Source organism: Oncorhynchus kisutch, unplaced genomic scaffold (assembly GCF_002021735.2).
Source record: "Oncorhynchus kisutch isolate 150728-3 unplaced genomic scaffold, Okis_V2 scaffold975, whole genome shotgun sequence".
In the NCBI taxonomy this organism is placed as follows: Eukaryota; Metazoa; Chordata; class Actinopteri; order Salmoniformes; family Salmonidae; genus Oncorhynchus; species Oncorhynchus kisutch.
This window is the reverse complement of record NW_022262920.1, coordinates 49,002-111,856: the sequence shown is the minus strand read 5'-3', so window position 1 is coordinate 111,856 and position 62,855 is coordinate 49,002. Positions and strand designations below refer to the sequence as shown.

At 44.9% G+C, this 62,855-nt stretch overlaps 3 protein-coding genes and 1 pseudogene across 4 annotated transcripts in view; 1 reads left to right on the top strand and 3 right to left on the bottom strand.

Moving 5' to 3' along the window:
• Positions 1-2,551: 2,551 nt before the first annotated feature.
• LOC116363964 (perforin-1-like) lies at positions 2,552-31,996 on the bottom strand. Its single transcript, XM_031817278.1, has 7 exons — positions 31,894-31,996; positions 23,249-23,602; positions 22,907-23,146; positions 15,939-16,155; positions 12,185-12,493; positions 5,974-6,167; positions 2,552-3,259 (listed from the first exon to the last, which is right to left on the bottom strand). The coding sequence occupies exons 2-7, from the start codon at positions 23,593-23,595 to the stop codon at positions 2,836-2,838; spliced, it is 1,731 nt and encodes a 576-aa protein (XP_031673138.1). The 5' UTR covers positions 23,596-23,602; positions 31,894-31,996; the 3' UTR covers positions 2,552-2,835.
• Positions 29,975-30,093, bottom strand: LOC116363968 (uncharacterized; annotated as a pseudogene).
• Positions 31,997-51,148: 19,152 nt separating the features above from the next.
• On the bottom strand, positions 51,149-58,849 carry LOC109882048 (peptidyl-prolyl cis-trans isomerase NIMA-interacting 1). Of its 2 annotated transcripts, XM_031817279.1 has the most exons (5): positions 58,445-58,849; positions 57,132-57,194; positions 53,953-54,087; positions 52,449-52,559; positions 51,149-52,310 (listed from the first exon to the last, which is right to left on the bottom strand). In XM_031817279.1, the coding sequence occupies exons 1-5, from the start codon at positions 58,506-58,508 to the stop codon at positions 52,201-52,203; spliced, it is 483 nt and encodes a 160-aa protein (XP_031673139.1). In that variant the 5' UTR covers positions 58,509-58,849; the 3' UTR covers positions 51,149-52,200. The 2 variants fall into 2 exon arrangements, with proteins under 2 accessions (XP_031673139.1, XP_031673140.1); XM_031817280.1 differs by lacking the exon at positions 57,132-57,194 and having other exon boundaries at positions 58,445-58,724.
• Positions 58,850-58,943: 94 nt separating this feature from the next.
• Positions 58,944-62,855, top strand: part of LOC116363965 (ubiquitin-like protein 5) — a 6,804-nt gene continuing 2,892 nt past the window's right edge. Inside the window, exons 1-3 of the mRNA XM_031817281.1 lie at positions 58,944-59,072; positions 59,631-59,687; positions 61,232-61,315. Of these exons, the coding sequence (XP_031673141.1) occupies positions 59,632-59,687; positions 61,232-61,315 (140 nt within the window). The 5' untranslated portion in view covers positions 58,944-59,072; position 59,631. The remainder of the gene's footprint in view (positions 59,073-59,630; positions 59,688-61,231; positions 61,316-62,855) is intronic.

Here is a 62,855-nt window from a genome sequence, read left to right as displayed (position 1 = left end):
TTTAAACAGCTTGGAAAATTCCAGAAAATTATGTCATGGCTTTTGAAAGCTTTGATAGGCTAATTGACGTCATTTGAGTCAATTGGAGGTTTAACTGCGGATGTATTTCAAGGCCTAACTTCAATTCAGTGCCTCTGTGTGACATCATGGGAATATCAAAATAAATCTGCCAAGACCTGCCAAGTCTGGTTCATACTTGGGAGCAATTTCCAAATGCCTGAGGGTACCATGTTCATCTGTACAAACAATAGTATGCAAGTATAAACACTATGGGACCACGCAGCCGTCATACCGCTCAGGAAGGAGACACGTTCTGTTCACAAAATAGATGGCGTAATGAGAAAGGAAAATAATGTGGATATATTGAAGCACATCTCAAGATATCAGTCAGGAAGTTAAAGCTTGGTCGCAAATGGGTCTTCCAAATGGACAATGACCCAAGCATACTTCCAAAGTTGTGGAAAAATGGCTTAAGGACAACAAAGTTAAGGTATTGGAGTGGCCATCACAAATCTCTGACCTCGATCCCCATAGAAATTTGTGGCAGAACAAAAAAGTGTGTGCTAGCAAGGAGGCTTACAAACCTGATTCAGTTACACCAGCTCTGTCAGGAGGAATGGGCCAAAATTGACCCAACTTATTGTGGGAAGCTTGTGGAAGACTACCTGAAACATTTGACAATTAGTTGACCAATTTAAAGGCAATGCCACCAAATACTAATTGAGTGTATGTAAACTTCTGACCCACTGGGAATGTGATGAAAGAAATAAAAGCTGAAATAAATCATTCTCTCTGCTTTTTATTCTGATAATTCACATTCTTAAAATAAAGTGGTGATCCTAACTTTTTACTAGGATTAAATGTTTGGATTTGTGAAAAACTGAGTTTAAATGTATTTGGCTAGGGTGTATGTAAACTTACGACTTCAACTGTATCCTCTATGAATCTTCCATCAATGTTCAGTTTGATATAACACAACAGTATTTGAATTGTTTGACAGCCAATGTGTAAATAGAAGGGCAAATTTAAAAAATTTGGTCACAGACAAGCTTTATATGTGTTGGTAAAATTATGATTAAATGACTGAACAAATAATTTTAAATAGAACTGTAACTAAGTAAAACTCATACTCTGTTTTATTATATCTGATTAACAATATGAGTACATAAGAAGGGATTGTGAGACATGGACAAAGAGTAATTAAAGTTGTGTTAGTTTTGTGCGGTGGATGTGTTTTGATTCCGTGTGTGAAAGTTCTCATTTCCAGGACTATGGAGATGACACTTCAGATGGTGATATATGGACCAATCCTAAGCTCTGACCAGTGGAAGACAAAAATACATGGCTTGGACGTAATAGAAGAATCCGGATCCTTTCACTCGCGAGGAGACCATATTGATGTTTAGGTAATGTAGATGTTTTCCTTGTTTCAATGTATAGACTGTTTTTTCATGAAGATTAACATAAAATCCTGATAAGTAGAATTAAGATTCTGATGTAGGTTAGAACAGTCATTGAAGTTGATTATGTACATACATGTATTGATTATCTTCTTCTAGTATATCATTGATATTTCCATGTAGTGTTTAATGATGGTTTGAGTTGTTAAGTCATTTAGAGGGGGATTGTTGGTAAAATTATGATTAAATGACTGAACAAATCATTTTAAATGGAACTGTAACTAAGTAAAACTTATACTCTGTTTTATTATATCTGATTAACAATATGAGTTCATAAGAAGGGATTGTGTGACACGGACAAGGAGTAATTAAAGTTAATGAACACCATTTCAACTAAGAAGAAACGAATGGGTTGTGGACTGTGAAAACACATAAGGTCGTTAGCCTATGGTTGACCCCAGAGAAACTTTAGATAAGACATTGAGTGCATTCCTAGTTTTCTGTTAATTAGAACTGTCAGCTCAGTGGTGATTGATAATGTTGAGGGGTCAAAAGGTACCTGGGAGTGTGTTAGTAAGTTAGAATGAACTTTTCACCTCACTTTGTCCCGGTCGAGAGGAGGGGATTGTCACGCCCTTCTTTATTTATTTGGTCAGGCCAGGGTGTGACATGGGTTTATTTTGTGGTGTGTTTTTGTATGGGGGTTTTTCGTAGGTTTTGGGATTGTGGCTTAGTGGGGTTTTCTAGCATAGTCTATGGCTGTCTGAATTGGTTCTCAATCAGAGGCAGGTGATTATCGTTGTCTCTGATTGGGAACCATATTTAGGCAGCCATATTCTTCGAGTGTTTCGTGGGTGATTGTTCCTGTCTCTGTGTTTGCACCAGATAGGACTGTTTAGGTTTTCACTTTTCTTGTTTTGTTTAGTCTGTTCATGTATAATCGTCTTTATTAAAAACATGAATAACCACCACGCTGCATTTGGTCCGCCTCTCTTTCACCAGAAGAAAACCGTTACAGGGATTCTGTTAAAGCAATGAAATGATGTCATGATCTGTATATAAACTGTTGTTCGTGGTTAAGTGGCAGCGCGCTCCGAGAATAAATTCTGTTACCTATTATTGAAAGACTGGTCTGCGTCTATTTTATGCAAATAAGAATCTTACGAATTCTCATAAAATAGATTAAGGGTTTTCAATTAATGAAAACACATTGGCATCAGTAAATTACAGTAACAATATATACCCCCTGATTATACAGGACAGATAAAGACATGATTGATTGAAAGATTGGGGGGAGAAAGATGCACAGAGTTCAACCCGGCAGAAAACATATTCTAATTATTCCCCTTGTTTCCAACCTGGTTCCTGGTGAGCTGTACAGTCAACAGACCCACTGCCTGGGATGCATTTACTCCAGTGTGTTGTGAGGGCTACATTATACAGGTATGTAAAAGAACCACAGGTATAGGACTGCTGAACTCTGGACAGGAAAGGTAGGAAAGAGATGCACACTCTTACTGTAGAGGGTGGGGGTGGAGGGTTTGTGTGTTGTGGATTGGAAAGGTTTGTATTTTTCACACTTGTCCCCGGTCAGGTGAGGGTCACAGGTGAGGGTGTACAGGAAATAAAAGCCCTCACCACTGTTGTTACACCAGAGTTCATGTGTCCCCTGCTCGAGGTCAACGGTACAGTCCTTCAGGTTGTCATCTGTAGCCGCAGGATCGTCATCCCAGACCGCCACCTTTAGACTCAGGTCTTTGTCAAAGGGACCCATGTCAAAGGTAGCATTCCAGACAGGATTGTTGGACGGAATCACATCAGTCTGATGGGACTTGGAACCGTAGGTGACCACAGCGTACCTGTAGCAGGTGGAGAAACAGGAAGTTGGAAACAAACTGGAAAGATTCAAATACTATGGCCTGCCACAAGAGGAGGATCAAAGTCATTCCATGGAGGACCTAGTCTATACTGGTTTTCGAGTTTTCCTTTCATTGACGACTTAAGACAACCAGGTGAGGGGATTCCCTTACTAATTAGTGACCTTAATTCATCAATCAAGTACAAGGGAGGAGCGAAAACCCGCAGACACTCGGCCCTCCGTGGAATGAGAGAAGATGGGCTACTCCAGTAGGCACATATTGCTTGCGATCCCAAATGGATCCCTATCCCCTATATATTGTACAAAGTACACTCTTAGAAAAAAAGGTGCTATCTAGAACCTAAAAGGTTCCCCATAGGAAAACCCTTTGAAGAACCCTTTTTTGTTCGAGGTAGAAATCTTTTGAGTTCAATATTAGAAGCCTTTACACAGAGTATTCTAAAAATGGTTCTCCTGTGGGGTCAGCCGAATAAACCTTTTGGAACCCCTTTTTTCTAAGAGTGTAGTGCACTTCAGTTTAAAAAAGTTAGCTGCACACAACCTTTCAAAAGCCAGATCTGCCCCGAAAACACTATTGAGAAAAGCAAAACAACAGAGTTTTCAAACCCAGATGTTCAACAGGCTAATACTGCCGTGAACGCCTCACGAAGCAAACCAGGGTTTGGTGTTAACAGGAAAAGCTGGATGTGAGACCATGTCTTAAAGATGAGCTTTCAATCTTTAGAAAAATTTCAGCCATTAGTTTTGAAAGTGGTGCTCACCAAAAATGTTCTCTGTTTTTTCTGTACCACGTCATCAAATTGTGTACTACATCGTGCAATTGTGTACTACATCATGAAATTGTGTACTACATCATGAAATTGTGTACTACATCATGAAATTGTGTACTACATCGTGCAATTGTGTACTACATCATCAAATGGTGTACTACATCGTGCAATTGTGTACTACATCATCAAATTGTGTACTACATCGTGCAATTGTGTACTACATCATCAAATTGTGTACTACATCATGCAATTGTGTACTACATCATCAAATTGTGTACTACATCGTGCAATTGTGTACTACATCATCAAATTGTGTACTACGTCATCCATTTTGTATGATATGTTACAAATCCAATTGTACTGTATGTTACACATTTGTTCCGCTTAAGATCCTGGAGTCCATCTTTAAGTAGCTGAAACTGTCATTACTACAACCTAGTGAAAGGGACAAACTGTCATTACTACAACCTAGTGAAAGGGACAAACTGTCATTACTACAACCTAGTGAAAGGGACAAACTGTCATTACTACAACCTAGTGAAAGAGACAAACTGTCATTACTACAACCTAGTGAAAAGGACAAACTGTCATTACTACAACCTAGTGAAAGGGACAAACTAACGTGACCGTTAAACCCAATGACATATTTCTGCGCAACAACTATGGTAACTAACGCCGCCATGACATCGCCTGCAAGCATGATCCGGGATGCAGGTTTATTATTGGGATGAGTCATGTCCTTGAGGCCCGTAATGAGTGATTTCCGCTAGCAAAGTCAAAATTGGCTATATTGCAAAATTTCATAAAAACTAAAGTTGGCTTTTTGCTCTTAATTTAAGGTTAGGGTTAGGGTTAGGGTTAGGCATTAGGTTTAGCAGTGTGGTTAGGCATTAGGTTTAGCAGTGTGGTTAAGGTTAGGGTTAACATTAGGTTTAGCTGTGTGGTTAAGGTTAGGGTTAGGCATTAGGTTTAGAAGTGTGGTTAAGGTTAGGGCTAACATTAGGTTTAGCGGTGTGGTTAAGGTTAGGGTTAGGCATTAGGTTTAAAATCAGATTTGATGACTTTGTGGCGGTGCCAGCTAGTGATCAGTCTGCAGAGCTGTCTCCAGAACAAGATGAATGAACAAAAATGATAACCTGCATCAGGAATTTCTATTGAAAAAGCAGTTATGGCCCTCATTATTTAAATGATCTTTGGTAAAACTGCAATAAACCTTTGCTCGATAGATGAGTAAAAAATTGTGTTTACCTGTGTTTACCCTCCACTACACCTCTGTAGAGAACTGAACAGTTTACCGGTGTTTACCCTCCACTACACCTCTGTAGAGAACTGAACAGTTTACCCTCCACTACACCTCTGTTAGAGAACTGAACAGTTTACCTGTGTTTACCCTCCACTACACCTCTGTAGAGAACTGAACAGTTTACCCTCCACTACACCTCTGTAGAGAACTGAACAGTTTACCCTCCACTACACCTCTGTTAGAGAACTGAACAGTTTACCCTCCACTACACCTCTGTTAGAGAACTGAACAGTTTACCCTCCACTACACCTCTGTAGAGAACTGAACAGTTTACCCTCCACTACACCTCTGTTAGAGAACTGAACAGTTTACCCTCCACTACACCTCTGTTAGAGAACTGAACAGTTTACCCTCCACTACACCTCTGTTAGAGAACTGAACAGTTTACCCTCCACTACACCTCTGTTAGAGAACTGAACAGTTTACCCTCCACTACACCTCTGTTAGAGAACTGAACAGTGTACCTGTGTTTACCCTCCACTACACCTCTGTTAGAGAACTGAACAGTTTACCTGTGTTTACCCTCCACTACACCTCTGTTAGAGAACTGAACAGTGTACCTGTGTTTACACTTCACTACACCTCTGTAGAGATCTGAAATTGTGCAGTAACATTACATACCCTTCAGTGTCTCCTGCTATCCAGTGGTAGTCTCCCACCAGTCCCCAGGCTCTGACCACCGTCACCACCAGTCTTCCCTGGGAGACCTTCCTGAGGCAGCAGTTTGAGTCCAGATTAGAGTAACGATCCCCACAGGGCAGTTCCCCGGTGCTCTTCGGGAGGGCATTCTCCTTCAGGTAATCCTGGACAGCCTCCTTTGTATTTTGAACAAAATGTTAACATATTAATTGACATATAACATATAACCTAAGATCCCCATTTTAGGTTGTATTTATGCATCCTGTGACAAGAATCTCCAATAAACAAACCCACCTGAGGTAATATAATTAAATAACAAACAAGGTTCATCAGGTTACGTCAAACCTCTGGGTTTTATTCTCCAAAGTTCAAACTCTTTGTAATCTCTGGCCAATAACAATAGAAATTGATAAAATATAATAGCCTTGAAGTGTATCATGTATATGTACAAATCTTAACCCACCATGTTAGCTAGATAGGTAAATTAGGCTAACCAGATATCATAAACCCTGTTTATACCTGGTTCTAACATGTGTCCTTTGTCCTGATCTTGTCCACATTCAAGTGCCCACATATTTAGAAAGATGCATTGTGATCTGATTATGATCTTCCTGACCACCCCTGGAGGTAGTCAGACACTCATTTTGCCTGGCAAGCATAAAGTACAGACGAATCTTCCCGCCCTCTAAAATTACTGACAGGTGTCACCACTGACTTAAGGCATCAATGTGTCTTAAAATATATACATCCTTTGCTTCATTCCATAGCTAGAGGACTCCTGTTATCTCCAGGATTGGTTCTATAGCTAGAGGACTCCTGTTATCTCCAGGAGTGATTCTATAGCTAGAGGACTCCTGTTATCTCCAGGAGTGATTCTATAGCTAGAGGACTCCTGTTATCTCCAGGAGTGATTCTATAGCTAAAGGACTCCTGATATCTCCAGAAGTGGTTCTATAGCTAGAGGACTCCTGTTATCTCCAGGAGATATGTTGCCTTAATCTGTTGTTGACTAGTTATGTCTTTTTCCTAGCGAGGGTCATCTACTTTAAGTTCTGCCTGTCTTCCCAGTAGCCTACTTGGTGTGTGAACTGCTGACTGATCACAACTTTCAGATAGTTGTTAACACATCAACCAGGGTTAAGAGGCAGGGCAACTTGTGACGTGTTTTGGTAAATCAGTGGCTGTATTGAAGGGGAGGGGTTTCTCCTCTCCTTGGCATTCACCCATTAGTGGTTTCTCCTCTCCTTGGCATTCACCCATTAGTGGTTTCTCCTCTCCTTGGCATTCACCCATTAGTGGTTTCTCCTCTCCTTGGCATTCACCCATTAGTGGTTTCTCCTCTCCTTGGCATTCACCCATTAGTGGTTTCTCCTCTCCTTGGCATTCACCCATTAGTGGTTTCTCCTCTCCTTGGCATTCACCCATTAGTACTTCAGCCTCCCATGGGCTCTCACCCATTAGTACTTCAGCCTCCCATGGGCTCTCACCAATTAGTACTTCAGCCTCCCATGGGCTCTCAGCAATTTGTACTTCAGCCTCCCATGGGCTCTCAGCAATTAGTACTTCAGCCTCCCATGGGCTCTCACCCATTAGTACTTCAGCCCCCCATGGGCTCTCACCAATTAGTACTTCAGCCTCCCATGGGCTCTCACCCATTAGTACTTCAGCCTCCCATGAATCTCAGAAATTTGTACTTCAGCCTCCCATGGGCTCTCACCCATTAGTACTTCAGCCTCCCATGGGCTCTCAGCGGCAGCTGTAAGCGGTGGTTGTGTCGGTGGTGGTCTCGTCGGTAAAACGAAGACTGTCGCCAAAACGAAGACGGTTCTGACGAATTGTTCTGCAGAGTTCTTCGAGGAGGGAAACAGAGGAAGGCTCTCTCACATAAAATGGCGCCGGAGGGGATGGCTGCCCTTTTACGGGCTCCCAACCAACTGTGCTATTCTGTGCTGTTTTTTCACATTGTTTGTAACTCATTTTGTATATAATATTGCTTCTACCGTCTCTTATGACCCAAAAAGAGCTTTTGGACATCAGAACAGCGATTACTCACCCCAAACTGGACAAAGATATTATATTTAATGAGTCCGACGCTAAGGATATATTGCTTTGTCAAGAACAGGCCCAAATCCCAGTCATCCGAGTGAAGAAAAGACAGAGAGAAAGGGGGAGAAGTGCTGGGTGCATTGTGAGAATTCGCCGGTGAGTCGGTAAACCACCACTACCCTCTGTATTATTGGCCAACGTGCAAACATTGGAAAATAAACTGGACGATCTACGATTAAGACTATCCTACCATTAAAAACTGCAATATCTTATGTTTCACCAAGTCGTGGCTGAACGACGACATGGATAATATAGAGCCGAGACGTGGCTGAACGACGACATGGATAATATAGAGCCGAGACGTGGCTGAACGACGACATGGATAATATAGAGCCGAGACGTGGCTGAACGACGACATGGATAATATAGAGCTGGCTGAATGATCACATGGATAATATAGAGCTGGCCGAATATTCACATGGATAATATAGAGCCGAGACGTGGCTGAACGACGACACGGATAATATAGAGCCGAGACGTGGCTGAACGACGACACGGATAATATAGAGCCGAGACGTGGCTGAACGACGACATGGTTAATATAGAGCCGAGACGTGGCTGAACGACGACATGGATAATATAGAGACGTCGCTGAACGACGACACGGATAATATAGAGCCGAGACGTGGCTGAACGATGACATGGATAATATAGAGACGTGGCTGAACAACGACATGGATAATATAGAGCCGAGACGTGGCTGAACAACGACATGGATAATATAGAGCCGAGTCGTGGCTGGACGACGACATGGATAATATAGAGCCGAGACGTGGCTGAACGACGACATGGATAATATAGAGACGAGTCGTGGCTGAACGATGACATGGATAATATAGTGCCGAGACGTGGCTGAACGACGACATAGATAATATGGAGCCGAGACGTTGCTGAACGACGACATGGATAATATAGAGCCGAGACGTGGCTGAACGACAACATGGATAATATAGAGACGTGGCTGAACGACGACACGGATAATTTAGAGCTGAGACGTGGCTGAACGACGACATGGATAATATAGAGCCGAGACATGGCTGAACGACGACATGGATAATATAGAGATGTGGCTGAACGACGACATGGATAATATAGAGCCGAGACATGGCTGAACGACGACATGGATAATATAGAGATGTGGCTGAACGACGACATGGATAGTATAGAGACGTGGCTGAACGACGACATGGATAATATAGAGCTGAGACGTGGCTGAACGACGACATGGATAATATAAAGCTGGCTGAGTTTTCGTGCATCGGCAGAACAGAGCAGCTACGGCTGGTAAAGAGGAGGGGTGGGGGGGTGGGTCTATTTGTCAATAACTGCTGGTGCGAGATGTCTAATATTAAAGAAGTCTCGAGGTATTGCCTATTTGAGGTAGAATACCTCATGATAAGCTGTAGACCACACCATCTACCAAGAGAGTTCTCATCTATATTATTTGTAGCCGTCTATTTACCACCACAAACCGATCCTGGCACTAAGACCACACTCAACATGCTGTATAAGGCCATAAGCAAACAAGATAATACTCATCCAGAAGCGGCGCTCCTAGTGGCCGGGGACTTTAATGCAGGCAAACTTAAATCTGTTTTACCTCATTTTTACCAGTGTGTCACATGTACCACCAGAGGAAGAAAAAAAAACTCTAGACCACCTTTACTCCACACACAAAGATGTATACAAAGCTCTCCTTAGCCCTCCATTTGGCAAATCTAACCATAATTCTATCCTCCTGATTCCTGCTTACAAGCAAAAACAAAAGCAGGAAGTACAAGTGACTAGCTCAATGCGAAAGTGGTCAGATGACGCAGATGCTACGCTGCAGGACTGTTTTGCCAGCACAGACTGGAATATGTTTTGTGATTCATCCAATGGCATGGACTAGTATCCCACCTCAGTCACCGGTATCATCAATAAGTGCATCGACGACTTCGTCCCCACAGTGACCGTACGTACATATCCTACCCAGAATCCATAGATTACAGGCAACATCCACACCGAGCTAAAGGCTAGAGCTGCCGCTTTCAAGGAGTGGAATACTATTCCGGACGCTTGTAAGAAATCCCTCTCTGCCATCAGATGAACCATCAAAAAGACAAAGCGTCAATACAGAACTAAGATTGAATCCTACTACACCGGCTCTGATGCTCATCTGATGTGGCAGGGCTTGCAAACTATTACGGACTACAAAGGGGAACCCAGCCATGAGCTGCCCAACGAAGACAGCCTAACAGACAATCAAAATGCCTTTTCTGCTTGCTTCTAGACAAGCAACACTGAAACATGCACGAGAGCACCAGCTGTTCCGGATGACTGTGTGATCACGCTCTCTCCGTAGCCAATATGAGCAAGACCTTTAAACAGGTCAACATTCACAAATCCGCAGGGACAGATGGATTAACAGGACGTGTACTCAAAGCATGCGCGGACCAACTGGCAAGTGTCTTCACTGACATGTTCAACCTCTCCCTGACTGAGTCTATAATACCTACATGTTTCAAACAGATCACCATAGTCCCTGTGCCCAAGAAAGCGAAGGTAACATGCCTAAATGATTACTGCCTGTGGTACTCACATCGGTAGCCATGAAGTGCTTTGAAAGGCTGGTCATGGCTCACATCAACACCATCATCCCGGAAACGCAACAGATCCACAGATGACGCAATCTCAATCGCACTAGACACTTCCCTTTCCCATCTGGACAAAAGGAACATCTATGTTAGAATGCTGTTCATTGACCACAGCTCAATGTTCAACACCATAGTGCCCTCAAAGCTCATCACCAGGGACCCTGGGACTAAACACCTCCCTCAGCAACTGGATCCTGGACTTCCAGGTGGGCCGCCCCCAGGTGGTACAACAACACATCTGCCTTGATGTTCCTCAACACTGTGGCCCCTCAGGGGTGGGTGCTTGGTCCCCTCCTGTACTCCCTGTTGCGACTGCGTGGCCACGCACAACTCCAACACCATCATTAAGTTTGTGGGCCTGATCACAAACAAAGATGAGACAGCCTATAGGGAGGAGGTCAGTGACCTGGCATTGTGGTACCAGGACAACAACCTCTCCCTCAAGGTCAGCAAGACAAAATGCTGAGCGTGGACTACAGGAATGGATGGCCAAGCATGCTCCCATCAACATCGATGGGGCTGTAGTGGAACGGGTCGAGAGCTTCAAGTTCCTTGGTCTCCACATCACTAACGAATTAACATGGTCCTCACACACCAACACAGTCGTGAAGAGGGCACGACAACGCTTCTTCTCCCTCATGAGGTTGAAAACATTTGGCCTCAGTTCCTCAAAAAGTTCTACAGCCGCACCATTGAGAGCATATTGACTGGCTGCATCACCACTTGGTGTGGCAACTAATTGGCATCTGACCGCAAAGTGCTTACAGAGGGTAGTGGGTATTTGTACATGTAGTAGGTTAATAAAACCTATATTTTTAATTTTGCCTTTATTTAACTAGGCAAGTCAGTTAAGAACAAATTGTTATTTACAATGACGGCCTAACAGGGAACAGTGGGTTAACAGCATTGTTCATGGGCAGAACGACAGTTTTTTTTTAAGCGACTATGCATAGATAATAGTCTATCCTGTTGCCTACTTACCCCTACCTATATGTACATATCTACTTCAATTACCTCATTCCCCTGCACATTGACTCTGTACTGGCACCCCCTGTATATAGCCATTTTATCGTTACTGATTGTGTATTTATGACTCAACCACCAGGGGCCCAAATTATTTTGTTGAGTCACAGGTCGCAGTTGAACTAACATAAGACTTGGCAAGATGTTTAGAAATGCAGGAAATTATCTTTAAATGTGCAAAATGTTCTCTACGCCAACAACAGAGATGTGGGCAGTTTGGGGTGGGTGTTTGTTACTACGTCCATAAATTACAATGTCCAGCCAGAACTTTTCCACCTATAAAAAGGTGTGGGTCCAGACCTTATTATTTCACCCACCTTGTGTCCCAGGTCTAAATCAGTCCGCGATTAGAAAGAAAAATAGCTGTGGAACTGGCTTCGAGGTCCAGATATGAATTTGAGATAAAAATATGAACAACCATTGGCTACCTTCACTCCCTGCTGGACAGCTGTGTTGGGTATGAGCAGGTGCAGAGGCATCAGAGAATAGTAGATAACGTCTGGAAGGTTCTTCAAGGTTCTCATCCAAGTATGGAACCCCACTGAGTCATTACGGTTGAGTGACAGCTCCCCCGGCCAACTGGAGCCTCCCACCACCTTGGTGAGGTGGCTGAGGATGCTAGAGCTGTAGGAAGTCTTCGAGTCATGGTTGTCCAGAACTTTGGAGCATCTTTCGACGCTAAAGGAAACTGACTTCCCAAGGCTCCCCTTAAAACCCGCGGACAAGCAGGATTCCACCTGCAAGAAGGGGAGAGATAGAAGACAGAGCCATATATTCAGAGAGTTGTTTATAAGGTTTCTTCCATAAAAGACTGATACATTTACTACGTGGGCAATGTTAAACAATGGACTTTTCTGAAGGTAACTGAACATCTAGAAATAGATTTCTAATCTAGTGCACCTGATTCTAATAATTAGCTGGTAGATGAGCTGAATCAAGTTAGTTTCAACTAGGGTTGGAGCGAAAACCTACAGGAGGACAGTTCTCCACGAACAGGATTGGAGAACCCTGGATTAGATGGATGTAAACCTACAGGGGGGTGCTCTCCAGGAACAGGGTTTGAGAGGCCTGGACTAAAAACAAGTCTCTCACCATTGCCGCTTGTTATAGACGCCCCTCGGCCCCCAGCTGTGCCCTGGACACCATACGTGAATTGATCGCCCCCCATCTACCTTCAGAGTTCGTACTGTTAGGTGACCTAAACTGGGACATGCTTAAAACAACCCTGCCGTCCTACAATCTAAGGTAGATGCCCTCAATCTCACACAAATCATCAAGGAACCTACCAGGTACAACCCAACATCCGTAACCATGGGCACCCTCTTAGATATCATCCTGACCAACCTGCCCTCTAAATACACCTCTGCTGTCTTCAACCACGTTCCCAGCGATCACTGCCTCATTGCCTGCGTGCGTACTGGGTCCGCGGTCAAACAACCACCCCTCATCACTATTAAACGCTCCCTAAAACACTTCAGCGAGCAGGCCTTTCTAATTGACCTGGGCCGGGTATCCTGGAATGATATTGACCTAATCCAGTCAGTAGATGATATCTGGTTGCTCTTCAAAATTGCTTTCCTCTCCATCTTAAATAAGCATGCCCCTTTCAAAAAATTTAGAACTAAGAACATAAATAGCCCTTGGTTCACACCAGCACAAAAACATCCTGTGGCGTTCTGCATTAGCATCGAATAGACCCCCACGATATGCAACTTTTCACGGAAGTCAGGAACCAATATACACAGTCATTTAGGGGGCTAGCTTTTTTTTCAAACAGAAATTTGCTTCCTGAGGCAGGAAACACTGTCACTGCCGATAAATCTACGATAATCGATCATTTCAATAAGCATTTTTCCACGGCTGACCATGCTTTCCACTTGGCTACCCTTACCCTGGCCAACATCTCAGCACCCCCTGCAGCAACTTGCCCAAGCCCTTACTTCTCCTTCACCCAAATTCAGACAGCTGTGCTGAAAGAATTGAAAAATCTGGATCCCTACAAATCAGCTGGGATAGACAATCTGGACACTCTTTCTAAAATTATCAGCCGAAATTGTTGCAACCCCTATTACTAGCCTATTCAACCTCTCTTTCGTGTCATCTAAGATCCCCAAAGATTGGAAAGCTGCCGCGGTCATCCCCTTCTTCAAAGGGGGAGACCGTCTAGACCCAAACTGTTATAGACCTATATCCATCCTGCCCTGCCCTGCCTCTAGACCCAAACTGCTACAGTCCTATATCCATCCTGCCCTGCCCTGCCCTGCCTCTAGACCCAAACTGTTATAGACCTATATCCATCCTGCCCTGCCCTGCCTCTAGACCCAAACTGTTATAGACTTATATCCATCCTGCCCTGCTTTTCTAACATCTTCGAAAGCCAAGTTAATAAACAGATCACTGACCATCTTGAATCCCACCGTACCTTCTCCGCTATGCAATCTGGTTTCAGAGCTGGTCAAGGGAGCACCTCAGCCATGCTCAAGGTCCTAAACGATATCATAACCGCCATCGATAAGAGACAGTACTGTGCAGCCGTATTCATCGACCTGGCCAAGGCTTTGACTCTGACTCTGTCAGTCACCGCATTCTTATCGGCAGACTCAACAGCCTTGGCTTCTCAAATGACTGCCTCACCTGGTTCACCAACTACTTCTCAGATAGAGTTCAGTGTGTCAAATCAGAGGGCCTGTTGTCCGGACCTCTGGCAGTCTCTGTGGGGGAGCCACAAGGTTCAATTCTTGGGATGACTCTTCTCTCTGTATATATCAATGATGTCGCTCTAGTCTATCTATCACAGTGCCATCCGTTTTATCACCAAAGCCCCATATACAACCCACCACTGTGACCTGTACGCTGTGTCTGGCCCTCACTACATATCCGTCGGCAAACCCAGTGGCTCCAGGTCATCTATAAGTCTTTGCTAGCTAAAGCCCCGTCTTATCTCAGCTCACTGGTCACCATAGCAACACCCACCCATAGCACGCGCTCCAGCAGGTACAATGCACTGGTCATCCCCAAAGCCAACACTTACTTTGGCCGCTTTTCCTTCCAGTTCTCTGCTGCCAATGACTGGAACAAATTGCAAAAATCTCTGAAGCTGGAGTCTTATATCTCCCTCTCTAACTTTAAGCATCAGCTGTCTGAGCAGTTTACCGATCACTGTACCTGTGCACAGCCAATCTGTAAATAGCACACCCGACTACCTCATCCCCATATTATTACTTACCCTCTTGCTCTTTTGCACCGCAGTATCTCTACTTGCACATCATTATCTGCACATCTATCACTCCAGTATTAATGCTAAATTGTAATTATTTTCACATCTAGGGCCTTTTTTTCCCCCTACCTCCCTACTCATCTACATTTGCACACACTATACATAGATTTTTCTATTTTTCTTTCTATTGTGTTATTGACTGTACGTTTGTCTATTTTTTAACTCTGTGTTGTTGTTTTTTGTCGCACTGCTTTGCTTTATCTTGGCCAGGTCGCAGTTGTAAATGAGAACTTGTTCTCTACTGGCCTACCTGGTTAAATAAAGGTGAAATAAAATTTTTAAAGAACAGGGTTGGGGATTCCAGGTCTAGATAGATGTAAACTTACAGGAGGGCATCTCTCCAGGAACGGGGTTGGAGAGCCCTATACAGGAGGGTAGCTCTCCAGGAACAGGGCTCTCCAACCCTGTACAGGAGGGCATCTCTCCAGGAACGGGGTTGGAGAGCCCTGTACAGGAGGGCATCTCTCCAGGAACGGGGTTGGAGAGCCCTGTACAGGAGGGTAGCTCTCCAGGAACAGGGCTCTCCAACCCTGTACAGGAGGGCATCTCTCCAGGAACGGGGTTGGAGAGCCCTGTACAGGAGGGCATCTCTCCAGGAACGGGGTTGGAGAGCCCTGTACAGGAGGGTAGCTCTCCAGGAACAGGGCTCTCCAACCCTGTACAGGAGGGCATCTCTCCAGGAACGGGGTTGGAGAGCCCTGTACAGGAGGGCATCTCTCCAGGAACAGGGTTGGAGAGCCCTGTACAGGAGGGCATCTCTCCAGGAACAGTGTTCAAGAGCCCTGCACTAACATTATATGGCTCTGGTTCTATGTAATGATTACAGATTGCTGTTTGAATTCCTGTAGCTTCCTTTGATGGAAAATGTTGTTTATTACAGCAGGTATTGAGACTAAGTAAGTCACCTGGTTTGTAGAGAGGCCACTATGTGAGGCCTGACAGGTGTGTATTGCTGTGGTCATCGTCAGCCGGCCTCCCAGGTCAACTTGGCGGATGTAGTGAGTCCCATAGGTGTCTATGAGCCGACGGTACTGGGCCTTAGAGGTCTTAGAGTATGGACTCAGACGATCAATGTCCTTACGGAACTCATCGCTGAGAGTTGGAGTGTTTGGCGTGCGATAACTGAAACACAGGAATTAGGATATCAGATGTGAATTCAAATATGACACAGAGACAACCTTGATCTACAATTGGTCGACCCTTTCTCAGCCTATAGCACACAGAAGCAATGGTCCTTTCAACATTTTGGTGGGTGTCGCAGTAACAGCAGGTCACATACAAAAAACACATTACAGCTTGAATGTGTTATAAATCAGAACTCAAAAGATCAGATTCCATATGTTTTTTGTTCTTGTTGCTGTTGCTGTTGCTGTTCGCACATTGGGGAAAAGATCAGATGTATATCAGATATGCCAATACATCAGAACTGGGGTGACTGTGTGAACAAAGCCTTCATGAAATGGAAAAAACACATTGGAAAATCCACATCTTGCAAATGTGGAATTTTATTTCACAATATTAAACAGTGAGTTTTTGGAACACTTCACATCTGATGATATTTCATATGAAATTTCACACGAAATCATGTGTTTTGAAACACTTCACATGTGGATTTTTACAAATTTCACAAATGTTCACACGATACCCTGTTACTCATTATGAAAAGACACACAGTGCTTTTCAACTTACATATTTGACACACTTTGACTAAATCAAATCAAATCAAATGTATTCATATATCCCTTCGTACATCAGCTGATATCTCAAAGTGCTGTACAGAAACCCAGCCTAAAACCCCAAACAGCAAGCAATGCAGGTGTAGAAGCACGGTGGCTAGGAAAAACTCCCTAGAAAGGCCAAAACCTAGGAAGAAACCTAGAGAGGAACCAGGCTATGTGGGGGGACCAGTCCTCTTCTGGCTGTGCCGGGTGGAGATTATAACAGAACATGGCCAAGATGTTCAAATGTTCATAAATGACCAGCATGGTCGAATAATAATAAGGCAGAACAGTTGAAACTGGAGCAGCAGCACGGCCAGGTGGACTGGGGACAGCAAGGAGTCATCATGTCAGGTAGTCCTGGGGCATGGTCCTAGGGCTCAGGTCCTCCGAGAGAGAGAGAGAGAGAGAGAGAGAGAGAGAGAGAGAAAGAGAGAATTAGAGAAAGCACACTTAAATTCACACAGGACACCGAATAGGACAGGAGAAGTACACCAGATATAACAAACTGACCCTAGCCCCCCGACACATAAACTACTGCAGCATAAATACTGGAGGCTGAGACAGGAGGGGTCAGGATACACTGCGGCCCCGTCCGAGGACACCCCCGGACAGGGCCAAACAGGAAGGATATAACCCCACCCACTTTGCCAAAGCACAGCCACTAGAGGGATATCTTCAACCACCAACCTACCATCCTGAGACAAGGCTGAGTATAGCCCACAAAGATCTCCGCCATGGCACAACCCAAGGGGGGGGGGCGCCAACCCAGACAGGATGACCACATCAGTGAATCAACCCACTCAGGTGACGCACCCCTTCCAGGGACGGCATGAGAGAGCCCCAGCAAGCCAGTGACTCAGCCCCTGTAATAGGGCTAGAGGCAGAGAATCCCAGTGGAAAGAGGGGAACCGGCCAGGCAGAGACAGCAAGGGCGGTTCGTTGCTCCAGAGCCTTTCCGTTCACCTTCCCACTCCTGGGCCAGACTACACTTAATCATATGACCCACTGAAGAGATGAGTCTTCAGTAAAGACTTAAAGGTTGAGACCGAGTTTGCGTCTCTGACATGGGTAGGCAGACCGTTCCATAAAAATGGAGCTCTATAGGAGAAAGCCCTGAGTAATATGATCAAATTCTTTGGTTCTAGTCAGGATTCTAGCAGCCGTATTTAGCACTAACTGAAGTTTATTTAGTGCTTTATCTGGGTAGCCGGAAAATAGAGCATTGCAGTAGTCTAACCTAGAAGTGACAAAAGCATGGATAAATTTTTCTGCATCATTTTTGGACAGAAAGTTTCTGATTTTTGCAATGTTACGTAGATGGAAAAAAGCTGTCCTTGAAATGGTCTTGATATGTTCTTCAAAAGAGAGATCAGGGTCCAGAGTAACGCCGAGGTCCTTCACAGTTTTATTTGAGACGACTGTACAACCATTAAGATTAATTGTCAGATTCAACAGAAGATCTCTTTGTTTCTTGGGACCTAGAACAAGCATCTCTGTTTTGTCCAAATTTAATAGTAGAAAGTTTGCAGCCATCCACTTCCTCATGTCTGAAACACATGCTTCTAGCGAGGGCAATATTGGGGCTTCACCATGTTTCATTGAAATGTACAGCTGTGTGTCATCCGCATAGCAGTGAAAGTTAACATTATGTTTTCGAATGACATCCCCAAGAGGTAAAATATATAGTGAAAACAATAGTGGTCCCAAAACGGAACCTTGAGGAACACCGAAATGTACAGTTGATTTGTCAAAGGACAAACCATTCACAGAGACAAACTGATATCTTTCCGACAGATAAGATCTAAACCAGGCCAGAACTTGTCCGTGTAGACCAATTTGGGTTTCCAATCTCTCCAAAAGAATGTGGTGATCGATGGTATCAAAAGCAGCACTAAGGTCTAGGAGCACGAGGACAGATGCAGAGCCTCAGTCTGATGCCATTCAAATGTAATTTACCACCTTCACAGGTGCAGTCTCAGTGCTATGATGGGGTCTAAAACCACACTGAAGCATTTCGAATACATTGTTTGTCTTCAGGAAGGCAGTGAGTTGCTGCGCAACAGCCTTTTCTAAAATGTTTGTGAGGAATGGAAGATTCAATATAGGCCGATAGTTCTTTATATTTTCTGGGTCAAGGTTTGGCTTTTTCAAGAGAGGCTTTATTACTGCCACTTTTAGTGAGTTTGGAACACATCCGGTGGATAGAGAGCCGTTTATTATGTTCAACATAGGAGGGCCAAGCACAGGCAGCAGCTCTTTCAGTAGTTTAGTTGGAATAGGGTCCAGTATGCAGCTTGAAGGTTTAGAGGCCATGATTATTTTCATCATTGTGTCAAGAGATATAGTACTAAAACAGTTGAGCGTCTCTCTTGATCCTAGGTCCTGGCAGAGTTGTGCAGACTCAGGACAACTGAGCTTTGAAGGAATACGCAGATTTAAAGAGGAGTCCGTCATTTGCTTTCTAATAATCATAATCTTTTCCTCAAAGAAGTTCATGAATTTATCACTGCTAAAGTGAAAGTCATCCTCTCTTGGGGAATGCTGCTTTTTAGTTAGCTTTGCGACAGTATCAAAAAGGAATTTCGGATTGTTCTTATTATCCTCAATTAAGTTAGAAAAATAGGATGATCGAGCAGCAGTAAGGGCTCTTGGATACTGCACGGTACCGTCCTTCCAAGCTAGTCGGAAGACTTCCAGTTTGTTGTGGCGCCATTTCCGTTCCAATTTTCTGGAAGCTTGCTTCAGAGCTCGGGTATTTTCTGTGTACCAGGGAGCTAGTTTCTTATGAGAAATGTTTTTAGTTTTTAGGGGTGCAACTGCATCTAGGGTATTGCGCAAGGTTAAATTGAGTTCCTCAGTTAGGTGGTTAACTGATTTTTGTCCTCTGGCGTCCTTGGGTAGACAGAGGGAATCTGGAAGGACATCAAGGAATCTTTGTGTTGTCTGTGAATTTATAGCACGACTTTTGATGTTCCTTGGTTGGGGTCTGAGCAGATTATTTGTTGCAATTGCAAACGTAATAAAATGGTGGTCCGATAGTCCAGGATTATGAGGAAAAACATTAAGATCCACAACATTTACTCCATGGGACATAACTAGGTCCAGCGTATGACTGTGACAGTGAGTGGGTCCAGAGACATGTTGGACAAAACCCACTGAGTCGATGATGGCTCCGAAAGCCTTTTGGAGTGGGTCTGTGGACTTTTCCATGTGAATTTTAAAGTCACCAAAGATTAGAATATTATCTGCTATGACTACAAGGTCCGATAGGAATTCAGGGAACTCAATGAGGAACGCTGTATATGACCCAGGAGGCCTGTAAACAGTAGCTATAAAAAGTGATTGAGTAGGCTGCATAGATTTCATGACTAGAAGCTCAAAAGACGAAAACTGCTTTTTTTTTTTGTAAATTGAAATGTGCTGTGTCATAAATGTTAGCAACACCTCTGCCTTTGCGGGATGCACTGGGGATATGCTCACTAATGTAGCCAGGAGGTGAGGCCTCATTTAACACAGTAAATTCATCAGACTTAAGCCATGTTTCAGTCAGGCCAACCACATCAAGATTATTATCAGTGATTAGTTAATTGACTATAACTGCCTTGGAAGTGAGGGATCTAACATTAAGTAGCCCTATTTTGAGATGTGAGGTATCATGATCTCTTTCAATAATGACAGGAATGGAGGAGGTCTTTATTCCAGTGAGATTGCTAAGGCGAACACCGCCATGTTTAGTTTTGCCCAACCTAGGTCGAGGCACAGACACGGTCTCAATGGTGATAGATGAGCTGACTACACTGACTGTGCTAGTGGCAGACTCCACTATGCTGGCAGGCTGGCTAACAGCCTGCTGCCTGGCCTGCACCCTATTTCATTGTGGAGCTAGAGGAGTTAGAGCCCTGTCTATGTTGGTAGATAAGATGAGAGCACCCCTCCAGCTAGGATGGAGTCCGTCACTCCTCAGCAGGTCAGGCTTGGTCCTGTTTGTGGGTGAGTCCCAGAAAGAGGGCCAATTATCTACATATTCTATCTTTTGGGAGGGGCAGAAAACTGTTTTCAACCAGCGATTGAGTTGTGAGACTCTGCTGTAGAGCTCATCACTCCCCCTAACTGGGAGGGGGCCAGAGACAATTACTCGATGCCGACACATCTTTCTAGCTGATTTACACGCAGAAGCTATGTTGCGCTTGGTGATCTCTGACTGTTTCATCCTAACATCGTTGGTGCCGACGTGGATAACAATATCTCTATACTCTTTACACTCGCCAGTTTTAGCTTTAGCCAGCACCATCTTCAGATTAGCCTTAACGTCGGTAGCCCTGCCCCCTGGGAAACAGTGTATGATCGCTGGATGATTCGTTTTAAGTCTAATACTACGGGTAATGGAGTCGCCAATGACTAGAGTTTTCAATTTGTCAGAGCTAATGGTGGGAAGCTTCGGCGTCTCAGACCCCGTAACGGGAGGAGTAGAGACCAGAGAAGGCTCGGCCTCTCACTCCGGTTGAAAGTTTCTGTCGGCTGAATGAGCGACACCGGTTGAGCGTTCCTACAGCATTTCCTTCCAGAAACCGTGAGAAAGTTGTCCGGCTGCGGGGACTGTGCCTGGGGATGTATACTACTATCTGTACTTACTGGTGGCACAGACGCTGTTTCATCCTTTCCTACACTGAAATTACCCTTGCCTAACGATTGCGTCTGAAGCTGGGCTTGTAGCACAGCTATCCTCGCCGTAAGGTGATCGTTCTCCTGTATATTATGAGTACAGCGACTGCAATTAGAAGGCATCATGTTAATGTTACTACTTAGCTTCGGCTGTTGGAGGTCCTGACGAATCGTGTCCAGATAAAGCGTCCGGAGTGAAAAAGTTGAGGGAAAAAACAAAAATATAAACGGTAATTAAAAACTAAAAACCTTAAAGTTGTCAGGTAGCAAAATAGGTTGGCAACAAAACGCACAGCAACTCGTAAACGTGTCAAGGTGACTTGCAAAATGAGGAGCAAGAGTGCAGTGATGTAGTGTCCACAATTAAATTATTTTGGAATGTGAAAATACTACATTGTGTATTTATACAGCCAGGCTTATGTAACATGTCCTCGTCTGGGATTTGAACTCACAACGTCTTGGTTCACAGCATTTTGAGCTTCCTTCTACGCCACCATATCCTGTATCCTTCTACGATATCCTGTATCCTTCTACGATATCCTGTATCCTTCTACCATATCCTGTATCCTTCTACGATATCCTGTATCCTTCTACCATATCCTGTATCCTTCTACGATATCCTGTATCCTTCTACCATATCCTGTATCCTTCTACCATATCCTGTATCCTTCTACCATATCCTGTATCCTTCTACCATATCCTGTATCCTTCTACCATATCCTGTGTCAATTATTGATATCAACTGTAACACATTGGACTTCAAAGTTAATTTCAGCTTTATTTAAAAAAATACACTCAATAAAAACGATTATATTTATCATAGTGATCCAAGAGCAACATTAAAACAGCATAATTTAACCCACCAAAATTATACAACTATACACTTAAATTACACACTGCTGAAATAAGTCAATTAAATCAACGATGACAGAGAGAATAGTTAGATTAACTGGGCCGCGGACACAGTGACAATGTATCTGTGACACTGTGGCTGCGTTTACACAGGCACACCAATTCTGATCTTTTGCCCAATTCTGATCTGATCAAAATACAAATTAGAGATTAATGGTCCTGTTCCATAGGAGGGTTAGCACTGCACTTAGCCCAGGGCTAACTGGTCCTGTTCCATAGCAGGGTTAGCACTGCACTTAGCCCAGGGCTAGTTGGTCCTGTTCCATAGGAGGGTAGCACTGCCTTTTCAGAGCAAGCCAATCACTTCCTCCAACCTAAAACAATCGTTCCAGAACAATCTCAGAACGTTTTGTCATGGTCCCCTGGAGGTTTATGTCTAGTTCCCGGTTTGTTCCAGGGATGTCCCCGAGGATGTTTTTTGGACGTCCTTGGGATGCTGTTGAATGGTCTGGAGGTTTTTGTCTAAAATGTTGTCATTTTTACATTTTGCATCCCGTGTTGTAAATAAAATCACATGAGGTCATATTGTTTTCACATTTTGTTTCGTTTTTTTAACAAATCATTATTGTTATTATTACCTGTAGTGACAGCAGCGTAGGTTCTGTGAGAAGAAAGAGTGGTGGTCCTCTTTGGTCTTGGTCGTGGCAAAGATGGCTACATCCGACTGGGACCCTCCCATCTCTATGCTAGCACCCACATCCTTCTCCACACTCACAATCACCGGTCCCACAGGTACGCTTACAGACACCTTCGCCTCATTACTCAAACCCCCCTTCCATTTTGTAGAGATCTCGTTGGTAGTGGACTGTGCCAGGTTACTGGAGGAGAGGAGGAGAGGATAGATGAGGAGAGGAGAGCAGAGGAGAGATGTTTACTGTCCAATTTCCATCAAGGAAACAGTCAGAAACCATCCTACTCACCTGACAGACGCATGAGAGTGGCTGGAGATATCCTCAGTACAGTGGCTGTAGGGCCTCCAGTCTACAACAGACAGGGGTATTTTCTGCAGCTCGTTCCCCTGTAGGGGGTTACTACACAGTGTACAGGTTTTACTGGGGGACAGGTAGGTCCTCAGGTCAATCAGGTAGGCCCCTTTACGTTTCAGGGTCACCACATCGAAACCCTCCCCTGCCAGGTTGTGACCGGGGACAAAGGGTGCAGAGTCACACTGGGATTGGCTGGCAGTACGACAGGTGAGGGCGGAGTCCAGTTGAGAAAGCAGAAGGAGGAGAGGAAGGGAGAAGAGAGGAGGGGCTGATAAAGGCATTACTGAACTAAAGGGAGGGAGGCGAGGGAGGAGAAAGAGAGAGAGAAAAAGGAGGAGAGCGAGTATGAGAGGAGTGGGGAAGAAAATGGAAGAGACAGAAGGGATGAGAGAAAGTGAGAGGTTTGGGGGCGAGAGAAGGAGAGAGAGACTGTTTAAACTCCATGATGTGAAGCACTTTGTGACTTGAAATGAAACCACTATATACAGTGGGGTTATGGTGCATTCGGAAAGTAATCAGACCCATTGACTTTTTCCACATTTTGTTATGTTACAGCCTTATTCCAAAATTGATTAAATGAAATAATTCTCATCAATACCCTGTAATGACAAAGCGGTCCTTGCTCCTACATCGCTGGCATCAGTGTACAGAGCAGCCCCTGCTCCTACATCGCTGGCATCAGTGTACAAAGCAGCCCTGCTCCTACATCGCTGGCATCAGTGTACAAAGCAGCCCCTGCTCCTACATCGCTGGCATCAGTGTACAAAGCAGCCCTGCTCCTACATCGCTGGCATCAGTGTACAAAGCAGCCCCTGCTCCTACATCGCTGGCATCAGTGCACAAAGCAGCCCCTGCTCCTACATCGCTGGCATCAGTGTACAAAGCAGCCCCTGCTCCTACATCGCTGGCATCAGTGTACAAAGCAGCCCCTGCTCCTACATCGCTGGCATCAGTGTACAAAGCAGCCCTTGCTCCTACATCGCTGGCATCAGTGTACAGTGAGTATAACAGAACTCATATGGCAGGCAAAAACCTCAGAAGAAATCCAAACAGGAAGTGGGAAATCTGAGGTTGGTCGATTTTCAACCCAGCCCTTATTGAATACACAGTGGGATATGGATCAAGTTGCACTTCCTAGGGCTTCCACTAGATGTCAACCGTCTATAGAAAATTGAATGAGGCTTCTACTGTGTTGTGGGACTGAATAAGAGGGGAATGAGTCAGGCTACTGGCAGAGAGCCATTTCCCGGTCACGCGCATACCAAATGATATTTTCCTGCGTTCCGTTCCTCCTCAAGACACAAAGGAATTCTCCGGTTGGAACTTTATTGAAGATGTATGATAAAAACTTCCTAATGACCGATTCTGTACTTAGTTTGACATTTTAGTTTCTTTGACCTGTAATATAACTTTTTGAAGTTTTTGTCCGAAGAAATGGTCGACCAGCACCAGCGTTTGGATAGGTGTACCAAACGCGCTAACAAAAGTAGCTAATTGTACATAAATAATGGACATTATCGAACAAATCAAGCATTTATTGTAGACCTGGGATTCCTGGGAGTGCATTCTGATGAAGATCATCAAAGGTAAGGGAATATTTATCATGTAATTTCTGGTTTATGTTGACTCCAAAATTATTGCATGCTTTGCTTTTTCCGTAACGTTTTTTTGAAATCTGACACAGCAGTTGCATTAAGGAGAGGTATATCTATAATTCCATGTGTATAACTTGTATTATCATCTACATTTATGAGTATTTAAGTTGAATCGATGTGGGCATGCAAAATCATTGGATGTTTTTGGAACTAGTGAACGTAACACGCCAATGTAAACTCAGATTTTTGTATATGAACTTCATCAAACAAAACAAACATGTATTGTGTAACATGAAGTCCTATGAGTGTCATCTGATTTGATTTTATAAAAAAAAAAATGTTTTTACCTTTATTTAACTAGGCAAGTCAGTTAAGAACAAATTCTTATTTTCAATGACGGCCTAGGAACAGTGGGTTAACTGCATGTTCAGGGGCAGAACACAGATTTGTACCTTGTCAGCTCAGGGATTTGAACTTGCAACCTTTCTGTTACTAGTCCGCTCTAACCACTAGGCTACCCTGCCGCGCCAAGATCATCAAAGGTTAGTGATTAATTTTACTGGAAAAATGGCTGTGTTTTTTCTGTGGCTTGGGGGTGACCTAACATAATCGTTTGTGGTGTTTTCGCTGAAAATCATATTTGAAATCAGACACTGTGGTGGGATTAACAACACGATTACCTTTAAAAAGGTATAAAATACCTGTATGTTTGAGGAATTTTAATTATGAGATTTCTGTTGTTTTGAATTTGGCGCCCTGCACTTTCACTGGCTGTTGGCATATCGATCCCGTTAACGGGATTGCAGCCTTAAGAAGTTTTAAACATTCTGATGGCCTTGAGAAAGAAGCTGTTTTTCAGTTTCTCGGTCCCAGCTTTGATGCACCTGTACTGAACTCGCCTTCTGGATGACAGCTGGGTCTTTTAGGCCTTCCTGTGCTGTCCTGGGGGGCAGGTACTTTGCCCCTGGTGATGCGTTGTGCGGTGCAGTTGCCATACCAGGAGGTGATACAGCCCGACAGGATGCTCTCGATTGTGCATCTGTAGAAGTTTGTGAGGGTTTTAGATGACAAGAAAAATGTCTTCAGCCTCCTGAGGTTGAAGAGGCGCTGTTGCTCCTTCTTCACCATGCTGTCTGTGTGGGTGGACCATTTCAGTTTGTCTGTGATGTGTACGCTGAGGAACTTAAAACTTTCCACCTTCTTCACTACTGTCCAGTCAATTTGGATCGGGGGTGCTCCCTCTGCTGTTTCCTGAAGTCCATGATCATCTCCTTTTGTTTTGTTGACGTTCACTGAGAGGTTATTTTCCTGACACCACACTCCAAGGTCCTTCAGTGTAGGCTGTCTCAAAGTTGTTGGTAATAAAGCTGCAGTGTCATCTGCAAACTTGATGTTTGAGTTGAGGGCATGCATAGCCATGCAGTCATGGGTGAACAGGGAGTACAGGAGAGGGTTGAGAACGCACCCTTGAGGGGCCCCAGTGTTGAGGATCAGCGGGGTGGAGATGTTGTTTCCTACCTTCACCACCTGGGGGAGGCCCGTCAGGAAGTCCAGGACCCAGTTGCACAGGGTGGGGTCAAGACCCAGGGTCTCAAGCTTAATGATGAGTTTGGAGGGTACTATGGCATTGAATGCTGAGCTGCAGTCAATGAACGGCATTCTTACATAGGTATTCCTCTTGTCCAGATGGGAGAGGGCAGTGTGCAGTCTGACGGCGATTGCATCGTCTGTGGACCCATTGGAACGGAAAGCAAATTGGAGTGGGTATCAGGTAGGGTGGAGGTGACTAGACTCTCCAAGCACTTCACGATGACAGAAGTGAGTACTACGGGGTGATAGTAATTGAGTTCAGTTACCTTAGCTTTCCTAGGAACAGGAACAATTGTGGTCATCTTGAAGAATGTGGGGACAGCAGACTGGGATAGGGATTGATTGAATATGTCCGTAAACACCAGCCAGCTGGTCTGCACATTCTCTGAGGACGCGGCTAGGGATGCCATCTGGGCATGCAGCCTTGCGAGGGTTATCACTTAAATGTTTTACTCACGTTGGCCACGTTGAAGGAGAGCCCACAGTTTTTGGTAGCGGGCCTTGTCGGGGACACAGTATTGTCCTCAAAGCGCGCAAAGAAGTTGTTTAATTTGTCTGGGAGCGAGACGTTGATGTCCACGATGGGGCTGGTTTTCCTTTTTTTTCCCTTGATTGTCTGTAGACCCTACCACATATGTCTCGTTTGAGCCGTTGAATTGCGACTCTACTTTGTCTCTATACTGACACTTTGCTTGTTTGATTTCCTTGTGGAGGGAATAGAATACTGTTTGTATTCAGTCATGTTTCCAGTCACCTTGCCATGATTAAATGCGATGGTTTGTGCTTTCAGTTTTGCGAAAATGCTACCACAGTTTCTGGTTAGGGAAGGTTTTAATAGTCACAGTGGGTACAACATTTCCAATGCACTTCCTAATAAACTCACTCACCGAGTCAGAGTATACTTCGATGTTATTGTCTGAGGCTACCCGGAACATATCCCAGTCCACGTGATCAAAGCAATCTTGAAGTGTGGAATCCGAACGTTCAGACCAGAATTGGATAGACCTAAGCACCTGTTTTAGTTTCTGCCTTTAGGAGGGAAGCAACAAGATGGAGTTATGGTCAGATTTGCCGAAGGGAGGGCAGGGGGTGGGTCTTGTATGCATCGCGGAAGATAGAGTAGAAGTTGTTCAATGTTTTGCTCAAGCGGGTACAACAATCAATGTGCTGGTAGAATTTAGGTAACCTTGTTCTCAAATTAGCTTTGTTAAAATCCACAGCTACAATAAATGCAACCTCAGGATATATGGTTTGCAGTTTACATAGAGTCCAGTGAAGTTCTTTTAGGTTAGAGGTGGCTGCCCTATATACATAGACTTGAAATCTGTCACAGGTTAGATGTCATCTTGGAGTGTACTCCCTGAGGGTGCCAGTGGAGGGCATCCCTATGTTTTCTAGTGTCCAGGTGAGCCTGATTGGGCTTATTGGTTTAGGTTCCTTGGTGGACTGGGCCAGTTGCTCAGGTCTCTTGTTTTGTGTAGTACTCATGTGCAATTGCTTTGTTTTTTCTATGAAGTCTTCAGTAAACATTCTGTATTTACCCTCACCTCTGCCTGCTGTGTTTCTCTGCGCCTGGGTCTGAGTTATTGTCACAAAATCACTGGCCACTTTAATAATGGAACACTGGAACACATTAATAATGGAACACTGGAACACATTAATAATGTTTACATATTTTGCATTACTCATCTCATATGCATATAGTGTATTCTATTCTACTGTACCTTGGTCTATGCTGCTCTGACATTGCTTGTCCAAAGATGTATATATTCTAAATTCCATTCCTTTACTTTGTATTTGTGTGTATTGTGTGTATTGTTGTGAAATTGTTAGATATTACTTGTTATATATTACTGCACTGTTGAAGCTAAAAACACAAGCATTTCCCTACACCCCCAATAACATCTGCTAAACACGTGAACTCAGCAAAAAAAGAAACGTCCTCTCACTGTCAACTGTGTTTATTTTCAGCAAACTTAACATGTGTAAATATTTGTATGAACATAACAAGATTCAACAACTGAGACATAAACCGAACAAGTTCCACAGACATGTGAATAATGTGTCCCTGAACAAAGGGGGGGGGGGGGTCAAAATCAAAAGTAACAGTCAGTATCTGGTGTGGCCACCAGCTGCATTAAGAACTGCAGTCCATCTCCTCCTTGTGGACTGCACCAGATTTGCCAGTTCTGGCTGTGAGATGTTACCCCACTCTTCCACCAAGGCACCTGCATGTTCCTCGACATTTCTGGGGGGAATGGCCCTAGCCCTCACCCTCCAATCCAACACGTCCCAGACGTGCTCAATGGTATTGAGATCCAGGCTCTTCGCTGGCCATGGCAGAACACTGACATTCCTGTCTAGCCAGAAATCACGCACAAAACGAGCAGTATAGCTGGTGGCATTGTCATGCTGGAGGGTCATGTCAGGATGAGCTTGCAGGAGGGGTACCACATGAGGGAGGAGGATGTCTTCCCTGTAACGCACAGCATTGAGATTGCCTGCAATGACAACAAGCTCAGTCCGATGATGCTGTGACACACCGCCCCAGACCATGACAGACCCTCCACCTCCAAATCGATCCCGCTCCAGAGTACAGGCCTTGGTGTAACGCTCATTACTTCGATGCATGCCTAAGGCACGCTCACGCAGATGAGCAGGAACCCTGGCCACATCTGCAGTCCGCATGCCTCCTTGCAGCATGCCTAAGGCACGCTCACGCAGATGAGCAGGGACCCTGGCCACATCTGCAGTCCGCATGCCTCCTTGCAGCATGCCTAAGGCACGTTTGATGAGCAGGGACCCTGGCATCTTTCTTTTGGTGTTTTTCAGAATCAGTAGAAAGGTCTCTTTAGTGTTTTCATAACTGTGACCTTAATTGTGTCTTAACGACCGTCCCACAGGTGCATGTTCATTAATTGTTTATGGTTCATTGAACAAGCATGGGAAACAGTGTTTAAACCCTTTACAATGAAGATCTGTGAAGTTATTTGGATTTTTACGAAATATCTTTGAAAGACAGGGTCCTAAAAAAGTGACGTTTCTTTTGTTGCTGAGATTATATGTGACCAACAAAATTTGATTTGATCTGTCAGCTCTGTTTGCAAAGACTGTGTAGACCCCTTTACCTGACTCAAGAGCTTCCACAGTAAACGCTGTTAGGATCATCTCTCAGTGACAGCTCCCGGTCCCATCCCAATCAAATCCCAATTCTACTCAAATTTCCTACACTCTTCTACTCATTCCAACCTATTTTTAACTTCACTTCTGGTCATTCATGCATTTTTTTATTTATTGTTTAGAGCAGGGCTTTCCCAACCCTCTTCCTGGAGGTCTACTATCCTGTAGGTTTTCAGTCCAACCCTAATTCAGCTAGTTAAGGTCTTGTTGAGCAGCTAATAAGTAGAACCAGGTGTGGACTGAAAACCCCAGGACTCTAGATTTCCAGGAAGAGGGTTGGACAGCCCTGGTTTAGAGCTTACAGCACCTGGCATTCCCAGATGGTCTCCCATCCAAGTACTAACCAGCCCCAACCCTGCTCAGCCACCGAGATCAGACGAGATCAAGCATGTTCAGGGTGATATGGCCACAAGTGTATTTTCTACCCCATTTTCTCCCTGAATTACGACCTTGGCTCATCGCTGCAGCTCCCCAATGAGCTCATTCATGTATTAAATCGCTCACTCACTTTCATTAACCCTTCAGTATTGTGTAAGCGTATGTTTTTTTGTGATATATGTGTCTGAGTTTGTACTTAGGTTCTGGAAAGCCCTGATGCTATGGTTTCACCTGAGATGCCGTTTGTCTGTCCACATACGACCATTGTGTGTGCTTAAACATGCGTGTAAATGTGCATGTGTAATTCTATGTGTGTTTGTATGTACTGCGTGGGTGTGTGGCCTTTAGCCTGTGTGTTTGTATGTACTGCATGGGTATGTGGCCATTAGTCTGTGTGGGCGTTGTACAAGCTGTGACCTTGAGTTTGTGTGTTCTTGTGGATTCCGACAGTCCCTCTAGAGTACGTTGGCCGGAAAAGGACTCTTGGCAGAAGTCCAAATCCACTAGAAACGTCCTCTAATTCTTATAGCTTCCCCACAGAAAGTTCAATAGAAATCAGTAGCACTTTAGAGGCGGTTGCCCCTATATACATAGAAATCACTGGCCACTGTAATAATGGAACACTGGTCACTTTAATAATGGAACACTGGTCACTTTAATAATGTTACATATTTTGCATTACTCATCTCATATGTATATACTGTATTCTATTATATTCTACTGTATTATATTCTACTGTATCTTAGTCTATGCATTACTCATCTCATATGTATCTACTGTATTCTATTCTACTGTATCTTAGTCTATGCATTACTCATCTCATATGTATCTACTGTATTCTATTCTACTGTATCTTAGTCTATGCATTACTCATCTCATATGTATCTACTGTATTCTATTCTACTGTATCTTAGTCTATGCATTACTCATCTCATATGTATCTACTGTATTCTATTCTATTCTACTGTATCTTAGTCTATGCATTACTCATCTCATATGTATCTACTGTATTCTATTCTACTGTATCTTAGTCTATGCATTACTCATCTCATATGTATATACTGTATTCTATACTACTGTATATTAGTCTATGCATTACTCATCTCATATGTATCTACTGTATTCTATACTACTGTATATTAGTCTATACATTACTCATCTCATATGTTTAATGCATCTCATATGTATCTACTGTATTCCATTCTATTCTACTGTATCTTAGTCTATGCATTACTCATCCCATATGTATATACTGTATTCTATCCTATTCTACTGTATATTAGTCTATACATTACTCATCTCATATGTATCTACTGTATTCTATCCTATTCTACTGTATCTTAGTCTATATAGTCTTAGTCTATGCCGCTCCAACATTGCTCGTCCAGATATTTATAAATTCTTAATTCCATTCCTTAATAACAGCCATTAGATTTCCTGCTGGTCTTATTACTTCTCCACAGAAAGTCTCCAGAATGACAGAATAACAATTACTAGATTATTATTATTACTTATTATTAAAATGACAGAGTCTCATTATTATTAATTATCATTGGGATTACATAGTCTTCTCAACAACACACACACCTGTTGAACCAAAAGATAATGATTAGGTGAAATATTTTGCGTTTTACCATTATCCCGATAATTGCCAAGCCTTTGTTTGGTTAATAGACTAGTGACAATTTAAAAATCACACCACTCTAATGATTTTGGATTGAATTGAAATACCCAACTATGATTTGAAAAAACACATTTTAAATCTGAGATGTCGCAAATCTGACAAATATTGCTCTGAATCTAAACCTTGTCATTAGAGGCTTTAAATCCACTCACCTGTTTGAATTGGTGTGAGTGGTTATTCAGATGAGTTTGTCCTCAGATCTGGAGTCAGTGATGAAGTTTTGTCTCTCCCTCCTCTCTGTCTGTCTGTTTTTCTCTACAGCCAGGGATGGTCTTTTATACAGAACAGCTGACTTTCTGACTACGACAAACTTTGAAAAAAACTTTCCTAAAGCTAGTCAACCCTTTACACTATTGGGAATTGTCCTGTATTGATAGAGCTAAATTAAAATGTTTCTTACAGAAGAAGTATGGAAAGTGCATATACAGTGCCTTGCGAAAGTATTCGGCCCCCTTGAACTTTGCGACCTTTTGCCACATTTCAGGCTTCAAACATAAAGATATAAAACTGTATTTTTTTGTGAAGAATCAACAACAAGTGGGACACAATCATGAAGTGGAACGACATTTATTGGATATTTCAAACTTTTTTAACAAATCAAAAACTGAAAAATTGGGCGTGCAAAATGATTCAGCCCCCTTAAGTTAATACTTTGTAGCGCCACCTTTTGCTGCGAGTACAGCTGTAAGTTGCTTGGGGTATGTCTCTATCAGTTTTGCACATCGAGAGACTGACATTTTTTCCCATTCCTCCTTGCAAAACAGCTCGAGCTCAGTGAGGTTGGATGGAGAGCATTTGTGAACAGCAGTTTTCAGTTCTTTCCACAGATTCTCTATTGGTTTCAGGTCTGGCCTTTGACTTGGCCATTCTAACACCTGGATATGTTTATTTTTGAACCATTCCATTGTAGATTTTGCTTTATGTTTTGGATCATTGTCTTGTTGGAAGACAAATCTCCGTCCCAGTCTCAGGTCTTTTGCAGACTTCATCAGGTTTTCTTCCAGAATGGTCCTGTATTTGGCTCCATACATCTTTCCATCAATTTTAACCATCTTCCCTGTCCCTGCTGGAGAAAAGCAGGCCCAAACCATGATGCTGCCACCACCATGTTTGACAGTGGGGATGGTGTGTTCAGGGTGATGAGCTGTGTTGCTTTTACGCCAAACATAAGGTTTTGCATTGTTGCCAAAAAGTTCAATTTTGGTTCTGGCTTCTGGTGGTTTTCCAATGATTGCATGTTGGCCACGTTGGCCACGGAGTGGTAGTCCATTCACTGATGTGGTCATCCTGTCTGGGTTGGCGCCCCCCCTTGGGTTCTGCCATGGCGGAGATCTTTGTGGGCTATACTCAGCCTTGTCTCAGGATGGTAAGTTGGTGGTTGCTGTTTGGGGTTTTAGGCTGGGTTTCTGTACAGCACTTTGAGATATCAGCTGATGTACAAAGGGCTATATAAATACATTTGATTTGATTTGGTGGTTTACCTACTCGTTGGCAAATTCGTACAAGGCACCCCGCCCTCCTCCATATTTTCTTCACGCTGATGACAGGGATTTGGGCAGTATATCCTCCGCGTCAGACTCATTAAAGAAAAAATCTTTGTCCGGTTCGAGGTGAGTAATCGCTGTTCTGATGTCCAGAAGATATTTTCGGTCATAAGAGATGGTAGCAGCAACATTATGTACAAAATTAGTTACAAACAATGCAAGATTATTATTTTTTTTGCATAGTTAGGAGCCCGTCAAACAGCAGCCATCCCGTCCGGCGCCATTGAGTTGGACTAAAGTTGAGGACAAAACAGTTAAGACTGAATCCAATGTTTATTTCATCTGTATTTTACATTTACTTTGCTGTTTTTTGACAACGAAATCTGAAAATACTCTGGATACATTCAGTAACATGATAAGAATATTCATGGAAATGTCATCCATTATTTGAAAGCGTATTCTATGACAACATTCCTAGCTAAATTATACAATACAATCTTACAGTGTTAGTCTTTCACAAGGAAATTTAGAGAAGCTGATTGTAATTTCTGTGTGCATACAGTCTTAGAAAAAAAGGTGCTATCTAGAACCTAAAAGGGTTCTTTGGCTCTCCCCATTGGAGAACCCTTGAAATAATATTTTTTCAGGTAGAACCGTATCAGGTTCCAAGTAGAACTCTTTCCCCTGAGAGTTCTACGCAGATCCAAAAGAGGTTCTACCTGGAACCAAAAAGGGTTCTCCAATGGGGACAGCCAAAGAACTCTTTTGGAACCCTTTTTTCTAAGAGTGTAGAATAGAGTGTAGAATTCAGTGGTTCTGCGACTCGCAAACACGACCGCTCGTTGGCTAACCATGTCAAACAAGCTCGGGAATGAACACCCACAAGCCTACTATCATAGGCTTCGTTCAGCTTACTTTGGCATGCTCACTGAAGCAGGAACGGAAGAGTTATTGCCATTCAAACAAGTGTTTCTGTCGAACATGTATACCAAATGGGCCCTACTGCCCATGTTGGTTTGCCAATCTCGGAACTCCGAGAGCTTGTGAGCATAGAAAGCAAGCTAAGAGCCCGGACAACTTGATTTTCAAGCTTGGGCAGGAACAATCACTCCAATTGGAGGGTGCGGCGTCAGGGACAGGTGTCCGTCAGGGACAGGTGTCCGTCAGGGACAGGTGTCCGTCAGGGGACAGGTGAAGCAGAAGTAAACACTTGGAAGAAACAGAAACAGTATACACTTTGTTGCAACCATGTTGTGTTGCTACCATGTGGTGTTGCTTCCGTGTGGTGTTGCTACGTGTGGTGTTGCTACCATGTGGTGTTGTTGCCATGTGGTGTTGTTGCCATGTGGTGTTGTTGCCATGTGGTTTTGCTGCCATGTGGTGTTGTTGCTATGTGGTGTTGTTGCCATGTGGTGTTGCTGCCATGTGGTGTTGCTGCCATGTGGTGTTGTTGCCACGTTGTGTTGCTACCATGTGGTGTTGTTGCCACGTTGTGTTGCTACCACATTGTGTTGCTACCACATTGTGTTGCTACCACGTTGGGTTGCTACCACATTGTGGTGCTACCACGTTGGGTTGCTACCATGTGGTGCTGTTGCCACGTTGTGATGCTACCACATTGTGTTGCTACCACGTTGGGTTGCTACCATGTGGTGTTGTTGCCATGTTGTGATGCTACCACATTGTGTTGCTACCACATTGTGATGCTACCATGTGGTCTGCTACCATGTTCTTCTGCTACCATGCTGCATGTCATGTGTTGCTACCATGTTGTGTTGTCTTAGGTCTATCTTTATGTAGTGTTGTTGTGTCTCTCTATCGTGATGTGTTTTTGTCCAAGCCCCCATACCCACAGGAGGCGCTTTACCTCTTGGTAGGCCCTTAATTAACTTGCCTAGTTAAATAAATAGATATAATTTTTTTTATAGTCTACCTCGAACTCAAATCCAGTAATGTAGTCCAGACTGCTTCATATGTGTTGTGTGGGGGAGGGGTTCTGTGTGTGTGTGTGTGTGTGTGTGTGTGTCTGTGTGAAGAGAAATTATATGTTTTCACTTTCATTATGACTTCTGTTACACACGGGTTTGGTTATTAGAATGTGTGTGTGTGTGTGTGTGTGTGTGTGTGTGTGTGTGTGTGAAGGGAGGCTATATGTTTTCTCCTACTGACCATGTGTTTTCACTTTCATTATGACTGCTGTTACACACGGTTTGGTTATTAGAATTCATTGAGGTCAAAAGCAAATGACTTATTTGATCCAAACTTTCCTTTTTCTCTTCAAAAGTAAAAAATAATACTTGCAGGTCAACATATTGGTTACGATATAGTCCCCCAGAACTGGACCAGGGTACGATATAGTCCCCCAGAACTGGACCAGGGTACGATATAGTCCCCCAGAACTGGACCAGGGTACGATATAGTCCCCCAGAACTGGACCAGGGTACGATATAGTCCCCCAGAACTGGACCAGGGTATGATATAGTCCCCCAGAACTGGACCAGGGTACGATATAGTCCCCCAGAACTGGACCAGGGTACGATATAGTCCCCCAGAACTGGACCAGGGTACGATATAGTCCCCTAGAACTGGACTAGGGTACGATATAGTCCCCCAGAACTGGACCAGGGTACGATATAGTCCCCCAGAACTGGACCAGGGTACGATTGAGTCCCCCAGAACTGGACCAGGGTACGATATAGTCCCCCAGAACTGGACCAGGGTACGATATAGTCCCCCAGAACTGGACCAGGGTATGATATAGTCCCCCAGAACTGGACCAGGGTATGATATAGTACCCCAGAACTGGACCAGGGTACGATATAGTCCCCCAGAACTGGACCAGGGTACGATATAGTCCCCCAGAACTGGACCAGGGTATGATATAGTCCCCCAGAACTGGACCGGGGTACGATATAGTCCCCCAGAACTGGACCAGGGTACGATATAGTCCCTCAGAACTGGACCAGGGTATGATATAGTCCCCCAGAACAGGACCAGGGTACGATATAGTCCCCCAGAACTGGACCAGGGTATGATATAGTCCCCCAGAACTGGACCAGGGTACGATATAGTCCCTCAGAACTGGACCAGGGTATGATATAGTCCCCCAGAACAGGACCAGGGTACGATATAGTCCCCCAGAACTGGACCAGGGTATGATATAGTCCCCCAGAACTTGATCTGGTATGATATAGTCCCCCAGAACTGGACCAGGGTACGATATAGTCCCCCAGAACTTGACCAGGGTACGATATAGTCCCCCAGAACTGGACCAGGGTATGATATAGTCCCCCAGAACTGGACCAGGGTACGATATAGTCCCCCAGAACTGGACCAGGGTACGATATAGTCCCCCAGAACTGGACCAGGGTACGATATAGTCCCCTAGAACTGGACTAGGGTACGATATAGTCCCCCAGAACTGGGCCAGGGTACGATATAGTCCCCCAGAACTGGACCAGGGTACGATTGAGTCCCCCAGAACTGGACCAGGGTACGATATAGTCCCCCAGAACTGGACCAGGGTATGATATAGTCCCCCAGAACTGGACCAGGGTATGATATAGTCCCCCAGAACTGGACCAGGGTATGATATAGTACCCCAGAACTGGACCAGGGTACGATATAGTCCCCCAGAACTGGACCAGGGTACGATATAGTCCCCCAGAACTGGACCAGGGTATGATATAGTCCCCCAGAACTGGACCGGGGTACGATATAGTCCCCCAGAACTGGACCAGGGTACGATATAGTCCCTCAGAACTGGACCAGGGTATGATATAGTCCCCCAGAACAGGACCAGGGTACGATATAGTCCCCCAGAACTGGACCAGGGTATGATATAGTCCCCCAGAACTTGATCTGGTATGATATAGTCCCCCAGAACTGGACCAGGGTACGATATAGTCCCCCAGAACTTGACCAGGGTACGATATAGTCCCCCAGAACTGGACCAGAGTACGATATAGTCCCCCAGAACTTGACCAGGGTACGATATAGTCCCCCAGAACTTGACCAGGGTACGATACAGTCCCCCAGAACTTGACCAGGGTGCGATATAGTCCCCCAGAACTTGACTAGGGTACGATATAGTCCCCCAGAACTTGACCAGGGTACGATATAGTCCCCCAGAACTGGATCTGGTACGATATAGTCCCCCAGAACTTGATCTGGGTACGATATAGTCCCCCAGAACTTGATCTGGGTACGATATAGTCCCCCAGAACTTGATCTGGGTACGATATAGTCCCCCAGAACTTGATCTGGGTACGATATAGTCCCCCAGAACTTGACTAGGGTACGAAATAGTCCCCCAGAACTTGACCTGGGTACGATATAGTCCCCCAGAACTTGACCAGGGTACGATATAGTCCCCAAGGAACTTGACCTGGGTACGATATAGTCCCCCAGAACTTGACCAGGGTATGATATAGTCCCCCATAACTTGACTAGGGTACGAAATAGTCCCCCAGAACTTGACCAGGGTACGATATAGTCCCCCAGAACTTGACCAGGGTATGATATAGTCCCCCAGAACTTGACCTGGGTATGATATAGTCCCCCAGATCTTGACCTGGGTATGATATAGTCCCCCAGAACTTGACCAGGGTACGATATAGTCCCCCAGAACTTGACCTTGGTATGATATAGTCCCCAAGAACTTGACCTGGGTATGATATAGTCCCCCAGAACTTGACCAGGGTACGATATAGTCCCCCAGAACTTGACCTGGGTACGATATAGTCCCCCAGAACTTGACCTGGGTATGATATAGTCCCCCAGAACTTGACCTGGGTATGATATAGTCCCCCAGAACTTGACCTGGGTATGATATAGTCCCCCAGAACTTGACCTGGGTATGATATAGTCCCCCAGAACTTGACCTGGGTATGATATAGTCCCCCAGAACTTGACCTGGGTATGATATAGTCCCCCAGAACTTGACCTGGGTATGATATAGTCCCCCAGAACTTGACCTGGGTATGATATAGTCCCCCAGAACTTGACCTGGGTATGATATAGTCCCCCAGAACTTGACCTGGGTATGATATAGTCCCCCAGAACTTGACCTGGGTATGATATAGTCCCCCAGAACTTGACCTGGGTATGATATAGTCCCCCAGAACTTGACCTGGGTATGATATAGTCCCCCAGAACCTGACCTGGGTATGATATAGTCCCCCAGAACTTGACCTGGGTATGATATAGTCCCCCAGAACTTGACCTGGGTATGATATAGTCCCCCAGAACTTGACCTGGGTATGATATAGTCCCCCAGAACTTGACCTGGGTATGATATAGTCCCCCAGAACTTGACCTGGGTATGATATAGTCCCCCAGAACTTGACCAGGGTACGATATAGTCCCCCAGAACTTGACCTGGGTATGATATAGTCCCCCAGAACTTGACCTGGGTATGATATAGTCCCCCAGAACTTGACCTGGGTATGATATAGACCGCCAGAACTTGACCTGGGTATGATATAGTCCCCCAGAACTTGACCTGGGTATGATATAGTCCCCCAGAACTTGACCTGGGTATGATAGAGTCCCCCAGAGCTTGACCTGGGTATGATATAGTCCCCCAGAACTTGACCTGGGTATGATATAGTCCCCCTTGAACTTGACCAGGGTATGATATAGTCCCCCAGAACTGGACCTGGGAGGCCGCTGCAAACAAAACAAAAACACAACATAAGAAAGGTGATGAAACAGTAGACACTTTGTTGCTGCCACGTTGTGATGCTACCATGTGGTGTTGCTGCCACGTTGTGTTGCTACCACATTGTGTTGCTGCCATGTTATGTTGCTACCATGTGGTGCTGCTACCAGATTGTGTTGCTGCCACGTTGTGCTGCTACCAGATTGTGTTGCTGCCACGTTGTGCTGCTACCATGTTATGTTGCTACCATGTGGTGCTGCTACCAGATTGTGTTGCTGCCACGTTGTGCTGCTACCAGATTGTGTTGCTGCCACGTTGTGCTGCTACCATGTGGTGTTGCTGCCACGTTGTGTTGCTACCATGTTGTGTTGCTGCCATGTTATGTTGCTACCATGTGGTGTTGCTGCCACGTTGTGTTGCTACCATGTGGTGTTGCTGCCACGTTGTGTTGCTACCACATTGTATTGCTGCCACGTTATGTTGCTACCATGTGGTGTTGCTGCCACATTGTGTTGCTACCATGTGGTGATGCTGCCACGTTGTGTTGCTGCCACATTGTGTTGCTGCCACATTGTGTTGCAGCCACGTTGTTTTGCTACCAGATTGTGTTGCTGCCACGTTGTTTTGCTACCACATTGTGTTGCTGCCACGTTGTGTTGCTACCATGTGGTGTTGCTGCCACATTGTGTTGCTACCATGTGGTGTTGCTGCCACGTTGTTTTGCTACCAGTTTGTGTTGCTGCCACGTTGTTTTGCTACCACATTGTGTTGCTGCCACATTGTGTTGCTACCATGTGGTGTTGCTGCCACGTTGTGTTGCTACCATGTGGTGTTGCTGCCATGTGGTGTTGTTGCCATGTGGTGTTGCTGCCACGTTGTGTTGCTACCATGTTCTTCTGCTACCATGCTGTATGTCATGTGTTGCTACCATGTTGTGTTGTCTTAGGTCTATCTTTATGTCGTGTTGTTGTGTCTCTCTATCGTGATGTGTTTTTGTCGAAGCCCACATCCCCACAGGAGGCGCTTTACCTCTTGGTAGGCCCTTAATTAACTTGCTAATGTAGTCCAGACTGCTTCATATGTGTGTGTGTGTGTGTGTGTGTGTGTGTGTGTGTGTGTGTGTGTGTGTGTGTGTGTGTGTGTGTGTGTGTGTGTGTGTGTGTGTGTGTGTGTGTGTGTGTGTGTGTGTGTGTGTGTGTGTGTGTGTGTGTAAAGAGAGGCTTAATGTTTTCTCCTACTGACCATATGTTTTCACTTTCATTATGACTGCTGTTACACACGGTTTGGTTATTAGAATGCATTGAGGTCAAAAGCAAATGACTTATTTGATCCAAACTTTCCTTTTTCTCTTCAAAAGTAAAAAATAATACTTGCAGGTCAACATTTTGGTTACGATATAGTCCCCCAGAACTGGACCAGGGTACGATATAGTCCCCCAGAACTGGACCAGGGTACGATATAGTCCCCCAGAACTGGACCAGGGTACGATATAGTCCCCCGGAACTGGACCAGGGTACGATATAGTCCCCCAGAACTGGACCAGGGTACGATATAGTCCCCCAGAACTGGACCAGGGTACGAGATAGTCCCCCAGAACTGGACCAGGGTACGATATAGTCCCCCAGAACTGGACCAGGGTACGATATAGTCCCCCAGAACTGGACCAGGGTACGATATAGTCCCCCAGAACTGGACCAGGGTACGTTATAGTCCCCCAGAACTGGACCAGGGTACGATATAGTCCCCCAGAACTTGACCAGGGTACGATATAGTCCCCCAGAACTTGACCAGGGTACGATATAGTCCCCCAGAACTGGACCAGGGTACGATATAGTCCCCCAGAACTTGACCAGAGTGCGATATAGTCCCCCAGAACTTGACTAGGGTATGATATAGTCCCCCAGAACTTGAGCAGGGTATGATATAGTCCCCCAGAACTTGAGCAGGGTATGATATAGTCCCCCAGAACTTGACCTGAGAGGCCTCTGCAAACAAAACAACATAAGAAAGGTGATGAAACAGTAGACACTTTGATGCTGCAACATTGTGATGCTACCATGTGGTGTTGTTGCCACGTTGTGTTGCTGCCACATTGTGATGCTGCCACGTTGTGTTGCTGCCACATTGTGATGCTGCCACGTTGTGTTGCTGCCACATTGTGATGCTACCACATTGTGTTGCTGCCACATTGTGATGCTGCCACTTTGTGATGCTACCACATTGTGATGCTACCACATTGTGTTGCTGCCACATTGTGATGCTACCATGTTGTGTTGCTGCCACATTGTGATGCTACCACATTGTGTTGCTGCCACATTGTGATGCTACCACGTTGTGTTGCTGCCACATTGTGATGCTGCCACATTGTGATGCTACCACGTTGTGTTGCTGCCACATTGTGATGCTACCATGTGGTGTTGCTGCCACATTGTGATGCTACCATGTGGTGTTGCTGCCACATTGTGATGCTACCACATTGTGTTGCTGCCACGTTGTGTTGCTACCACATTGTGTTGCTGCCACATTGTGATGCTGTGGTGTTACAACAACGCAACATAAGAAAGGTGATGAAAAGGGATGGAGGGAAAAGAGGAGATTTTGTAAAAACTCCCAGTTCTGGATAAACAACAAAAGCACCTAGGTAAAAAAAAGGTAAACACACACAGAGACAAGGGAACGAGAGAGAGATGTTGAGTGATGATAATGTTGAGTGATGTTGTAAAATTCCCTGCCGTTCTGGATGACACATCACTCATGTGGTCTTGTGCTCTCCATTTAGAACCAGGATTGCCCAAGAATCTACTGTTAATGTTTAGGTGACTAGCCCTATAATATATTCTTAATGTTTAGGTGACTAGCCCAATAATCTACTGTTGATGTTTAGGTGACTAGCCCAATAATCTACTGTTGATGTTTAGGTGACTAGCCCAAGAATATATTCTTAAAATGTAGGTGACGAGCCCAATAATCTACTGTTAATGTTTAGGTGACTAGCCCAATAATCTACTGTTGATGTTTAGGTGACTAGCCCAAGAATATATTCATAAAATGTAGGTGTCGAGCCCAATAATCTACTGTTAATGTTTAGGTGACTAGCCCAATAATCTACTGTTGATGTTTAGGTGACTAGCCCAATAATCTACTGTTAATGTTTAGGTGACTAGCCCAATAATCTACTGTTAATGTTTAGGTGACGAGCCCTATAATCTACTGTTGATGTTAAGGTGACAAACCCAATAATCTACTGTTAATGTTTAGGTGACTAGCCCAATAATATATTGTTGATGTTTAGGTGACGAGCCCTATAATATGTTCAGAGGTAACCTGGCTCTGGCAGTCAAAACAGCCAAATACTCCATCTAAACGTGAATTGATTCTCAGTTGCGATTCGGAGTAAAAAATATTTTTCCACAATAGTTTCCTATGGCCAAAAATAGCTTTGTGACATCAGAATAGCGATCACTGACCTCAATTTGTCAGAGGTGAAAGACAGCGATTGTGCCGGACCAGGCCCTACAAGAAATTGAGTTCAGGTGCATCCTGTTTCCATTGAATATCCTTGAGATGTTTCTACAACCTGATTGGAGTCCACCTGTGATAAATTCAATTGATTGGACATGATTTGCAAAGGCACACACCTATCTAGATAAGGTCCCACAGTTGACTGTGCATGTCAGAGCAAAAACCAAGCCATGAGGTCAAAGGAATTGTCCGTAGAGCTCCGAGACAGGATTGTGTCGAGGCTCAGATCTGGGGAAGGGTACCAAAACATGTCTGCAGCATTGAAAGTCCCCAAAGTCCTCAATAACACAGTGGCCATCATTCTTAAATGGAATAAGTTTGGAACTACCAAGACTCTTCCTAGAACTGAGCAATCGGGGTAGAAGGGCCTTGGTCAGGGAAGTGAACAAGAACCCGGTGGTCACTCTGACAGAGCTCCAGAGTTCCTCTGTGAAGGTGGGAGAACCTTCCAGAAGGACAACCATATCTGCAGCACTCCACCAATCAGGCCTTTATGGTAGAGTGGCCTGATGGAAGCCACTCCTCAGTAAAAGGCATATTACAGCCCTCCTGGAGTTTTTTCAAAGGCATCTAAAGACTCTCAGACCATGAGAAACAAGATTCTCTGGTCTGATCAAACCAAGATTGAACTCTTTGACCTGAATGCCAAGCGTCACGCGAAGCGAAACTGCCAAAGATGCTTCAACAAAGTACTGAGAAAAGGGTCTGAATGCTTGATATTTCAGTGTTTTATTTGTAGTAAATTGGCTAAAATTGATTAAAAAAAACAGTTGTTTTTTTTGCTTTGTCATTATGGGGTATTGTGTGTAGATTGATGAGGGAAAAACTGTTTTGTTCATTTTAGAATAAGGCTGTAATGTAACAAAATGTGGAAAAAGTCCAGAGGTCTGAATACTTCCTGAATGCACCATAACCCCACTGCCACCATGGGGCACTCTGTTCACAACGTTGACATCAGCAAACCGCTCGCCCACACAGCACCATATACTTGGTCTGCAGTTGTTGGCACTCTGTTCACAACGTTGACATCAGCAAACCGCTCGCCCACACAGCACCATATACTTGGTCTGTTGTTGTTGGCACTCTGTTCACAACGTTGACATCAGCAAACCGCTCGCCCACACAGCACCATATACTTGGTCTGTTGTTGTTGGCACTCTGTTCACAACGTTGACATCAGCAAACCGCTCGCCCACACAGCACCATATACTTGGTCTGTTGTTGTTGGCACTCTGTTCACAACGTTGACATCAGCAAACCGCTCGCCCACACAGCACCATATACTTGGTCTGCAGTTGTTGGCACTCTGTTCACAACGTTGACATCAGCAAACCGCTCGCCCACACAGCACCATATACTTGGTCTGTTGTTGTTGGCACTCTGTTCACAACGTTGACATCAGCAAACCGCTCGCCCACACAGCACCATATACTTGGTCTGCAGTTGTTGGCACTCTGTTCACAACGTTGACATCAGCAAACCGCTCGCCCACACAGCACCATATACTTGGTCTGCAGTTGTTGGCACTCTGTTCACAACGTTGACATCAGCAAACCGCTCGCCCACACATCACCATATACTTGGTCTGCAGTTGTTGGCACTCTGTTCACAACGTTGACATCAGCAAACCGCTCGCCCACACAGCACCATATACTTGGTCTGTTGTTGTTGGCACTCTGTTCACAACGTTGACATCAGCAAACCGCTCGCCCACACAGCACCATATACTTGGTCTGCAGTTGTGAGGCTGTTTGGACTTCTGTAAAACAACGTTATGTTAGATAAATTAACATTCAATTCTCAAAACTGTTAGAGTGGCCCTTTAAGTGTAATGATCATGCTGTTTAATCAGATTCTTGATTATTAAAGGCCCAATGCAGAAATTCAAAATTCTGTTTTTCCTTGCTTCATATCATATTGTACAGTAGCAGATGAAATGAACACTGTAAGGTTTCCAAGGTGAAAATCGGTGAATTGGTTAATAGACCAATAACAAAGAGTTCCAACCTCTCTGACAATAATAGCTAGTTTTCAGTTTTTCCAAGTATGAATCTGCTATTCAAGGTGTTTCTATGGGCTAATAGCATTATTGCCAAATTCAATGTTTCATCATTTAATTTGTAATATTTTTTTAATACTTGATATTGATATAAAAATGGCTGCATTAAGCCTTTAACGTGTTAACAGAGTGTCAGGACTATTGTACTATTGTTGCTTGCAGCATCATGTTATGGGTAAGCTTTGTTAGGATCAAAATAAATGCGAAAGGAGCAAAGCCCATCTTAACAGTTCTCAGTCTTCTGAAAACCTGGGACAGGTGTTTTATTTGTCAGCGAGACAGTTCAGGCTGGAGACCTGCAGCAACTGGCCTGTCACTAAAAAAACTAAAAGTTGTCTGTCAGTAAAAGTGGCCTGTCACTAAAACTACCCTGTCACCAAAACTACCCTGTCACTAAAACTAGCCTGTCACTAAAACTACCCTGTCACTAAAACTAGCCTGTCACTAAAACTACCCTGTCACTAAAAGTGGCCTGTCACTAAAACTAGCCTGTCACTAAAAGTGGCCTGTCACTAAAACTAGCCTGTCACTAAAAGTGGCCTGTCACTAAAACTAGTCTGTCACTAAAACTGGCCTGTCACTAAAACTGGCCTGTCACTAAAACTACCCTGTCACTAAAACTACCCTGTCACTAAAACTACCCTGTCACTAAACTACCCTGTCACTAAAAGTGTCCTGTCACTAAAACTACCCTGTCACTAAAAGTGGCCTGTCACTAAAACTACCCTGTCACTAAACTAGCCTGTCACTAAAACTAGCTAATGCTATTATCATCTACTTGTTGTGGTGAATCCCAGCAACATACAACTCTCTTATCTTCCTTCATCCTTTCCTAGCTCTCTTTACTTTCCTAACTTCCTTTCCTGTGTTTGCCACGGCCAGTAGACGGTGAGGGTCAGGGTTTTAGTAAGGACTGGTCATTAAAAAAAATACAAATAATATTTAACTTTTGTCATATATATATATATGTAAACATTCATACACATAGCTCATATATTATACAGCGCCAAGCCAAACCGCCTGACTCAAGTCATCTTACGTACCCCTGCTAAAACAGGAACTAGCTCACACACCCAGCAATAAAACTACCCCCCTAAAACTACCCCCTCAGCTCTGTTGTCTCACGACCCCAGGAAACAAAGACATTCCATCGCAAGAACACATACACCCAGCCATAAAACTGCCCCCTCTCTGTTGTCCTGCCTCACGATCCCCTGACACACAAATATCTCCTTCATAAACACACACATCTCAACCCCCCTCTACTGGTCGGGTGCTCAGAACAGAAGATTTTGCTGTGCACCAATGGGGCTCCTGCTCTGGCTAGAGCAGGTCCGCCTCCAACCCTTCAGGACCATCCAGAAGGCGACAAGACTCTACCTACTTTATTCTATGTATAAAAATGATTGTAACCTTTGTATAGGTCCCTTTTTCACCTAACTCCCTACTGAGTTATGCGAATAGGTCCGTGCACGTTAAACTGCAGGACAAGATATCTTTTGACTCATTAAAACTGCCTTTTGTTACAACTGAAATCCACTCTGTCCAGCGTCCGTGATTTGGTCTCGACTCTCCAGTAATTGAACACTAACACTTTTGACAACATTTGTGTGTCTTTTCCAGTTTATTGAGAAATCATGAAAAGTACAGTCATGGCCATAATTTCCACAAAGTTTTCTGCTTCAGTGTCTTTAGATATTTTTGTCAGATGTTACTATGGAATACTGAAGTATAATTACAAGCATTTCATAAGTGTCAAAGGCTTGTATTGACAATTACATGAAGTTGATGCAAAGAGCCAATATTTGCAGTGTTGACCCTTCTTTTTCAAGATCTCTGCAATCCGCCCTGGCATGCTGTCAATTAACTTTTGGGCCACGCTTGGAGTTTGTCAGAATTTGTAGGGTTTTGTTTGTCCACCCGCCTCTTGAGGATTGACCACAAGTTCTCAATGGGATTAAGGTCTGGGGAGTTTCCTGGCCATGGACCCAAAATATCTGTGTTTTGTTCCCCGAGCCACTTAGTTATCACTTTTGCCTTATGGCAAGGTGCTCCATCATGCTAGAAAAGGCATTGGTTGTCACCAAACTGTTCCTGGATGGTTGAGAGAAGTTGCTCCCGGAGGATATGTTGGTACCATTCTTTATTCATGGCTGTGTTCTTCTTAGGCAAAATAGTGAGTGAGCCCACTCCCTAAACTGAGAAGCAACCCCACACATGAATGGTCTCAGGATGCTTTTCTGTTGGCTTGACACAGGACTGATTGTAGCGCTCACCTTGTCTTCTCAGGACAAGCTTTGTTCCGGATGCCGCAAACAATCGGAAAGGGGATTCATCAGAGAACATGACTTTACCCCAGTCCTCAGCAGTCCATTCCCTGTACCTTTTGCAGAATATCAGTCTGTCCCTGATGTTTTTCCTGGAGAGAAGTGGCTTCTTTGCTGCCCTTCTTGACACCAGGCCAGCCTCCAAAAGTCTTCGCCTCACTGTGCGTGCAGATGCACTCACACCTGCCTGCTGCCATTCCTGAGAAAGCTCTGTGCTGGTGGTCCCCCGATCCCGCAGCTGAATCAACTTTAGGAGACGGTCCTGGCGCTTGCTGGACTTTCTTGGGCGCCCTAAAGCCTCCTTCACAACAATTGAACCGCTCTCCTTGAAGTTCTTGATGATTTGATAAATGGTTGATTTAGGTACAATCTTACTGGCAGAAATATACTTGCCTGTGAAGCCCTTTTTGTGCAAACAATGATGACAGCACGTGTTTCCTTGCAGGTAACCATGGTTGACAGAGGAAGAACAATGATTCGAAGCACCACCCTCCTTTTGAAGCTTCCAGTCTGTTATTCGAACTCAATCAGCATGACAGAGTGATCTCCAGCCTTGTCCTCGTCAACACTCACACCTGTGTTAACGAGAGAATCACTGACATGATGTCAGCTGGTCCTTTTGTGGCAGGGCTGAAATGCAGTGGAAATGTTTTTAGGGGATTCAGTTCATTTGCATGGCAAATAGGGACTTTGCAATTAATTGCAATTCATCTGATCACTCTTCATAACATTCTGGAGTATATGCAAATTGCCATCATACAAACTGAGGCAGCAGACTTTGTGAAAATTAATATTTGTGTCATTCTCAAAACTTTTGGCCACGACTGTAGATGGCCTTTTTCAGTTTACTTCCTGCATTGACTGACTTCAATTTGAATTGACCCCAACTCTGGTTTTAGTGAGGGGACACTTTTAGTGACAGGCTACGGGTCTGCAGCTGGATGCATTTCAAGCCTGGGGCCACCCCAACTCTGGTTTCAATCCCCAACTGGTGTGACTCCTAAATGGCACCTTATTCACTTCATAGTGTATAAAGGAAGTGCAGTATAGGGAATAGTATGCCATCCACACCTTTACACCAGCCCAACACTCTCACACCTGATTCAGCCACACCTTTACACCAGCCCAACACTCTCACACCTGATTCAGCCATACCTTTACACCAGCCCAACACTCTCACACCTGATTCAGCCACACCTTTACACCAGCCCAACACTCTCACACCTGATTCAGCCACACCTTTACACCAGCCCAACACTCTCACACCTGATTCAGCCACACCTTTACACCAGCCCAACACTCTCACACCTGATTCAGCCATACCTTTACACCAGCCCAACACTCTCACACCTGATTCAGCCACACCTTTACACCAGCCCAACACTCTCACACCTGATTCAGCCACACCTTTACACCAGCCCAACACTCTCACACCTGATTCAGCCACACCTTTACACCAGCCCAACACTCTCACACCTGATTCAGCCACACCTTTACACCAGCCCAACACTCTCACACCTGATTCAGCCACACCCTTACACCAGCCCAACACTCTCACGCCTGATTCAGCCACACCTTTACACCAGCCCAACACTCTCACACCTGATTCAGCCACACCTTTACACCAGCCCAACACTCTCACACCTGATTCAGCCACACCTTTACAACAGCCCAACACTCTCACACCTGATTCAGCCACACCCTTACACCAGCCCAACACTCTCACACCTGATTCAGCCACACCTTTACACCAGCCCAACACTCTCACACCTGATTCAGCCACACCTTTACACCAGCCCAACACTCTCACACCTGATTCAGCCACACCCTTACACCAGCCCAACACTCTCACACCTGATTCAGCCACACCTTTACACCAGTACAACACTCTCACAACTATGGCTTAACACTGGTTTGCACTTAGTGGGACTATCATTTGTTTTTCAACAGGACAATGACCCAACACACCTCCAGGCTGTGTAAGGGCTATTTGACCAAGAAGAAGAGTGATGAAGTGCTGCATCAGATGACCTGGCCTCCGCAATCACCCGACCTCAACCCAATTGAGATGGTTTGGGATGAGTTGGACCGCAGATTGAAGGAAAAGCAGCTAACAAGTACTCAGCATATGTGGGAACTCCTTCAAGACTATTGGAAAAGCATTCCAGGTGAAGCTGGTTGAGAGAATGCCAAGTGTGCAAAGCTGTCATCGAGGTAAAGGGGGGCTACTTTGAATATTCTCAAATATATTTGGATATGTTTCATACTTCTTTGGTTACTACATGGTTCCATGTGTTATTTCATAGTGTTGATGTCTTCACTGTTATTCTACAATGTAGAACATAGTAAAAATAAAGAAAATGGAATGAGTACGTGTGTCCAAACTTTTGACTAGTACTGTATGTCAACAACAAAAGATCCCTTTCACTCTCTCCTAGACCCTCTTGTCGGGTATGAGCAGGTGCAGAGGCCTCGGAGAAGAGGAGATGGCATCAGGGAGGTCCTTCAGGGTGCTCATCCAACTATGGAACCCCACTGAGTCATTACGGTTGAGTGACAGCTCCCCCAGCCAACTGGAGCCTCCCACTACCTTGGTGTGGTAGCTGAGGAAGCTAGAGCTGTAGGTCTTTGAGTCACGGTTGTCCAGAATTTTGGAGCAACTTTGGAAGGCTAGGGGAAATTTTCATTCTCCCCAGGCACACATCAAGACCTGTGGACAAGCAGGATTCCACCTGAGGAGGTGATGTTCTGAATGATTAACAACGCTATGTGACTGAACCAACACTATGTGACTGAACCAACGCTATGTGACTGAACCAACTGAACCAACGCTATGTGACTGAACCAACTGAACCAACGCTATGTGACTGAACCAACTGAACCAACGCTATGTGACTGAACCAACGCTATGTAACTGAACCAACGCTATGTGACTGAACCAACGCTATGTGACTGAACCAACGCTGTGACTGAACCAACGCTATGTGACTGAACCAACTGAACCAACGCTATGTGACTGAACCAACGCTATGTGACTGAACCAACGCTATGTGACTGAACCAACGCTATGTAACTGAACCAACGCTATGTGACTGAACCAACGCTATGTGACTGAACCAACGCTATGTGACTGAACCAACGCTATGTGACTGAACCAACGCTGTGACTGAACCAACGCTATGTGACTGAACCAACGCTATGTGACTGAACCAACGCTATGTGACTGAACCAACTGAACCAACGCTATGTGACTGAACCAACGCTATGTGACTGAACCAACGCTATGTAACTGAACCAACGCTATGTGACTGAACCAACGCTATGTGACTGAACCAACGCTATGTGACTGAACCAACGCTATGTGACTGAACCAACGCTATGTGACTGAACCAACTGAACCAACGCTATGTGACTGAACCAACGTTATGTGACTGAACCAACGCTATGTGACTGAACCAACGTTATGTGACTGAACCAACGCTATGTGACTGAACCAACGCTATGTAACTGAACCAACGCTATGTGACTGAACCAACGCTATGTGACTGAACCAACGCTATGTGACTGAACCAACGCTATGTGACTGAACCAACGCTATGTGACTGAACCAACTGAACCAACGCTATGTGACTGAACCAACGCTATGTGACTGAACCAACGCTATGTGACTGAACCAACGCTATGTGACTGAACCAACGCTATGTGACTGAACCAACGCTATGTAACTGAACCAACGCTATGTGACTGAACCAACGCTATGTGACTGAACCAACGCTATGTGACTGAACCAACGCTATGTGACTGAACCAACGCTATGTGACTGAACCAACTGAACCAACGCTATGTGACTGAACCAACGCTATGTAACTGAACCAACGCATACAATTACAATCCAAATACTTGTCATGGAGAAAAACACTTCCAAAACACTCTAAAAATGAGAATAATTGAGGACCTGGTTTGTCCGAACACAAATGCAGCAAACATGTATTGATCAGGTCACATCCACCACCCATATTGATCAGGTCACATCCACCCCCCATATTGATCAGGTCACATCTCACCACCCATATTAATCAGGTCACACCTCACCACCATATTGATCAGTTCACATCTCACCACCCATATTGATCAGGTCACATCCACCCCCCCATATTGATCAGGTCACACCTCACCTCATCCACACAAATGCAGCAAACATACTGCATCTCAAAAACCATTAAAAGGACGGTGATCAGTGTTTAGGGGAAATGGGTCATTTAATACAAACTGTCATGCAACGTTTATTGAACTGAACACACAGTAGCAGCAGCGTCAGACAGACACCCAACAAAATAAAAGTCCAGAGACAGGTTTACAAAATAAGAGTCCTTTAATGGTGGGAGATGAACAGATCATATGAAGTGCCTATTGGCAGATTCAAGCTTACAAAAACACTTCCCAACATGCATACTGGGTATTGTAGTTCCCTGGAACATAGGAGATACAGTGAAGCAGTAAATGGAATGGGGGGGGGGGGGGACTACAAACATGGCAGACAGAGTGGACTGTGCCCTGACTATTGTCCCACCTAAAGGATGTTGGTAGCCATTTAAATAATCCCATGAGTCAGCCTTCTACGTGTCGGTCTCCTATGAGAGAGTATGGAACACTGGTCTACCACTAACCATCTGACATGTTATCATTGAGAGAGAATAATGCCTTGGCAAACAGAGGGGACACTATAAAGTAGGGGGTGGAGGGGTAATGGTCCATGTGAACACACAGACACACTCATTCGCTCAGTCAGTCAGTCACTAACGACAGGTCTCTTATTTTCACACACACACAACGATGTAGCCAAGGTAATGGGTACAGGGGATAAGGGGTGTTGATGGTGTCAGTGTAAAGTTGCATATAGAACAGAACGGTGGGGGGGAGGGGGGGTATTTGAGGTGGAAGGGATGGCTTCTAAGGGTAGTAGGGAGGACAAGAGGGGGTATTTGAGGGGGGTGGGAGATAGGAGGGGGTTTTCAGGGTAGGAGGGGGTGTTCAGGGGTGATGGGGGTATTCAGGGAGTATTCAGGGGGTATTCAAGGGGTGATGGGGTATTCAAGGGGTGATGGGGGTATTCAAGGGGTGACGGGGGTATTCCCGGGAGTATTCAGGGGGTGATGGGGGTATTCAGGGGGTATACAGGGGTGATGGAGTATTCAGGGGGTATTCAGGGGGTGATGGGGGTATTCAGAGGGTGATGGGGGTATTCAGGGGGTGATGGGGGTATTCAGGGGTGACGGGGGTATTCCGGGAGTATTCAGGGGGTGATGGGGGTATTCAGGGGGTATACAGGGGTGATGGGGGTATTCAGGGGTGACGGGGGTATTCCGGGAGTATTCAGGGGTGATGGGGGTATCAGAGCCTTGTCTCTATCCCGTGCGAAGGATGACGTGAACTCCAGAATCGGTGAACACCGGACCACTCATGTCTCCCACCTTCAGAGCGAAGGACGCATCCTCAAAGGGCTTCTGCATCTGACCTGAAACACACACACACACACACACACCTCTATCACAACGAAAACAGACAACTTTGTGCCAGTCTGTGATTGCATGCTTGTGTGTGAGAGTGGATAGTATATTTTCCATTTGACCGTGTGTGTGTGTGTGTGTGTTACCTCTGCCGAACAGTCCCAGGTCTCCTCCATTGCGTGCGGAGCTGCAGTCACTGAACTGAGAGGCCAAAGCCTCAAACTCCTCCTCTCCTGACTGCATCTGCTCTATGTACTCTGCAACATGTTAATAACACACAGTGCAACAACGTGGTAATTACACACAGTGCAACAACATGTTATGTGTATATTCTTATTCCATCCCTTTACTTAGATGTGTGTGTATTAGGTCATTGTTGTGGAATTGTTAGATTACTTGTTAGATATTACTGCAGGCGGAACTAGAAGCACAAGCATTTCACTACACTCACAATAACATCTGCTAACCATGTGACCAATAACATCTGCTAACCATGTGATGTGACCAGTAACATCTGCTAACCGTGTGACCAATAACATCTGCTAACCGTGTGACCAATAACATCTGCTAACCGTGTGACCAGTAACATCTGCTAACCGTGTGACCAAATACATCTGATAACCGTGTGACCAGTAACATCTGCTAACCATGTGACCAGTAACATCTGCTAACCATGTGACCAGTAACATCTGCTAACCATGTGACCAATAACATCTGCTAACCGTGTGACCAGTAACATCTGCTAACCGTGTGACCAATAACATCTGCTAACCGTGTGACCAGTAACATCTGCTAACCATGTGACCAACAACATCTGCTAACCGTGTGTATGTGACCAATAACATCTGCTAACCGTGTGTATGTGACCAATAACATCTGCTAACCATGTGTATGTGACCAATAACATCTGCTAACTGTGTGTATGTGACCAATAACATCTGCCAACCGTGTGACCAGTAACATCTGCCAACCGTGTGACCAGTAACATCTGCTAACCGTGTGACCAGTAACATCTGCTAACCGTGTGACCAGTAACATCTGCTAACCGTGTGACCAGTAACATCTGCTAACCGTGTGACCAGTAACATCTGCTAACCGTGTGTATGTGACCAATAACATCTGCTAACCGTGTGTATGTGACCAATAACATCTGCTAACCGTGTGTATGTGACCAATAACATCTGCTAACCGTGTGTATGTGACCAATAACATCTGCTAACCATGTGTATGTGACCAATAACATCTGCCAACCGTGTGTATGTGACCAATAACATCTGCTAACCGTGTGTATGTGACCAATAACATCTGCCAACCGTGTGTATGTGACCAATAACATCTGCTAACCATGTGACCAATAACATCTGCCAACCGTGTGTATGTGACCAATAACATCTGCTAACTGTGTGTGTGACCAGTAACATCTGCTAACCATGTATGTGACCAATAACATCTGCTAACCGTGTGACCAACAACATCTGCTAACCATGTGACCAATAACATCTGCTAACCATGTGTGTGTGACCAATAACATCTGACTTGACATGTACGTAGTTTATCAAACTGTCTCTCACCATCTCTCTCAACACACCCAGAGACGGTCAAACATTAGATCATATGTTGTCACACCAACTCTTTCCCCCAACTACTCACTTTGTATGAGGTCGAGGGCCTCCTCTTTGGAGCGCGTGATGTTCTCCTCTCTCCAGGAGGACGGGCGACGCGATTGGCTGTGCTTCACCAGGAGGTGGGAACAACGCACCTTGTCTGGCTCGCCACTCCCATCACCTACAATTCAATACAAATGTATTGTCCCCTCCCTTCACACACAATACAAATGTATTGTCCCCTCCACTTCACCCACAATACAAATGTATTGTCCCCTCTCCTTCACCCACAACGCAAATGTATTGTCCCCTCTCCTTCACCCACAATACAAATGTATTGTCCCCTCTCCTTCACAAATGTATTGTCCCCTCTCCTTCACCTACAATACAAATGTATTGTCCCCTCCCCTCACCCACAATACAAATGTATTGTCCCCTCCCCTCACCCACAATACAAATGTATTGTCCCCTCCCCTCACCCACAATACAAATGTATTGTCCCCTCTTTCACCCACAATGCAAATGTATTGTCCCCTCCCCTTCACCCACAATACAAATGTATTGTCCCCTCCCCTTCACAAATGTATTGTCCCCTCTCCTTCACCCACAATTCAAATGTATTGTCCCCTCCCCTCACCCACAATACAAATGTATTGTCCCCTCCCCTTCACAAATGTATTGTCCCCTCTCCTTCACCTACAATACAAATGTATTGTCCCCTCCCCTCACCCACAATACAAATGTATTGTCCCCTCCCCTTCACAAATGTATTGTCCCCTCTCCTTCACCTACAATACAACTGTATTGTCCCCTCCCCTCACCCACAATACAAATGTATTGTCCCCTCCCCTTCACAACTGTATTGTCCCCTCCCTTCAATACAAATGTATTGTCCCCTCCCTTCAATACAAATGTATTGTCCCCTCCCCTCAATACAAATGTATTGTCCCCTCCCCTTCAATACAAATGTATTGTCCCCTCCCCTTCAATACAAATGTATTGTCCCCTCCCCTTCAATACAAATGTATTGTCCCCTCCCTTCAATACAAATGTATTGTCCCCTCCCCTTCAATACAAATGTATTGTCCCCTCTCCTTCAATACAAATGTATTGTCCCCTCTCCTTCACCCACAATACAAATGTATTGTCCCCTCCCCTCACCCACAATACAAATGTATTGTCCCCTCCCCTCACCCACAATACAAATGTATTGTCCCCTCTCCTTCACCCACAATGCAAATGCATTGTCCCCTCCCCTTCACCCACAATACAAATGTATTGTCCCCTCCCCTTCACAAATGTATTGTCCCCTCTCCTTCACCTACAATACAAATGTATTGCCCCTCCCCTCCCCCACAATACAAATGTATTGTCCCCTCCCCTTCACAAATGTATTGTCCCCTCCCCTTCACCTACAATACAACTGTATTGTCCCCTCCCCTTCACCTACAATACAACTGTATTGTCCCCTCCCCTTCAATACAAATGTATTGTCCCCTCCCCTTCAATACAAATGTATTGTCCCCTCCCCTTCAATACAAATGTATTGTCCCCTCCCCTCCCCCACAATACAAATGTATTGTCCCCTCCCCTTCAATACAAATGTATTGCCCCTCCCCTCCCCCACAATACAAATGTATTGTCCCCTCCCCTTCACAAATGTATTGTCCCCTCCCCTTCACCTACAATACAACTGTATTGTCCCCTCCCCTTCACCTACAATACAACTGTATTGTCCCCTCCCTTCAATACAAATGTATTGTCCCCTCCCCTTCAATACAAATATATTGTCCCCTCCCCTTCAATACAAATGTATTGTCCCCTCCCCTTCAATACATTTGTTATTGTCCCCTCCCCTTCAATACAAATGTATTGTCCCCTCCCCTTCAATACAAATGTATTGTCCCCTCCCCTTCAATACAAATGTATTGTCCCCTCCCCTTCAATACAAATGTATTGTCCCCTCCCCTTCAATACAAATGTATTGTCCCCTCCCCTTCAATACAAATGTATTGTCCCCTCCCCTTCAATACAAATGTATTGTCCCCTCCCCTTCAATACAAATGTATTGTCCACTTATCACCAATACAATGCATTTGTTCATATGATGCTACAACAAACAGTCTTCTTCTCATCCCCCCAAACAGCAGCTCACTTCACACAGTAGAGGAGCAGCACACTTCACACACAGTAGAGAGGAGCAGCACACTTCACACACAGTAGAGAGGAGCAGCTCACTTCACACACAGTAGAGAGGAGCAGCACACTTCACACAGTAGAGAGGAGGAGCACACTTCACACACAGTAGAGAGGAGCAGCTCACTTCACACACAGTAGAGAGGAGCAGCTCACTTCACACACAGTAGAGAGGAGCAGCACACTTCACACACAGTAGAGAGGAGCAGCACACTTCACACACAGTAGAGCAGCACACTTCACACACAGTAGAGAAGGAGCACACTTCACACACAGCAGAGGAGCAGCACACTTCACACACAGTAGAGAGGAGCAGCACACTTCACACACAGTAGAGGAGCACACTTCACACACAGTAGAGGAGCACACTTCACACACAGTAGAGGAGCACACTTCACACACAGTAGAGGAGCACAGGGTCAAACCATAGTGCAGCGCCCCTGGATGGAGAGAGCAAGTATGTTGTGGGGTTAAGGGCCAGCATGTTGTTGGGTTAAGGGCCAGCATGTTGTTGGGTTAAGGGCCAGCATGTTGTTGGGTTAAGGGCCAGCATGCTGTTGGGTTAAGGGCCAGCATGCTGTTGGGTTAAGGGCCAGCATGCTGTTGGGTTAAGGGCCAGCATGCTGTTGGGTTAAGGGCCAGCATGTTGTTGGGTTAAGGGCCGGCATGCTGTTGGGTTAAGGGCCAGCATGCTGTTGGGTTAAGGGCCAGCATGTTGTTGGGTTAAGGGCCGGCATGCTGTTGGGTTAAGGGCTGGCATGCTGTTGGGTTAAGGGCCAGCATATTGTTGGGTTAAGGGCCAGCATATTGTTGGGTTAAGGGCCAGCATGCTGTGGGGTTAAGGGCCAGCATGCTGTTGGGTTAAGGGCCAGCATGTTGTTGGGTTAAGGGCCAGCATGCTGTTGGGTTAAGAGCCAGCATGTTGTTGGGTTAAGGGCCAGCATGCTGTTGGGTTAAGAGCCCGTATGTTGTTGGGTAACCGTGACCTGTCAGCTACAGGTCCATCCCCTTAGCTGCTGGGCGACCTACCTGACCCCACCGGACGCTCCCACTGGCTGGCATTGGTGATGTGGTTAAAGTAGTACACTCTACCTAGGAAAGGGAGGAGGGAGAAAGAGGATGGGGGAGGAGGGCGGGAGAGAGGGGGGAGGAAGAGGGGGGTGGGGGAGAAGGGAGGGAGAGAAAGGATGGGAGAGAAAGGATGGGAGAGAAAGGATGGGAGAGAAAGGATGGGGAGGGAGAGGAGAGAAAGGATGGGGAGGGAGAGGAGAGAAAGGATGGGGAGGGAGAGGAGAGAAAGGATGGGAGAGAAAGGATGGGGAGGGAGAGAAAGGATGGGGAGGGAGAGAAAGGATGGGGAGGGAGAGAAAGGATGGGGAGGGAGAGAAAGGATGGGGAGGGAGAGAAAGGATGGGGAGAGGAGAGAAAGGATGGGGAGAGGAGAGAAAGGATGGGGAGTAGGGGAAGAGAGAGGAGAGGTGTTGGTTTGGGGGATGAGAAAGAGGGAGCCGATGCTACAACTGAAGTCTACCGAAGCTTCCTTTCCTTCATGTGCATAAATCTACACAGATAAGTGTGAACCTACACAGATAAAAGCAGGAGCCTACACAGATAAAAGCAGGAGCCTACACAGATAAAAGCATGAACCTACACAGATAAAAGCATTTTGCTTTAGTCTAATCTCAGTTGGTCGTCTTCAGAAACTTTTAATGATATGCTGAAGAAAGCGTTGAGAAAATACATATTTAACTTCTGCTCACTGGGCAGAAACCCGCCATCCTAACACAGGTGTCGGAATGGTCCCAAGGCGCGGGACAAAATGACGTCATTGTTATGGGCCTTGTTATTTTCTGCTACCTCGCGAGCTGGCGTGAAATGAATGAATGGACATTCATGAATAAACTGACCAACTCAAAATGACGACACCCAATACAACAGTCAATCTTCCAATACATATATTCCTAAGAATTTGATTATGAAATAAGTTACTGTCCAATGCATAGTACGTTGAACAGTTGTCAAAACATGCATGCGCCGTTGCTAGTTTAGCTAGCTTGCTGGGTTAGTCGTGAGGGTAATGACTGGCTAACTAAGCAACACCAGATGATAGCTTTTGATACACGCACTAGTCAAACGAATAACCATCAAACGCAATTCACAAATAAACATGCGTCACCACCTAACGATGCAACAAGATTACAACCAACCTAACTAGCTAAGTAATTTAGCGAAGCCGCTAACGCTAGCATTTGGGTCGGTACTTTGCCATGCAAGGGGTTTGTGCACCAGCGACAAATTGTTCGGGACTGGGATGATATAGCTAATTATCGCTCTCAACCTACTGGAACTGCGGCTCATCCGCTTTTCCCACCCGGACGGTAGCTTCTCGTCCTCGGCGTCTGCCATTTTCCCTGCTTGCTTTCAAAACTGTGCAAGTCACTCCTCTTTGCCTCTGGTGGCTCGTAGAATGCGGCTGTAAGGAAACGTCTGCTGCTGCTGATTCTGTTGTTGCACCTTCCATCCGCCAGGTGTCAAAGAGACATGTTTAGAATATTCTTCACTTTTCTAAAAGGGTTGTTTTACATGTGTTTTGTTGTTGTTGCATTAGACATGTATTTCTCATTATATCTACATTGGATTTAATCGAATGGTATGTTGATATCATTTCGGCTGTTTATTCCACTGATCTACAGTAAAAAATTTAAAAGCCCTTATAGACTGATGTGACCGCATTTGTTATTTCATTGCAACTATTCGCAGCACTTCTGGTTGATTTACGGCATAGCTGAATATTGCAGTGCCCGCCTTCTCTTGACATGTCACCCTATGAGAGGCCTTGACGTAGCCACGTCAATCATCCGTTTAGATGTTTCATTGGTGCGTTTTCTCGTTGTACACAAAGCGGAACGCTTTACGACTACACAGGCTGAAACGATTCTGGTTTTTCGCTAACGACTAGCTATCAATAAGGTAATATCTGTACTTATACGATATTTTATCAATGATATAGACCAATACACGTGAGGAAACTTCAATATCTAAGACTTAATGCTTTATTTATTTTTTCAGTGGTTGTTGATGAAGCGCCAACTAGCTCTGCTAACATTAGCCAACTCCACATGACAACATAACGTTTATTGTCCTAGCTGTTATGTTAGCTGCTAAGTAACATTACATTATTGGAGTTGTAATGACAAACAACTGGAACATCATCCTTGTATTGTAATCACCACTGTTGTGTAACCAACTAAAGTTCGCTAGTTAGTTTAAACTGTGTGCTGTTTCACGCCACTTCGATACGAAGTGATTTTCGTAGCAGGTTATGAGAGCATTTTTCGCAAACCCGTCTTAACCTCCGTCTCCTAACCGACTACGTTAATTATCCTAACCCGCTTTAAGTTCTGACCTGCTACGAAAAGTCACTTCCGTATCGAAGTTGTTTGAAAATAGTGTTTATTGTATGTTCACGGTGTCGTCATACTGTACCGCTGTCTCAACCAACTCTCCCCGTCTCTCTCTGCGGATCAGGATGATTGAGGTGGTTTGCAATGACCGGCTGGGCAAGAAGGTCCGGGTGAAGTGCAAGTATCCTTTTACTAAGCTGACCACCATGCTAGTCTTACAGCACAGACTAGCCTACGCATTCATAGGCTGCATCTGATTTAGCGCCTATTGGCGATAGTAACACACTGTTACAATAGTATGTGAATACCCCTTCAAATTAGTGGATTTGGCTATTTCAGCCACACCCGTTGCTGACAGGTGTATAAAATCGAGCGCACAGCCATGCAATCTCCATAGACAAATATTGGCAGTAGAATGACCTTACTGAAGAGCTCAGTGACTTTCAATGTGGCATTATCATAGGATGCCACCTTTCCAACAAGTAAGTTAGTCAAATTTCTGCCCTGCTAGAACAGCCCTGGTCAATTGAAAGTGCTGTTATTGTGAAGTGGAAACGTCTAGGAGCAACAACGGCTCAGCCGCGAAGTGGTAAGCCATACAAGCTCACAGAACGGGACCGCTGCAGCGCGTAAAAAATGGTCTGTCCTCGGTTGCAACACTTACTACCGAGTTCCAAACTGCCTCAGGGAAGCAACGTCAGCGCAATAACTGTTCGTCAGGAGCTTCACGAAATGGGTTTCCATGGCCGAGCAGCCACACATAACCCTAAGATCACCATGTGCAATGCCAAGCGTCGGCTGGAGTGGTGTAAAACTTGCCGCCATTGGAGTCTGGAGCAGTGGAAATGCGTTCTCTGGAATGATGAATCACGCTTCACCATCTGGCAGTCCGATGGACGAATCTGGGTTTGGCGGATGCCAGGAGAACTCTACCTGCCCCCATATTGTGTCAACTGTAAAGTTTGGTGGAGGAGGAGGAATGATGGTCTGGGGCTGTTTTTCATGGTTCGTGCTAGGCCCCTTAGTTCCAGTGAAGGGAAATCTTAACGCTACAGCATACAATGAAATTCTAGACAATTCTGTGCTTCCAACTCTGTCTCAACAGTTTTGGGAAAGTCCCTCTCCTGTTTCAGCTGGACAATGCTCCCGTGCACAACGAGGTTCATACAGACATTGTCTGTTGAGATCGTTTTGGAAGAACTTGACTGGCCTGCACAGAGCCCTGACCTCAACCCCCATCGAACACCTGTGGGATGAATTGGAACGCCGACTGCCCAACATCAGTCCCCGACCTCACTAATGCTCTTGTGGCTGAATGGAAGCAAGCCCCCGCAGCAATGTTCCAACATCTAGTGGAAAGCCTTCCCAGAAGAGTGGAGGCTGTTATAGCAGCAAAGGGGGGACCAACTCCATATTAATGACCATGATTTTGGAATGAGATGTTCGACGAGCAGGTGTCCACATACTTTTTTTTTATCCCAGACGTTCGTTCTGAACGTTAAAACGCATCGTTGCGATATGGTTTTGGAAACAAGGAATGTATCTTTCATATCAGCAAGAAATCATTTAAAAAAAACTAAAGGTTAAATTACTACAGACCTTTTTCGAGGGTTAGGGTTATATAGATGTCTGTAGATGCTAAACCTTCAGAGGTTGCAAGCATAGACACACTATACCAACATGTCGTTAGAGCAGTCATCTGTGTACAGCCTTAACCCTTTCCAGCTCAGAAGACACTATAGGAGACCTGAAGAAGCTCATCGCTGCCCAGACAGGCACACGGTGGGACAAGATCGTACTCAAGAAATGGTGAGAAAGAAATTAAGTCCCTAGCCTACGAACCAGTGACGAGTCACTTCCCTAGCCTACGAACCAGTGACGAGTCACTTCCCTAGCCTACGAACCAGTGACGAGTCACTTCCCTAGCCTACGAACCAGTGACGAGTCACTTCCCTAGCCTACGGACTTTTATTCATTATTTATTTATTGAACTATACAAGTCAGTTAGGAACAAATTATTATCTCTAATGACTGCCTACTGCGGCCAAACCCGGACGGCGCTGGGCCAGTTGTGCGCCACCCTTATGTGACTCCCAGTCACGGCCAGGTGTGATTCAAATCAAATGTATTTATAAAGCCCTTCTTACATCAGCTGATATCTCAACGTGCTGTACAGAAACCCAGCCTAAAACCCCATACTGCAAGCAATGCAGGTGTAGAGGCCTGGAATCGAACCAGGGTCTGTAGTGACGCCTCTAGCACTGAGATGCAGTGGCTTATTTCTTTACTCATCTATTGTTCACCTAATATCTTTTATTATTTTTTGGACTTAAAAATTGCACTGTTGGTCAGAGCCTGTAAATATGTCACTGTTGGTCAGAGCCTGTAAATATGTCACTGTTGGTTAGAGCCTGTAAATATGTCACTGTTGGTCAGAGCCTGTAAATATGTCACTGTTGGTCAGAGCCTGTAAATATGTCACTGTTGGTCAGAGCCTGTAAATATGTCACTGTTGGTCAGAGCCTGTAAATATGTCACTGTTGGTCAGAGCCTGTAAATATGTCACTGTTGGTCAGAGCCTGTAAATATGTCACTGTTGGTCAGAGCCTGTAAATATGTCACTGTTGGTCAGAGCCTGTAAATATGTCACTGTTGGTTAGAGCCTGTAAATATGTCACTGTTGGTCAGAGCCTGTAAATATGTCACTGTTGGTCAGAGCCTGTAAATATGTCACTGTTGGTTAGAGCCTGTAAATATGTCACTGTTGGTCAGAGCCTGTAAATATGTCACTGTTGGTCAGAGCCTGTAAATATGTCACTGTTGGTCAGAGCCTGTAAATATGTCACTGTTGGTCAGAGCCTGTAAATATGTCACTGTTGGTTAGAGCCTGTAAATATGTCACTGTTGGTCAGAGCCTGTAAATATGTCACTGTTGGTCAGAGCCTGTAAATATGTCACTGTTGGTCAGAGCCTGTAAATATGTCACTGTTGGTCAGAGCCTGTAAATATGTCACTGTTGGTCAGAGCCTGTAAATATGTCACTGTTGGTCAGAGCCTGTAAATATGTCACTGTTGGTCAGAGCCTGTAAATATGTCACTGTTGGTCAGAGCCTGTAAGTATGTCACTGTTGGTCAGAGCCTGTAAGTATGTCACTGTTGGTCAGAGCCTGTAAATATGTCACTGTTGGTCAGAGCCTGTAAATATGTCACTGTTGGTCAGAGCCTGTAAATATGTCACTGTTGGTCAGAGCCTGTAAGTATGTCACTGTTGGTCAGAGCCTGTAAGTATGTCACTGTTGGTCAGAGCCTGTAAGTATGTCACTGTTGGTCAGAGCCTGTAAATATGTCA

Bases quoted from the DNA above. Each gene is read 5' to 3' on its own strand.
- LOC116363964 (XM_031817278.1), bottom strand. From the start codon at position 23,595: ATGCCTTTATCAGCCCCTCCTCTCTTCTCCCTTCCTCTCCTCCTTCTG. The intron at 12,494-15,938 runs GTGACTTACTTA...CCCTTCTTGCAG, and splicing joins GTGGCCTCTCTACAAACCAG to GTGGAATCCTGCTTGTCCGC. The intron at 3,260-5,973 runs GTATGTAATGTT...CACCTGCTACAG, and splicing joins ATAGCAGGAGACACTGAAGG to GTACGCTGTGGTCACCTACG.
- LOC109882048 (XM_031817279.1), bottom strand. From the start codon at position 58,508: ATGGCAGACGCCGAGGACGAGAAGCTACCGTCCGGGTGGGAAAAGCGG. The intron at 57,195-58,444 runs GTAGGTTGAGAG...TCCCTTTCCTAG, and splicing joins GCGGATGAGCCGCAGTTCCA to GTAGAGTGTACTACTTTAAC. The intron at 52,560-53,952 runs GTGAGTAGTTGG...AACATGTTGCAG, and splicing joins GGCCCTCGACCTCATACAAA to AGTACATAGAGCAGATGCAG.